Below are 51,457 nucleotides of genomic sequence, written 5' to 3'. Positions count from 1 at the left end.
GGAACAATCACAAGGGAAGATCCATGTATTGGGAGGATTTACATTCTTCCCCGTGGATTTTCTTGTAATTTCCAAAATGTATTTTTATGATAGTACTGAGAGGTCCCAGCCAGAGCTGAGCCTCCTTGTGCTGAATGCTCTACAAACGCAGAAGTAGACCCAGTCATTGCCCCAAAAAGCCTAGAATTTAAGACTGTTTCAACATTAAGTATCAGAGGAGTAGCCGGGTTAGTCTGGATCTGTAAAAATCAACAGAGTCCTGTGGCACCTTATAGACTAACAGATGTATTGGAGCATAAGCTTTCGTGGGTGAATACCCACTTCGTCAGATGCATCAAAATTTAAGTTTCTAATTTCTTCTGATTGCAAAAATAGAGGTTCTAGAAGTTCCAAGGCACTGTTGATGCTGCAAGGAACATGTGTGAGCCAGAACCCTATACATCTGCCTTTATAGAAGGGTGCTGATATTTTCCATGGTTTTTCCCTGGTCAGGGTAGATTGGGGTAGAATTTTCAGAAACACTTAAGTGACTTAGGTTCCTAACTCCCTTTGCCTTTCAAGGAGACTTGGGCTCCCAAGTGCCTAAGTTGCTTTTGAAAATAGATGTGTTTGGAAACTTTTCCCCTTGCCACTTTATATCTTGCCAGCAGTATTTTGGCTTCCTCCTCTTTCTGTACGGCGCACAAGAGCTTAAGAATAGGACCCACTGTTTACCTTAAGGTAGCCCATGCAACTGTTTGTTCTGTATTAAACTTCATGAGGTGTATGTAAAGAAGGCCTGTATATAATTTTTTTTAAGTTTTGGGTGGTGCAGTTCGGCTTGACTCTTACACTCCACATTCAGCTTTGTTGTTAGTTCCTGGATTGACCTATAGGGTATCTACACTACAATGTAAGCCCATGTTTGAGCCTAATCCCGCCCCACCTGTTGCATCTACACTACAATTGCATTAACCCAGGGCCCCAGGAGCCTGGAGGGTCCAAGCTAGAGTCAAGCCAGGACCCAGAGTCCAAGTCCTATTGCTTTGTAGTGTAGCTGCAGCCCTGCTTGACTTGGGTTACAGGAGTCGTCTGGAAGTGTTCCACAATTCCAGGGACAACTTCCTAGTCCTCTATATCCTAGCAATCTGCAATGCATTCTATTGAAAATGGAAGCCCCCACACTTGGCAAACAGCAGCAGCTCAGCTCAGCATTAATCTATTCTGTTCCAATCACTGATCTGCAAGCACACATCACAGAGCCTCCTGGATTTGCAAGGGCGAGCGAACCAATCAAGGCTTTTGCAAAGTGAGCTGCTTCCTGGTAATCTGAAAGGGGGGGCAGTAAAGTTTTCCCGGTGCACCATAAGCTAGAGCAGCCCCATTCGGGGGTTGGGGGTGGCACTGCTAAGGCCTCTGGGATATGGTTACCTAGACTCAGGTTTGTGCACTATAGTGTGGACATCAGAGCACTAGGTTTGAGGCTGGGTCAGAAAATTCTTAACCTAGAATTACAATAGAGTGTAGATGCTGAAGCCCAGGGTTCTCTAACATGGGTCAGCTAGCTGACCTGAGTCCCACTAACCCCGGGCTTACCTTGAAGTTAGATATACCCTTAAGAACAAGCTAGGAGAGGTTGTGGCTTCACAGGTACCAAGGAAGCGAAACCTGTGGGGAAAGCAATTTGTAGTGAAATAGTTTCAAAGGTTTGGATGTTTATTTTGTTTAAGGGGTTAAACAGCTGAGATAAGAGCTCAAATTTAATTGCCCACCCCCACTATCAAGAGGTGAGCGTCCCCCTCCTTGCTCACCCCCCCCCCCCCGGCCATTTCTCTAGTCCTCCAAGGAAACCTTTAGCCACAACTGGGAAGGTCAGCCTGGCAGCTGTCATATTTCTAAGGTGAAAAAGAAGCAGAAAACCAAAGAAAAGCTTTCATTCCTGTATATACATTATAAAGAAGCAAGAAGGACAAAAAGATTTTCCCCCACCCATAAAGGTTATCAATCATGAGTGGTTCTTTAAATCCAAATAGTACCCTCCTTTTGCTAAGAGTTAATTATTTCCCTGCTCATCTTAACCAGACTTATCCCACTAAAGAGCTGGTCCAGTCTGGCTGGGACAGTTGTTCTTAACCTATCCTCTGCATATCATGATGATATTCATGGGTCTCCAGTGATTGACAGAGCCCTTTCTCTTGTCTGTAGAAGAAATATTTGAGTATTAAGGCAGTGAGATGATTGGGGTGAAGGATCTTTCTCTTACAGGTGGGGGTGGAGAAAAGAGTACCAGTTACTGGATAGGTTTATCAGGCCAAGTTGCATCAAGTAGAACGGAAGTTCCATGGTGGGGAAGGTGGTTAAGCTTTAAATATACAAAAAATAGAATGGTCTTTGAGTTATTTGGATAATCTAGCATGTGCTATTGTCTTTTTTTAAAAAAAGCAATTATGAAAAGATGTTTACACGGCTGTTCACTCAAGTGTGCTGTAAGGTTTCTATGAAATTTGATCCAGCGGCAAAGGCTGTTCAGTTAATAGTGTGTTTGAACAGCTGACCTTGTGTATATGTGGTTTTGCCTTCCAAGTGGAATACAAAGTAAAAACCTTTCTTGTCATAGAGCAGCTTTTGGCTAAAATCGTGCTGATTTTCACCTAGAGGGATGAGGAAAAGGCAGCCCCAAGGGGATCTTAGCCCCAGTCTGTAGAAGGCTTTGAAGAGCAGGACCAAGGCCTGGTTCACACTACACAGTTAAATCTTTTTAAACAGCGTTAAATTGATTTAACGTTGTACCCGGCACACTACAAGGCACTTTAAATCAATTTTAAGGGCTCTTAAAATCGATTTCTGTACTCCTCCCCAACGAGAGGAGTAACTCTAAAATCGATATTACTATATCGATTTAGGGTTAGTGTGGACGGAAATCGAAGTTATTGGTCTCATTCTTTTACTGTAGCTACCCAGAGTGCACCACTCCGGAAATCGATGTTAGCCTAGGACCATGGACGCACACCACCGAATTAATGTGCCCTAGTGCGGACGCATAAAATCGATTTTATAATATCGGTTTTATAAAACCGGTTTTAGTAATTTCGATTTTATGCTGTAGTGTAGACGTAGCCCAAGATTTTGAATTCAATCTAGAAGTCTCTGGGAAGTTTGTCCAGCACCAGCATGCTGCATTTGCATCAGTTGGTTATACAGCAGGTAGGCTGTCATGTTCTGTACCATCTCAAGCTTCTTTTAGTGGTTTCGTTCATTTCTAGGTAAATGTCAGCAAGTGAGACCGGAGGTCACTAATGTGTGGAACAGTGGCCAAGCTTGGAATTCAATAGCCAAAATAATGGAATGGGATATAATTTTACAGACCAGCAAGTTTATACTGTGGAATAGCTACAGGCAAATTCAGCAGTCACGGTTAATCTTAATTGGTTAATTAGATCATATCTATAGAAAAACAGATTTGACATTGTTACTTCATAGTTAGGTACCCTTTTACGATCACTGTAATAGTAAGAAATAAGATTTTTTTTCTCATTTATGTTGTGCATCTGATAGCACTTTGTACAATTAGTTTTATTTCCCCATAGTTAATTTTTCTTGTGAAGATCTTTATAAATATTAACAGGGGAACTGAAAATTTGTATTTAAAAAAAAATTGGGACATACTATTGAAAGGATTCTCTATCAGAAAATGGATTTTTTTCAAATTATTCAACAATGTATTCCACTAAATGCCGACAATATGCAACATTATCTATGTATTGACAAGTTTCACAGCCTTGAATGTGAGACGGTGCAAGTAGGAGTGTTGTCCAATGCACCAGTTCTCTTGCCTAGTCCAGGGGTGGCCAACATGTGGCTCCACAGCCACATGCAGCTCCTTGTATAGGCACCGACTCAGGGCTGGAGCTACAGGCGCCAACTTTCCAATGTGCCGGGGGGTGCTTACTGCTCAGCCCCTGGCTCTGCCACTGGTCCTGCCCCCATTCCACCCCTGAGCCTGCCATGCCTTCGCTCCTCTCCCCTGCACCCCCCCTTCCTTCTGCACACCACAGAACAGCTGATAGGGAGGTGGGGGGAGAGAGGGGGAGCCACTGATTGATGGGGCTGCCAGTGGGTGGGACGTGCTGGGAGTGGGGTAGGGCGGTTGCTGACCTATTACTGTGCCTCTTTGGCAAAGAACATTGGTAAATTCTGGCTCCTCAAGCTCAGGTTGGCCAGGCCTGGCCTAATCCCTCCTGAAAGCATCCTGGCAATATGTCAATGGAATTGCAGCTTCTGGCTTTATTAAAACTTTTAGGGAGTGCTATTAGCCTGCATTCCATTTTTGAACAGGAACCAACCCTCCCCATCTCCTCTGTACAAGAGGAATTTCAAGTGTCAATTGATATTATCTGCTAATTAAAATACTGATTAAGATTCTGGGATCCACTTGCCAGAACTAGTAGGAAAGATTCATTCTAAAATGATTACACCCAGCTTTGTGACACTTCCTCTGTTCAACTTGTTTAATTACCTTTTACATGTACTTATTTACTACTAGCAGCAAAGGGTTCTGTGGCACCTTATAGACTAACAAACGTATTGGAGCATGAGCTTTCGTGGGTGAATATTTAGTACTGGTTCACCACAATTACTTAAACTGCTTCCTATGGATGGCTGAAACTGTGCTCCCAAGAAAAAGGGACATCATGAGAATTGTATCTTGTGTTAAAACATGTGATTAGCAGGATACTTTGTGTTCTGCCTAAAAAATAGATTATTTTTAAAAATATCTATTTTGATTTTTCCTTTGTATCCTGCTGTGGCACGCTCGTCTTGGGTTTGCAAAAAACCTACTAACACAGTATGTCCCTGTCATCACCACTGTTGCTAAGGGCTAGTCTAGATTAGAAGTGTTATATCGGTACAACTCTCCTGACAGCATAATAATAAATAATCCACCTCCCTGAGAGGCAGTAGCTATGGGGCCAGCAGAAGAGAGATTTTACTGAGTCCTGTGTGTTTTTTCCGTAAAGCCTGGGCTCCTGGAGTCACAGGATTAGGTGAGAATCTGATTTTTTTTTTGTTTAGTTAGTAGCCCCCTTCCTGGCCCAGGAAAGTATAAGCTGCCTAACCCTAACAGCACCTTCTGTAGTGGTTTAAAACCCGTGAGTGGCGGCGGAGGCACGGAGGAAGGGCGGGTTCGAAAGGCTGGGGGCAGTCACCGGCGGGGCCCCTTATTCCCACGGTGCCAGCCGCTCCCTGTTCCTGGGCTTGGCCGGGGTGCTGCTCGGGAGGGGGCGCCGGGAGCCCAGCCCGCACGTGCCCGTTCTCCCCGGGATCCCGCTCCCCGGCGCCAGGCGGCGGCCGGGCGGCTGCTGCAGCGGGAGGCCCCGCCCCCTCCCCGGCCGGGCCGGGCCGGGCGTCACGCGCTGCGCAGCCCCAGCCTCGCGCGCTCATTGGCTCGGAGAGACGCGTGGAGGAAGGGAGTGTTGCCTAGGTGACGGAGGGGCGGGGCGTGCGTAACGGACTCTATGGGGAGGCCTCCCCAGGCCCAGCGAGCGCGGCGGCCCCCGGCAGCCAGGTACCGGGGGGTGGGGCCGACACCCCGGGCCAGGGCCGCCTTCACCTTTTGTGGGTCCCCATGGGGCAGCCTCGAGAGCGAGGGGGCGGCCACGCCCCGCCCCGCCAGCCCAGTGCGAGGGCCCTTGTTACAGACCGGCCGCCGCCAGACGCACAACGGTGCCCCCGGCCCTGGGCTCCCAGCCTGTCCCTTCCCCGCGGGGGTGGGCCCGTGCCGTGCCACACAGCCCCCCCCAGAGCCACCTGACTCCCTATGGCCAGAGCCTCCCCCCACCCACAAATGCACAGCGCCTTGCACAGCACCCTTACTCCCTATGGCCAGAGCCCCCCCCCGACCCACCCACAAATGCACAGCGCCTTGCACAGCACCCCCTGCCCGCAGCCCCCCCGACGTCCCCTGACTCCCTATGGCCAGAGCCCCCCCAACCCACCCACAAATGCACAGCGCCTTGCACAGCACCCCCTGCCCGCAGCCCCCCCGACGTCCCCTGACTCCCTATGGCCAGAGCCCCCCCGACCCACCCACAAATGCACAGCGCCTTGCACAGCACCCACAGCCCCCCCGACGTCCCCTGACTCCCTATGGCCAGAGCCCCCCCCGACCCACCCACAAATGCACAGCGCCTTGCACAGCACCCCCTGCCCGCAGCCCCCCCGACATCCCCTTACTCCCTATGGTCAGAGCCCCCCAGACCCACCCACAAATGCACAGCGCCTTGCACAGCACCCACAGCCCCCCCGACGTCCCCTGACTCCCTATGGCCAGAGCCCCCAGACCCACCCACAAATGCACAGCGCCTTGCACAGCACCCTTACTCCCTATGGCCAGAGCCCCCCCCGACCCACCCACAAATGCACAGCGCCTTGCACAGCACCCCCTGCCCACAGCCCCCCCGACGTCCCCTGACTCCCTATGGCCAGAGCCCCCCCCAGACCCACCCACAAATGCACAGCGCCTTGCACACCACCCGCCCCCCGCAGCCCCCCCGACGTCCCCTGACTCCCTATGGCAAGAGCCCCCCGGACCCACTCACAGATGCACAACGGTCCTCCCGGCCCTGTGCTGCCAGACTGTCTCTTCCCCTTGGGGATGGGCCTGCGCCGCACCACACAGCCCCTGCCCCCCAACGCGCCCTGTCTCCCTGTGGCCGGAGCCCCCCCGACCCACCCACAGATGCCCAGTGCCCTGCACAACACCCCCCTGCCCACAGCCCCACCACAACTACCCAGCACCCCCCACAGAACCCCCACTCCCTAGTGCCCCAACACACACACATCCTCCTCACAGCCCAGCACCCCCCCATGCCCGCAGACCTACTCCCTCACGCCCTGCATCCAGGCTGCACTCACTAGCCCTGCTAGGAGGCGACTGTGTCTGAGGGGCTGAGCTGCTGGCGCAGCCAGGGCTGGTCCTGGGGTGGGGAATCGCTCCAGCCCCTTGGGAGTGTCGCGATCAGCCAGGCCAGGGTCTGCCCCGGCCAGGCTCCCTTAGGAACCTCTTGCCTGGAGGGACCCAGCCAAACCCCCCACACTGTCTCCCCAAAACTGTCTGAGACTAGCCAGGCTTCTGCACCAGTCCCAGGTGGCTCAGCTCTGGGGAGACAGACAGACCCCCACAGGTGGTGGCAAGCAGAGACTGCCCGGTGCCGGAGGTGCACTGGGGTCCATCCAGGAGGAAGAGAGAAGCTGGAGGATGAGGCCAGGAGATGGAGCGGAGCCCTCGGCCGACCAGCGGGCAGGCCGAGAGGAGCAAATGATGGGCGGTGGGAAGGGAGCCAGCTGGCTGGTGGGATCTTGGGGCACAGTGCAAGCAGAGCGGGATGAGGCCTGGTCCTGCCCCTCCCTCCAGATTGACAGCAGTGGGCGTGTTTCTAATGGGGGAGTGGGGGCACCAGGATCATGGGCCCCGCCTGGCCCCCAGAGGAGCTCCCCATTCCCCTGCCCATCTGGTTCATGCAGTGCCCAGGAGACTGTGCTGCAGCCTGTCCTGGGTGCACAGAGCCGAGCCCTCAGCGAGCCTGGGCACAGCAGGGCTCCCTCGTCTCCTTACATAGCACTGAGCCCACAGTGAGCCTGGGCTCACTTGAGTCTCCCCGGCCAGCACACCTCTGAGAGACCCTAGCACAGCAAGCCCAGGCTCAGCACCTGCCCTGCACAACTCCAGGATCCCCAGCACTGTGAACCTGGAAGGGCTGGGTCCCCCTCTGTTTGCCATGCCAGCAAGGGCCAGTAATTGGTTTGAAAAGACCTTGTCCATTAAGCACCTAGGTGATGGCCCAGGGTAGGGTTTGCTGTGTGCTCTGGGATACACTAGGCCTGGGGTGTCTGCCCAGTCCTCAATGCCCTGGATTTATTGAACAGAATATATGTTATATGAGAACATTGAAATTTCCCAACTGGATCATACTGAAGATCCATCCAGTTCCCATATCCAGGCTCTGACAGTGGCCAATGGTATATGCTTTGGGTGGAAGTGCCAGGTATCAACTGAAACCATTTTCCTGGGTTACGCAAATTTCTGTAGGCCCGTTCTCCTATAGTCAGTGAAGGTTACTAAAGGATTCAGAGTATTAGAGGAGAAGCAGAGAACTCAGTAGCCATGAAAGAATATGCCTAAATGAGGTCACAAAATCCTACAAGATGCAGGTCTTGTATTTCATGATTGTCTTATGGTTAACTAGTCAATGTTCATAGATAACTTTGAAGATTTAAGCTGTATGTGTGCTAAAAGTAATATATTGTTTAAAAAGTAAACACATTGCTGATATAGAAAATATTTTAATTCTTGTCTAAAAGTTTGTTTGGTGCAACAGGTGATGCAGAAATGATGGAGACTTTAGAAGAAGAAAACTTTGAAGTGTCCATGTAAGTATAATCCAGATTCCATATCAGAATTTGAATAACATTTTACTAGTTAAAAATAGGTCCACTGTAGCCTCTTTTTGGACAAAGAATAACAGCCCAACTTTAGAGGATTGGTTCAAAAAATATGGGAGGTTGTGATTATGGAAAAATTAACATGCCAATTATATACCTGGCAAAATAGAGAGAGGACAAATACTTATATATTTGGTTACATTTTATTCAAAATTCAAAGTGTATTCACTGGCAAAAAAACCCAGCCACATACTTGTTCGGTTTTTTTTAATATTAAAATATGATAGGCAAGCCTGCTGAGTTAAACTTGTGTATATAAAGATTTAATTAAGTTTAATAAAATCACTAGAAACTACAGAGGGGTTGTAAGGATTCTCACTTTGTAATCGTGTGCCAGCTTGTTAAATAGAAAGATCTGATAACTAAATTCCTGTATAATCTTTCTTTAAACAAAAGCTAACTGTTGTAATGATTGTTTTGTTTCTGATATTTACATGGTAAGGATTTGTAAACTTGTAAAATCTTCCTAAATAAATAAATAAAAATAGAAAAGGGAAATAAACAAGAATGATGTTAGATGATATAGATGAGAAGACAGAGGCTCATGTAAGAACAATAAGAACTTCAGAACAATGTGATACACCAGAGAGGTGATGATAACAAGTGAGAGTTTAGGCAATATTGAACTCAAAATTGCATGAACCTTCCCTTGATACCCAGAAGGATGATAACTCCTCCTTGATCATGCTGTTCTCGCAGACATTCCCCTCACTGAAGGACCAAAATAAGTATTGTGGCCCAGATCCATAAGGGCATTTGAGTAATTGATTTCCCCATTGATTTCAATGGAAGTTAGAAGCCTAATAACTTTGAGGATCTGACCCTTTAGTTATAGGGTGTCTGTATCTTCAAAATTTCTCTCCCCTGCCACCACATAATTTCTCACTTTCTCTATTACCCTGTTTACTGTGGCTGGAAGTTGTATTTGAATGTGTTCCTTGCAGAGCGCGATGAATGTAGAGATGTATTCTTACGCAGCACTACGGGCTCTGGTATTATTAATTGATGAGTGCTGTGGTTGGAATGAGTAGAAAATAGAGATTTTTTTTCTGGACAAAATATAATTAGAATTCCCCTACTCACTGCCACACCAAATCTAAAACTAATGTTTAAACTATGTTAGAACAAGCTATATAAAAATGACAGATATTTCTTCTTTCATCGGTGTAGCCCATCACTCTCATTAAAGAAAAGACTGGGAGTTAGGTATGAACGTCTCCTGCTTTTGTGCATAAGTGAGAAACAATTACCCCATTGTCTTGAACCACAAATGTGATGCTAATGCTTTAGCTACGGTGTTTATAAGCTACTCTTGTTGTGGCACTCTGCCCTCTGGTGTTGTATCATGTACTCTGCCATTCCTTTGTGTTATCTCTGTCTGAGCTGCAACGGCATAATGGATGGGCTAATGGTGATAACAGCAATATCATTGTAAAATATTTTTTTTAAATAGTCTAAAGCAATATCCTTCATCCCATGAGAGAGAGAGAGAGGAATTTGTATATTAATTAAGTGGGGCCTTCATTGAATGGTTGAAGATAAATATGTTCAAGAGAAATGTGCAACAAGACTTGCATTTCCAATATGGGAGAAAAGCCTATTGTGCACTTAATACATTAGAGAATGTGTTTAAGTAAAGTTCATCCCTAAAATGCCATGGTCAGGGAGAGTTTGGTATCTATGAACAAATTGCACAATATAACATTGCCAGAGGGGCCCAGACTTTTGAATGCTGCTAATGTGCTTCTCCATTTAAAGGAGTGCATTTGAAAGCGAGCATATGTGTTTGTTTGTTTGTTTGTTGTAAAATGACAGCAGCACCATGTTTTTAGAATAAGGGATTACGAAATTTAGTTCTAAATCACCAGTGTGGTGAGTAATACTGCATTAGAGAAATATTTAACAATTCCCATAAATTACATCATTTACCTTTGCTACACTATGAAAAATATACCCAGTCTGGTAATATATGACTGAGTGCTCCAAAGGGTCCTCTGTGGATGCATCTTGAACAGTTCCCCGAGAGTTACAACCACCTTCTATGGCTAGATGAGAGGTGGGTTCTGAAATTTCGCTGTGATACAGTGTCATGGTATGGAAAAGATGGAGAACCATTGCTCTGAACAAACCTTTTAAACATCTTCTGCACCAAGAGGTTAATTACACCAACAAAGATACCCAATAAAACAGTTCTTTCCAATAAGTAACTACCCCCTTGTCATAAACAGATAAGTAAGAGTTAATAGAACAAAACTGCTTCATATCTCTTTTGCCTGGAAAGGGTTAACAAGAACAGTGAGCCTGGCTTTCACCTGACCCGAGGACCAATCAGAGGACAGGATACTTTCAAATCTTGAGAGAGGGAAGTTTTCTGTGTATGCTGTTAGTTTTTGGTGGTTGTTCTCTCTGGGGGCTCAGAGGGACCAGATGTGCAACCAGGTTTCTCTCCAATCTCCTTGATACAGGTTCTTGTAGATTCCGAATAGTGAGTACTAGATAGATAAAGCGAGTTAGGCTTATGTTTGTTTTCTTTATTTGCAAATGTGCATTTGGCTGGAAGGAGTTCAAATTGGTATTTTGCCGAAAAGATTTTAATTTGTACTTGTATACTTAGGCTGGGAGGGTATTCCCAGTGTCTATAGCTGAAAGACCCTGTACCTATTACATTTTAAATTTACAAAGATAACTTTTACTGTTTTTTCTTTCTTTAATTAAAAGCTTTTCTTGTTTAAGAATCTAATTGTTTTTTTATTCTGGTGAGACCCCAGGGGACTGGGTCTGGATTCACCAGGGAATTGGTGGGGAGAAAGGAGGGAAGGGAAGGGGAAGAGAGAGGCTAAATTCTCTCTGTGTTAGGATTACTGTCTCTCTCAGGGAGAATCTGGGAGGGGAAGAGAGAAGGAGAGGGGAAGGTGCATTTTCCTCTCTATTTCAAGATTCAAGGAGTTTGAATCACAGTGATCTTCCAGGGTAACCCAGGGAGGGGAAGCCTGGGAGAGGCAACGGTGAGGGAAAGGGTTTACTTTCCTTGTGTTAAGATCCAGAGGGACTGGGTCTTGGGGGTCTCCGGGCAAGGTTTTGGGGGGACCAGAGTGTACCAGGCACTGGAATTCCTGGTTGGTGGCAGCGCTACAGGTTCTAAGCTGGTAATTGAGCTTAGAGGAATTCATGCTGGTACTCCATCTTTTGGACGCTAAGGTTCAGAGTGGGGAACTGTACCATGACACCCCTTTAGTATACAGTGGAGACCTAGTGAGATTAACATCTGTTACAGGAATAAACTTTTTATTATTAAGTAAAGTTTCTGTGCAATGAGCTTTTGATAATGTGAAGTTGGGAGATAATTCCCTTCTCTGATCTGCAGGCTGGGTTATTGTGCTAATTTGTCTTTAGGCTTTCATTAAAAAATTAATCTTTCCTTTCTTTGTTTTCAGCTCCTCTCCTTCAGATGCAGAATTTGATGCGGTTGTTGGGTATTTAGAAGATATTATAATGGGTAAGCTCCTGCATTTAGATATGCCTAAAAAATGAGCAGTAAAAATATTGAAAGGCAAAATAAGGATTGAACTTCACTGACAGAGGTGTATGGAGGAGACTAGAAAACCCTCTCTTCATTGATAAAGTTGTGGTAAATAAAAATCCTGATAAAGTCTCACGTGAAAACCGAGGCTTTCCATCCTCTCTGCTGTCTGTCCCTCAGTCATATGACATCCTAGTTGTTCTCTGGGTAAATGAATTGGTTTTGCTTTTTGTGTTGTAAGTAACTTACACACATACAACCTCAGGTGACAGGATCTATTGGTGCAAAGAATGCCACGAGCAGTCAGCCATTTTGCCCCATGGGTTTGGGAGGATAAAAGATTCCAGATTCTCAAATCAGAAATTTGAAGTAAGAGGTCAAGGTTGAATAAAGAGGATTTACAAGATGCCAAGAGAAAGAGAGAGCTCATTGTGTTAACTAGTCATCAGCCTCTTTTAAGTTAACATCTCCCTCCTTATTCATACAGCTTTCTAAGAAATCATAAAGTTTTTTTATTCTCTTCACTCTCAGCTGCTCTCCTTGTGATATGTGTAGCTGAATCTGGAGAAATAGTAACAAATTCACCGGTTTTGAGTAGGTTAATTTGTAAAAGAGATTCGAGATTTGTGGAGATTTATTTTAACACCATGTGTAAGTGTGTAATGTATATTTGCACCTGTTATGATATATTAAGTGCCACTCTGCCCTTTTGCCTTCCTCCAGTTTCACTCATTGATAACTGAAAAATTGGCCTCTAAGGACTGTAGCTTTCTGCACTCATTTTCAGATATGATATTCTTCCTAAATTGAAGAAAAATCCATTGTCTTTTTTTAACTAACGGAGGGAAGAAAAATACACTTTTTTTTTAAGACAAAAGTTTTTATTCACTAATTACTCACATACCTGAACAAAAAACCTGATTGTTTGAAAACTAACAGCCTCTTTATTAAAAGTAAAATTTAAAGAACTGCCTTAATATTGAAAACATGTGAAAATCTTTACTAGAAAAGTGGATTGTTCAAGTGGGTGCCCTAGCAGTTTTGCTGCCTTTTGCACATTCTGTCTCTTTCCATCATTAAATGTACCACACTCGTAATATAGGTCAACATGCTGCTATCCTGGTCATCCCAGCTGACTTGGCTGAAGCAGAATTTGAATCTGCAGCATTCTTTGCTGCACCAACACCTACTCTGCTAGCAGCCTCCATATATTCTCATAGATTGGTCAGAAATTAAAGCTGGCCCAGCTAACAACAGCTGTGCTGTTACCATGACTAAGTGCGTATGTGCGGGGTTCCATGCTACAGCAGTAGGAGCTATTAGAACAGAACATTAGTGAATGTGGTTACTGTCTTGCAATGAGTGGATAAATTGAATATAACTGTATGCAATTTACTTATTGTGGCTCAGATGACGATTTCCAGTTAATACAAAGAAGCTTTATGGATAAACACTACCGAGAATTTGAAGATACAGAAGAAAACAAGCTCATCTACACTTCTATTTTTAATGAATATGTAAGAATTTTTTTTTTGTGGGAGAGGGAAGGGTTCTCAGAGTGCTTAGCTTTTCTTTTAAGGTCATTGTTAAGTTCTTTTCTCCCCTCTGTTTTTAAAATACAAGTTCAATCAGAATCAAGTAAATCTAAATTATTATCTGTGGTGTCTTTGAAGTATAGCAGTAGCCTTCAAATAACAAAAAATGTTCTGGAGTTCTAAATTACTTCTTTCTGTTTCACCAAGGAATCTTCTACAAGTGTTTGAGAACTGCTAAAGCCTTTTGAATGGAAGGTTGATTCAGACAGCCACTGCGTGGGGTTTAGTTGTATTTAGATTAGTACAATAGGAACATAAGAATTGTCATACTGGGTTCGACATCTAGGCCTGTCTCGTGTCCCTGGCAGTGCCAAGCCATAGATGCTTCAGAGGAAAGTGCAAGAAGCCCACCAGTAGGCAGATTTGGGAATAGCTGTCCACTATGAAGGTCTCATCCTAATCTCTAATAGTGACTCTGAACTTGCATGAGACTTTTCATCCCCCTCATTTAGGGTCTGGTTGTAGTTAGACTGATACACAGGGCTGTCCTTACCCTGGCACAAACTGCAGCTGCGTGCTACTCCATTGGCCAGCATGGTCCCACGGCCTGCTGAGCCAGCCAGGAAAACTGCCCTGCTCCGCCCCCGCTCCATTTTCCCCCCGTCCCCCAAGCCTGCTCCTGCCCCCCTCCCACACACACACACCTGCAGTGGCCAGGGAGTTTGTAGGGTACCACAATGTCTAGGGACGGCCCTGCTGTTACATTTAGCTAGCATCTAAGGGGGAAATTATTTGATACATTCTACATTCTACTCTAATGAATTGGTAAAAGTTCTATTGCATAGAGGCCAGTAAAGGAAATGGGACAAAACTATATACAAAATTAATAGACTTGTGTAGTATTTTTTTCTGGTACTGTACAGTATAATCCGAACCAGTCATAATTCAAGGGATGCTGTCAAGTTGAAAATTGCACTTCTCTCTGTAATTTTTTTACTTACTATTGTAAATAACACACAAGATTACTATAACTGAACTTAACGGAAAATAATGCTTCTGGGTATTTTTCTGTTTGCTTAATATATTTGACAGCACAGTGTAAAATCGGTTTCTCAATTTCCTTTGTATAGTTAGTTTCCTTGTTGTATGGGTTTTGTACAAACAGGAGAAACAAAACATCTATAAAAGGGTCAGAAAAAGTGGTTGTAAGACTAGAAAAGTTGTTTGGAGGAGCTCAGTTATCAGTTCCTTGAAACCAGTACCTGAAACTAATTTTAACTAATTTTAAGTAGAGGGTGTTTACTGCTATAACCTGTGCATGCAAACATGCTTAAGGATGGCTCTTTGGTGGTATTGCAAAGCATTGGACTAGCATCAAAAGTGCAGAAAGTTCCATCCAATGGGATTTTTGATGCATTTTGCCTAATGAAGAGAAGCCTGTGGAGAATAAGATGTAGGAGTGTGAGAACATCACACTCCTTTATAAAGTCAGCACGTGGAATTTATGATTATGTCCTCTCTTTTAGATCTGCTTAGTGGAGAAATACATAGAAGAAAAACTACTTGACAGGATTCCTGGTTTTAATATGGCTGCCTTCACCATGTCATTACAGTAAGTCTTTGGTTTGGGATATTTTTCTTGTGCTTTTCTCTGTATTAACCATTTTGTACCTGGGACCAAATTAGGATTTAATTTTTTTTCTCCCCCTTTGTGGAAGAGATTCTTGTTTAAAAAAGGAAATGTGAGTTCATCTATACAACTCTGGTAATTCATCTCCATCCTCACGTCCACCATTCCCTGCTATTTTAGGCCTCTGGCTTGAAATGTTGTTCCAAAATGTATGGAAGGTTTGTGATAGGCAGAAATGAAGACCAGAATGAGGCTATTCAACTTGCTTTCTATTATTCCCCAGTTCAGGACTCGAAGCCTGGGGTGCAATGGCCACTTCCATTAAGCCCAGTAGGTTTTCTATACTTAGGCTGTTTCTGGAAGCTTAAGTAAATGGCTTTACCTCAATCCCTATTTTATAAAAGAATGCAATGAGTAATTCAGTTTTGGTGAAAAGTCTCTGTCTGACATTGTTGGAGGGTTACTCTCAATTTAAAGTAATTTCTGCTGTTCAACTTTAGCTTAATTCATTCTGTGGAGAATGACATTGTTAAAGGAACATATTTTCTTCTGCTGAATAAGAAAACCAATGCTATCAGAAATGGAGTCTCATGAAAAGAATAAAACTGCTTGAGAAATTTGAATAACGCATCAAGAAATTTGCATGAAAGTACAGTAGAATGGTTAGACCATCCATCAGTGTAAACTACAGGGCTTTTCAATAATATTAGGAAAATTTGAATTGCTTAGAATAAGTATTACGAAAGTGGATGTGTACTGACAATCTACTTAAAGTTCAATTAAAGTGGATAACTCCTTTGTTACTAGTGATGTCTGAAATAATTAAAAGTAAAAGCACTAAAACCCTAAGATTTTTCACTTGATTTTCTGTTAGCATTTCTCTTATCTCAGACAATGAAAATGTGGACTTAGTCACGTTTTACTCCTCTTAAAAGCAGCAAAGAATCCTGTGGCACCTTATAGACTAACAGACATGCATCTGAGGAAGTGGGTATTCACCCACGAAAGCTCATGCTCCAAAACGTCTGTTAGTCTATAAGGTGCCACAGGATTCTTTGCTGCTTTTACAGATCCAGACTAACACGGCTACCCCTCTGATACTTTACTCCTCTTAAGTGACTGATCTTTCACTGTCTGGTTTCTGTCGACTGGCACAATACTCAGATCTCTGGAATTAGGTATCAAGGGGATAGACGTAACTATATTAAAAACCTTAGGTAGATAAAACGTTGCCATGTTTGGATTGCAGACACTATAAAGGATTATTTATTTGTTTAATAAAGCTGTTAACATTAGAATTTTAATACCTTCCTATTGGTCTTGTTTAAAACTTGATTTTGCACAACTTATATTGTGTACTAAATTTGACCTCTGAGTGCCTGTAAAATCTGATGTCATGTATTACAATTATGTTAAATATATACATCTCCCACTTTACAGACAACACAAAGACGAGATGGCAGGTGATATATTTGACATGCTTCTCACATTTACTGATTTTCTGGCATTCAAAGAAATGTTCTTGGATTACAGAGCTGTAAGTATTTTGGGTTGTTCTGTTTTAACTAGCACAGTGGTAGCTGCTTTTGTATGGCTCCTGCATTACAGCGCTGAAGGCAGTGTTAGCTCTTGGGGTGACAGCATTCATTCAAGAGATATAGGATCAAAAGGCAAATAGCCTTCATGGTGTAGCTGTTTAATAGACTTCAAAAGCAGATCTGATAACTCTTGCAGAAAATCTGCACAAAACAGCTACCTGGTGAAATTCCTGTGTTGTACATTTCTGCATCGTTGAATACAGAATCTTTCCAGTACCCTTTCATTGTTTGGGTTTTTTTTAAAGTCCCATCCATTGCTTCTTGCAGTGGTTGTACTGCAGTTTCCCTTTCTCTCCGGGCTGGCTAGGTCTGGGGGTTTTCTTACCCTTTTATACATTCCTACCCACCTTCCCATCCCCAAATTGGTAACTAGGAGGGAGAAGGCATCCTGACTGGGTTTCTTTCCTAGGCCAGACCAGCAGAGAGCACACTGATTGTAGCTGTGCCTAAGTCTACCCACAGCTGGGAGAACATTAGCCAAGATACTTACACAGCAGCAGCCACTACAGTCTCTTGTTAGTTTCTGGATTCATGCACAAATAAGAGTGGGAGAAAGAGGAGGCTCAGCTGTAGATTTTACAGATCCCGGAAACCAATTATGTGCAGTTGTGGAATTATGCTGCAAGGTGTGGTAACTGTATTTGGTTTAGTAAGCAGAATGCTAATAATACCAATTATAATGTGCCTGCTTAATCTGTTACGATTGAAAACCTGCTTGTTTCGAAACCTTACTGAGCTGAGGATTGTTTTTCCCCCCAACTTTTTAGGAAAAAGAAGGTCGAGGTCTGGATTTAAGCAGCGGGTTAGTGGTAACATCTTTAAGCAAGTCCTCAATATCTTCTTCTCAGAACAGTTTACGACACTAGTTCACAGCTGCAGATGAGTGGTGCTTCTTTCATTTGGACATTCCAAACAATACCGGCAGTGGAGGATTACACTGATAATGAAAGCTGATTGCTTCACTGCATCTCACTAGGCCTGATCCTCTAAACTGCTCTTCTGAATTACTGTTACCATTGAGTGATCATAAAAGAAAATAACTCCAGCCACTCCAGAATAACTGATTTCAATACCCTGATAAGAGATACGCACCAACCAATTTGGACTCTGCATTAATGAGTTCACTAAATGGGACTGTATATGTGTTTCCTATTGGTTAAAATTACAACCCAGATATGTCACTCTCCAGAAATGTAAACTCAAAGAAAAAAACCCACAAGACTGTAATAACCTGGATGATCATTTAACCTTTCCTGGGTAGGATGGTGACAGCTCCACCTCCTCTGACTTCCCACGCTCACAATACCTTTCGGTTTTTGAAAAATATCTTTTCAGTATGATTGGAAGTGCTGCAGATCGTCTGTGGGGAAGAATATGTTGTGACACATGCAGAATATATTTTGCACATATTTTAGCTTGAGAATTTCTTTCTCAGTTCTATGGTAGTTGTTGTGGGGACAGGAGAGGATCCACCAATGGGCAGATACCCAGACTCACTCTGATGAACTTGCAGAGCTCTGATGTTCAGCTTTGCATGTAGGCACCATGTAGAGAATTAACCAGGTCAAATATGTCTGTAAAACATAAGCTTTGCCTACCTTAGGAACTTTCTTACTTTGTTTTTCCACAGCGATGCAGCATGGGTGCTACCAGGGTAGAAGATGTGTAGATCAAGCACAGAAATTTTTACCACCACATCATCTAACTACCTAGGTGATATGTTGATTAAAGTGCCCGTGCCCAGTGTATACTAGAGATATCGCTATTGCTAGCAGCTGCACTGGTCCTGAAAAACACATTAGAAATTTGCTAGTAGAGATGTACTCAACAACTGTCTGCAATAGACTTCTGTATGAAACCTCCCACTGCTGCAAGACTCTGGGATGCTGCTACACCAGGCAGTAGTGACAAGGGGAGTGCTAATGTAGACAGAGCTGAGGTCCTGGTGTTCTTAGCACCATGTCATCTATGTTCTGTGAGCAGCAGGAAAAATCCCACTGTTAGCACCAGTGCAGCCATACCACTAGGAGACTTCTAACAAGAGCCTAGTGTAGACAGACCAAAGCTACGGCAAGTCACTGTTGTTATAACATCTTAATGTGTTGGCTGTGCAGATGGAAAACTTGTTCACCTGTTTGTGTGAAATCCTGGCTGTATTAAAGTGAATGGGAGCTTTGCCATTAATTACAAAAAGGCTGGGATTTCACCCTGAAGTTAAAATGCAGTTTTCTAACATGGTTACAAAAAAATTCCTATCCACACAGGCAAGCTTAAAGCATGTTTATGTTATAATACAGTCTGGCCACAAACCTTTTCAAACTCCTCTACTTTTGTAGAGTAGACACAAACTTTCAGTATTATGGAACAACTGTAGTTTCTTAGCCTGTCCTAACCCTAAAAATACGGTAGCAAATAGCTTCATTGAGCTTAAATTTCCAGTGTAGTGTTATAACTCTGCAGTTCAGCTGTTGAAGGTGTCCTAGTATTTCTGTTAGAAACCTCCCACACATTCACTTTTTTAAAACCTTCCCCTTCAGGGTTTTGTAATTCTTCCAATAAGTTATTTACTGATCTCAGATTTGATTTGGAAAATCCACACCCTGAAGCAATCTTAAAATCACAAGAGGAATCCTTTGTTGTTTTCACAAGCCAGTAGTTTTTATTTAGAAATCTCTATGAATGTGCTGTAGAGAAGGAACTGCATTATCCCAAATGCTGCTGTTGAATGCTTGTTGATTAAAAGTAATTCTCTTCGATTTCTACTTTATTGAACATCAAACAAGCTAAACTTAATTCTCTTTGCAATGAAAGGCTAAACTAAATCACTTTTTTATACTGTGCTAGTGTAACGTGGACATTTGTTAAATATATTAGTTACAGTATAATAGTTTTAAAGGTAAATTCCTAATCCTGCAGAGCTCTGTGGTGAAGCTCAATATAATGAAGTCAGTGAGGCCGTGTGTAGGCTTGGTGTCTGCCCACATAGATCCAATTGCAGGATCAGAGTCTAAAGATGTGAGGGAGAGCATCATCTGGTGTAAAATGTCATAGCTCCATTGATAACAATGATAGCTTACACCAGCCTATGCTCTGCCCCCAGAAGATGTCTGTGTTTCCCATTTTGCTACAAGGCTTTTCCTACCATCTCTGCCATAAAGATCAGTATTTCCCAGGGGTATGTAATCTGCCAGTCAAGACCACACAGGTACTTTGGGACAAGGAAATGAGAGAGATTCTGTTAGGTTAAATGTCTGGTCCAGGCTGAATGCAGTTCCCCCAGCTTTCCTATGAATCTGTTGGAGGAACTGCTGTACAGTCACTAAAGAAAATACTGATGGTTTAAAGACAGGGCCTGTAGAAGATTTGAATCAGACTATTCTTTTCATTTTGGTCTATGAGCTAGAAGTCTTTTGTCAGTGTCATCTTTTTACACGTGTATTATATTGAAATTGTTTTTGTATTGGGAATAGATTGTGTCAGATTTTAAAAGAAAATCCTACTGAAACATTTTTAACAATTCGTTGTTCAGTGTTGAATTGAAATAATTGATTAAAGTTACAAATGTGAATGCTCTTGTAGTTGAACTAGGGATGATTGGGAAAGTATTTATTCCTTTATTGTTACCACTGCTCAGATTATTCCTCATTTGCAATGATGGAAATGAGCATCTCAAAACAATTCTCGTCCAAATGTAGTGATTTTATAGCTTGGTGACTTGTAATGTCAGAGCCTATAAGGTACATCTTAGGGTGGTTTTTATCTGGATGTGGAATTTTTGAAGTGTTCACTGAATGCCAGGGTAGTTAAGTTCACTGTCTGTAACACAACTTGTGTGAGCTCTCTTTCCTTCCTCTTTTCTGGTATATCTGTACTGTGAACTTTACGCTCTAATCTCACCAATCCATTTTTCAGCTAGCCTTTGTAATTTAGTGTATTGTGTAAAAGGGCAATAGAAAACTAATTCGTGTTTATAACCGCGGGTTGCTGGTTTGGTTGTATGCAGAGAACTATGGTTGTAGTTATGAGAGCTGATTAGTCTGTACATATTACATGTGTGCAAGGTATACATCTGTTGATTGAAACAGTCTTCACATGGTACTCCTCACGTATAAAAGCTGAGCTAAACCTATGTTAAAGTTTAGCATGTTTGTGATCCAAGCCTTTTTTATAGTTCAGCTGTTAAATTCCCAACCCTGTTGTTATGTATTTCAATGGGAAAACCCCACAGACTTCAGTGGGGCACCACTGGGACCTAATACTTTTTATTTTTACTCCCTGTTGCCATGAGTACAATTTCTGACCAATGTGTGTGCCCGTTTCTGCCCTGCATGTTTCTATACTCTAGTATCTTCATTATTGTCCATCTCTATACCATTCATGTAACTAGAGTCTCTGATTTTCTCTCTCATGCAGAGCTTTTTTAAAACACATTAAATTTCTACATACAAATGCAGTATCTCTGTGCAAGTCTGATTTACTTTTCAGAGTTGAGTATTTCTTTTCTCAAACAAATGCAGAGAGTTGTTTGTCTCTAAAGAGATTTTATCTTAACTTTTTTTGAGGGTTTTTTTTTTGAGGGATTTTTATCCTGAAACTTGGAGTCAATTTAGAGCTGAAGTCAACTGCATATAGAAGAATGACAGAGCTTGGTCTAAACAGGTAGGAAAATAATGTTTAGCTATTTTCCCTGTAAGTGAGAGAGTAACCCAAACTATATTTAAGCTTTTAAAAAACCCTGAACAAGCAAAGCGTATCAAAGAAAAGCCAGGATGATGTCTGTATCTGATTGGGTACCAATGCCATTTTCAGGATTTCCTTCTCTCCCACTTCCACAAATCCCTTAAAGACTGGCCACATCCCCTGGCTGGTGTGAATTGGCATAACTCCATTTAAGTCAATGGAACTTCTGCAGTTTCCCCAACTGGAGCTCTGGTCTCATGTCTTCATTGCCAGATCACCCACAATGTTACCTTTTTTGGAGATCACCTCCAGCTAAGGGGATGCGGCTTAATGATTTGAATCTTCTCCCCAGTTGCATGGGACCAGATTTCACCCAAAATATTGATATCCGTGGCAAAACTCCCACTGACTTTAGTGGGGCCAGGCTTTCACCATCTCTGTCTAAGGTAGGAAGCATGACAAACCTGTGACTTAACTCTAAATTTAAATATTAGAGCAGCGTTGGGCAAACCCAGTGCATTTGATAGCCATACACTTGGGACCAGATTCTGTGGGTGTGGGGTGGTCTTGGTGGCCTGCGATATACAGGAGGTCAACAAGATGATCTAGTGGGCTCCTTTGGCCTTCAACGCTAAGATGCCCTTACTCATGGTGAGTACTACAATACTATGCAAGTTAATCTCTCTGCTTTCCATTTGGCACAAAGTTTTACCTTACAGTGGTTTTTTCAGGAGGGAAGCAAGTTTCTACTAAAAACTTCCTTGATCAGCTGTTGGGTTTAGAAAGATCTTTATTTATAATATACAATTTGTACTTCAAATTTTAGAAATCGATAAAATAACGGTTGCAATCTCGTACCATTGCCTAATTTCCATTCCCACAACTCCACCCTTGCTCCAACCGAAGAGTTAATTTTACATTATTTACAGTAGCGCTGCAAGTGGCTGGGGGAGGAGTTTTGGTTTGTTTTTCAGGGAATTTAGTGCCAGTGAAATGTGCTGGATTGGCCGGCCTGGGTGACTGAAGTCTTCTGGATGGCAGAACTGCTGCACCCTAGGGAGGCCATGGATACACTTCCTGTAAGCCAGTGGTTCTCAGCCAGGGGTCCAGAGCCCCCTGGAGGGCTGTGAGCAGATTTTAAGCACTTTGCCAAACAGGGCCAATGTTAGACTCACTGGGATCCGGGGCAGAAAGCCAAAGCCCTGCTGTGAAGGGCTGAAGCCCAGGGCCTGAGCCCTGCCACCCGGGGCTGAAACCGAAACCTGAGCAGCTTAGCTTTGCGGGGCCCCTGTGGCACGGTGCCCTGGGCAACTTCCCTGCTTGCTACCCCCCTAACGCCAGCCCTGGCTTTTATATGCAGAAAAACAGTTGTTGGGACACTGGTGGGCCATGGAGTTTTTATAGCATGTTGGGGGGAAGGCGGGGGAGGGCTTAGCAAGAAGAAGGTTGAGGACCCCAGCCCTAAGCTACTTTGACATGAAGAGACGAATTCCAGGGACTTCAGTCTCCCAAGTCAGTCTTTCACCACACAGGGATGACAATTGTGGTGGGGTTTGGGCCGTGGACACTTATCCACTGTAAGCTGCATTAAAAGACCATGTCAGCCCTCACGTAGGCCACCAAACTACTATTGACCAGTCATGACTTTCAGCCACTACTGACCTAGGTCGATCTGAATGAGAAGCCTAGTGATGATAGGCTCCCTTGCTCAGTGCAAATCCAGTGAGCCCTCCCACCCCTACCCCATCAACTGTAAACTGCCTTCAAGAGACTCAGTCCTTAGGGGTAGTTAGACAGTCACTTGACTGGTTGCTGCATTGCTGCCAAATCCTTTCCATGCCTGGAAGCTGAAGAAAGTGCTCGCCCCATAGGCTATCATCACAACGCAGGCAAAGAACTGAAAGAGAACAACATGACAAAGCTCGGTTAGTTTCTCTGCAGCAGAGTATTATTAACGCTTGATGCTAACGCTGCCCAGCACAGGGTTTAGCTAAGTAAGTGCCATGGATTCTAGCAGAGGAGCAGCTGCCCAATAAATGCCTGGTCTGATGGATGCTTGGTTTAGGGCAAATCCAGACAGGCATCTTGCCTCAGCACAAAAGGCAGGGATGGGCTCTATCAATGGGTCCTATTCCTGCCTCTGACCCACGGTAGGAGCCCAGGCAAGTTACTTAGCACTGTGTCGACTTCCCCCCTGCTGTGAAAGGAGGATCGCGTGTTTCAATATGTCACCTAAAGGAGTCGGTGGGGCTCCATCTATTCCTATCCATAAAATGCAGGGATACCATCTAGTTTAAACATGCAAAGAATTTTACAGTGCAAAGATCCTTTTAAAGAGCAGGAACCTGTGTCCCTCTACCAGACTTCATCTAGTGGTACCGTCAACATGCATGGCACAGGTAAGAAACAGGAGCCACTGAGCTTGACTGAAAGCTGCTTATTTTGATACCCAGATCCACAAAGGGCCCATCAATGAGAATTAGGCACCTAAATACCTTTGAAAGTCTGGGCCAAAGTTCTCAAACACAGGTGAGACCCCTTGAGAAATGGCCATTCCTGGAGCTGAGATTTCTGGTTGGGTGGGGCTGAAAGGCTCTTCTGAAGAGTCCATCAGGATGCCCACCTAACCAGCTATAACAAAGTGGTTTAAAGCCTTTAATAATCTCATGCACGATGGCCAAGCAGGGTTCTACCAGCGTTTGGCTGGCCATGGCCACAAAACCTATCGGAGTTAGGAGGAGGATGGTCTTCCCAAGGTGGGGACGTAAGCTAGACAATAGTGTTGCCTAGGATCTTAGGCTGCAGCATGATTTTCGATCACGTTTTGGCCCCCGCATGCTGAGCAACCCATTATTTTCCAAAAGTAAAATGGGGCAGGAGAAAGTGGCAGCTGTGGCAGAAGCAGGAGGACGTGAGGCTGAGCCTTGGGAGAGGAGAGCTGGATGCAGGAGGACTCAGAGGAGCGAGAGGCCAGATGCGCTGCACGGCTGCAGCTGGGTAACCCAGCCAAAGAGGCAAGAGCCTGGCAGGCATGTCTCATTAGTTATATAGCACCTGCCTAGTGAGCTAGGCATGGTCCAAGCCCATGAGACAACCTGCTCATTGCCCTGAAGAGCTTAGTCTTTAAGACAACAGAGGAAGCGTAGGGGAAAGGAAAACCCATTGCAGCACGAGTGGGGAGTGGGACGGCCTCGTTTGGATTTATTTTATTATAGTTTTTGCATGAACTCTTCCCCAGCTGCTCTCCTAGTGAACCAATATTAGCCAACTGATTTCTCGTAGGCATCACAGCAGAAGTTGGGCTTGAGCAGGAATTTGCAGGAGAGGCTAGTAACCTGGCGTATCAGCCTGGGGAGAGTGGGCTGTGGGTAGGCAGCAGAATGCAGGACAGCACAGAGACAGCCCTGGGAGAATTGGACAGAGCAAGAAGGCTGGCATTTTGCAGGGGAGTGGGTGGGGAATAGTGCAGTAGGAGGGAGCTGTTTTGCCAGCAGAGTAGAGGATTGGCCAGAGGAGATGCTGCAGAGCTGGAATAAGGGGTCATCCCTGTGGGCTCAGGGAAACTGAAAGCCGTTGTTCTTTGAGCTGATTCTGAGACCCCACTAAAATGGAACTAAAGGTTTCACGGGGTTCATTAACTCACTGGTGACACCAGCAGCATGGGTGGGGCCTCATGTCCCCACCCGCACTGCACAGACCCTGTGTTGACACTAAAATCGCTCTGAGGAAGCAGGTCTTGCTAGAAAAGTGCTAGCAGTTTCCCAGGCTTGTCGAGAGTGGATTTTACACTGACTGCTCTCCTGTACCTTGAAAACAGAGCCTCTCACCGGAGAACCGAGCGTGCTGGCAACAGACTGTGGAGGGAACGCACCAGCCAGGTAACACTTCGCTGAACCAACAGTGCTGTCCAGCTGGGTCACTGTCACTCATCTTCCAAAAAGGCTCACTCCTTTTTCCTGCTTGGTTTGGATCTCAGGCAGGTAAAAGTCATTTGGTCTCTAGGGCCAGAGTTGGGTCTACGAACGGCAGCTCACGTCCATCTAACTGTGTCTGCTTATCAGCGTCGTTCCTGCCGATGTCAGTCGCACCCTACACCGACCTAATGACTCCACCTCCATGAGTGGTGTACAGATGAATGGCTCTGCTGGGTCAGACCAAGGGTCCATCTAGCCCAGTGTCCTGTCTTCCGACTGTGGCCAGGGCCAGGTGCCCCAGAGGGAATGAACAGAACAGAATCATCGAGTGATCCATCCCCTGTTGCCCATTCCCAGCTTCTGGCAAACAGAAGCTAGGGACACCTAGTGCTTAGGTCAATGTAGTTAGGGCGTTGCAGTGTCCCCAGCACCGGGCAGTCGGGGTTCCGGGTGGGAGCTCCCCCATAATGCCCCTGTTCAGTCGGTGTGATGCGCTCCACCCATGAAGGAGGGCAGGGTGGACATGAAAAAACACAGTAATTACTGCGGTGGCTGCAAGTCGACCCTAATGTAGGACGACTTAATTGTGTAGCATAGACAAGACCTAGGTGAACACAGCCCAGTCCAGAAGTGTCCCAGGGCAGAGAGAGACAGGGAAAGCAGGGCCGCACTGGATACTTACTGATGCAGCTGCTCTTTTATCGTAGTCTCCAGGCAGCCAGCTTTGAGACTGAACAGCGGCGGAGCACGTAATAAACGCAGTCACGTACAGGACAGTTGCAGCCGCGTTGAATATCACTAACTAGGGAAAGAAAGGGCTGTTTTATGACAAAGGGACCAATCTGTTTCCTTTTCTTCCTGTTACTTGTTTATCTGTCACTCTGATTTGCTCAGACGTGTCTGAAAACCAGGCCCCTTTCAGATGTCACAAATGGGGCACCCAAAATGACTGGTGCCTTCTGAAAATGTGAGACACACACACACACAGACAAATATTAATACATCGGGGTCCACCCCTAGCAGTACCCCCTGGCAGAGAGGAGTTTAGCAAAGATCTCTGATTGGACAAACCCATTCTCATGCAGACAGGCAAGACCTGCTTTCCCCACCTCTCTCTCCTGTGAATTTGCAAATGGTATCAGAAAGCCCAGGCCCAGCGCAAGGAGCATTGTGTTATAGCACGGTTGGATGCCTACGACTTAATCTTTGTTTTGGGGGTTGTTCACTCTTGGGACTAAGAGGGACCAGATGTCAATCCAGGCTCTCCAAATCTTTCTGAATCAGTCTCTCATGTTTCAAACTTGTTTAAGTAACAAGATTGTGCACTCCGTTCAAACCACTGGGCCCCACCCAGCTCCTAGCAGAGCATATAGGACCAAGGGAGAAATGTAGAAACTAATACAGGAGGAGGTTGAGAGCATGCTAGAAATGGGAATAATTGCTAAGTAAAAAGCCCTTGGGAGTCTCCTATTGTGACGGCAATATACAGAAACCTGTAGGAGAACACTTCAACCTCCCTGGCCACACTATAGCACACCTTAACGTGGCCATCCTGCAGCAAAAAAACTTCAGGACCAGACTTCAAAGAGAAACTGCTGAGCTCCAGTTCATCTGCAAATTTGACACCGTCAGCTCAGGATTAAACAAAGACTGTGAATGGTTTGCCAACTACGAAACCAGTTTCTCCTCCCTAGGTTTTCACACCTCAACTGCTAGAACAGGCCCTCATCCTCCCTGATTGAACTACCTCATTATCTCTAGCTTGCCTGCATATATATACCTGCCCCTGGAAATTTCCACTACATGCATCTGATGAAGTGGGTATTCACCACGAAAGCTCATGCTCCAAAATGTCTGTTAGTCTATAAGGTGTCACAGGATTCTTTGCTGCTTTTACGACTTTAATTAACACCCCTTAAAAGTGAGCCCTGCTAACTGCTTCACTTTGATGGCCATACCAGAAACATCCTGCATATGCTGCCTTTCCCTTTGAAAGGGTGAGGAAGAAGCATGACGTTTTGAATAGGTCCATAGAATATGCAGTAGATGTTCTCCTGATGGCACAAATAGCTGAAGTGTGCTATTTTCTTTGAACAACAGGTGTCAGGTTGGTTGTATGCACACTCAGGTTATGCAAATGCATCCCGCACTTGTGCTCACCCTGCTGATTTGCAATAGCAAATAAAGCATGCACTACATCAGCAGTTCTTAACCAGGGCAGCTGGGGGGCCAAGAGCAGGTTTCAGGGGGTCCACCAAGCAGGGCCGGCATTAGACTCACTGGGTCCAGGGCAGAAAGCCAAAGCCATGCCACCCCGAGCGCCGCCACCTGGATCTGAAGCCAAAACCTGAGCAGTTTAGCTTCATGGGGCTCCCTGTGGAGTGGGCCCTGGGCAACTGCCCTGCTTGCTACCCCCCCAATGCAGGCCCTGGCTTTTATATGCAGAGAAACTATTGTTGTGGCACAGGCAGGCCATGGAGTTTTTACAGCATGTTGGAGGGGCCTCAGAAAGAAAAGGGTTGAGAACCCCTGCACTAAATCATGCCGAAAGTGTTTGAAAAATCTGGCTGTAGGGTTAAAGTGATATTTATAATTGCGTCTGGACTTCTGCAGTGTGATCTGTGGAATCCCATAGACACACTGCAACTTTGGGGGGGTTCTTAAAAGCCCCATGACTCAGTGATACGGACAGAAGAAAACTAAACAGAGAATTTGTGCATGAGGTTGGCAAACGTGACGCAGACACTGCATCACTGGTACTAACAGAACCACTGTGGAGTAAGCAGCGCCTATGCAGGTAATTAACAGGACAGCGTATCTTTCCCACTTCACTTATGGAATGGGTGCACTACAATGGGAGGGTTGTTAAAGAGACAGAATTGTACTGGACATAAAACCCCTTGGCATTGCCCAGGGACCCCGCCTGGCGTTCTACAGAGAGGAGCACTTGCTCCATGCCTGATATGGGCCAATCCAATTCACTCCCGGGTTCTGCAGCCCCTTTTTTTAACTATTGCAAGGATGTGTTATTTTGCCTTTGTTAATTCTGGGGCCCAATCCTGCATTCCTTGCATCATCCACACTCCCACTCCAATTCCAGGGTGTTTTCATGATGCCAAGAATGTAGACGCGAGCTGTTAGTGGATTACTGCCTTTGTTTTAAAAGCCCATCCAGTCATATAAAAAGTGGAATCAGGCCCCTCCTCTGTCAGGGCACCATCTGTGCCTCCATGCTGGTCTCTACAGTGGTCTAGTTCCACTGGTATATTTGCCTTGATCGTGAACAGTCCATCAATTCCCACAACTAAGAGGGTTGCAATACAAACAGTTGCTTTTGCCTAGATTCCACAGGTGCTGGGACGTGGGCTGCTGCGGGGGGGGGGGCGAGGGGGGGGCTGCTGCACCCCCTGGCTTGAAGGTGTCTCCATCATATGCAGGGTTTATAGTTTAGGTCAATGACTGTCAGCCCCCTCCACTGTACAAATTGTTCCAGCGCCTACCAGATTCCTGACATGAAAGCTGGATGCGGAGGTTGAAGGTTAATCCCTAATATTGCCCTGAGGCCTAATCCACAGCCTGTTCGGGCCAAAATTCAAAGACCTACAGTAACGCTGGTGTAAATTTACAGCCATCTCATTAAAACCAGCTGAGTTATTTGATGTTTATTGAAGCCTCACCAATCACAATGCGCCCTTTACTTTCCACTGTAAAGACTTTTTAGAAGTCTAGTGAAACGTGTCTATTCCCTGCAAAATTTTATCCTTTCCTAGGCCTGGTTTAAAACTAGAAAATTTTCACTGGTGTCATTCAATTGCTATAGTTTCACCAGTACAAACCATTAACAATGATGCATTTATGTGAGTTTAGCTTAAGCTAAATTGCTATACATGTGACTTAAACCTTTGTATGTGCAGCCCCATTAGAGGTGGGATTGGTGTGACTAAATTGATTAACCTGTGCACATTTTCTAATACACACAAGCCCCTGTTTGGTAACCTTGTGCCGGATCCCCCTCAGTGGTATACAGTGATATAAAGCAGGTGTGACTTCAGTGCAGCTGCACCTGCTTTGTATTAATGGCATTACACAAGTGTGAAACTGGCACTGGAGAGGACACTGAAGTCCATTGTGCTTTGAAGGAAGCTGAATTTAACGTTAATTTCAATGCAAGTTAGAGTGCATGGATGTTTATACTCAAAATGTAAGTCAACCCAGCTATGTTGCTCAGGGGTGTGAAAAATCCACATGGTGAGTGAGGTAGTTAAGATGATCCTCAGTGTAGGCAGCCATAGGTTGATAGAAGAAGTCATCCATCAACCTAGTGACCGCCTCTTGGGGAACTGGATTATTAATTACACAGATGGGAGAACTCTTCCCATCTTTCTAGTGAAGGGCTAGAGGGACACTTTTCAGATGGCTTTTTAAAAGCAATGCCTCAGTAATTGATGGGTCCAGTTGAAATCAAATAATGTTACGAGATACAGGTATGTTGGATGCAGAAAATGTTCTAAGATTGATTCTGACAGGGTACATCTAATCGTCAGCCCCATGAAACATTTAATGTGGAATGATTTCCCCTGTGAAATACACCATTTATCTGCAGCTACAGGAGCTTACCACAACAGACCAGGGGATCATGTAGAGCTTCATCTGAAGCTGCAGTAGATACATCACAAACAGAATGACTGTTACCAGCCAGAAAAAGATGGCTACAAACATCACCCAGCCATATGCGGGAATGGGTTGGTAATATGTACTGGCAATGAGAGCCCACACCAGCAAGCCAAGCACCTGTGGAACAGAAAGGAAAAAATGGTTAATAGGAAGGAAACAAAGAAATCTTTACAATTCTTCTTTCAGGGAGATTTGCCATTGATATGAAGGGGAGCAGGATCCAGCCTCAGTTAATGAGCATTCATTGTTTGAAAGTGATTCCTGCTTAAACTTTGTAAATATATATCTGGAGTGTCCAGCCTACACCTTCCCTGGCTTTGCTGGAAAACTCTTTTGAGACCTCAGATCTGGTTTATTTGATGGGATGGGGATGTTGACTCTTTAACAATGAGATCTTTTCTCCCAACTGTTTGTTTAAGCATTTGAGTTAAATGATGTAACAAAAAACAAACTAGACAAATGGCTTTCAGCAGTCTGCATGTAAATCCCTTCCCCTCTCAATTAATCAGGTTTAATTGCCTGGTAACTGTGATGTGATATAATCATACAAGTTGTCCATAGAGTTTTTCAGGAAGACCTCAATATTTAATGTAAAAATCAAGCATGAAAGAAAACCATTTGAGCCCTTATTCAAATATCAAAATGAAGCTAAAATGGCACAAAACTCACAATTTCTCCTCCTTTCCAAGTTACTGTTAACATTTCTTTCAGGGGGATGGAATCTGTTGTCAATCCTGTGGCTTGTTTTAGAGAGGCTGGACTCTCCAGTGACGTGCGTTGGGTTGGGTTGATCTGACCCCAGGGAAGGTAGGTGGCATGATCACTGTGTGAAATCAAGCCCTGTAATGGGCATGGCACTTTCCCATGGTCTCTTCCCCACTTGGATTTCTCATAACTATTTATAGACAGTGACAGTGATTACTTAAACCTGCAGGGATTGGCTGGCTGCTTTAATGAAAGGAGTTCCCTCCAGCCCTGTAGGGTTGGTCTCCTTGCTTGTTTTTCTGTCAGTGACCTTGAGATTCCCTCCTGTTATTGATCAGTGTTACTCACCAGAATAATGACTAGTCATAACGGCTGATATTGACATAACACTTCATAGCCAAAGCAGCAGAGAGTCCTGTGGCACCTTATAGACTAACAGACGTTTTGGAGCATGAGCTTTCGTGGGTGAATACCCACTTCGTCAGTTGCATCTGGGAAGACTGCCTATGACCGCTGACAGACTAGGCAGATGCAACTGAGGAAGTGGGTATTCACCCACGAAAGCTCATGCTCCAAAACGTCTGTTAGTCTATAAGGTACCACAGGACTCTTTGCTGCTTTTACAGATCCAGACTAACACGGCTACACCTCTGATACTTGACTTCATAGCCAGTGATCTCAACCTACCCTCACCAAGCTGGTCCATGTAATCATGCCCCACCTGCTCTCATTTTCCCCTCTCAATCCCTCTGTTATCTCCAAGCCTCCATCCTGGTTCTTTTCCCCAGTCTCAGCTTCATACCATCCCATAGGGCTTAGAACAGTCAGTCCCTCTCCCCTCAACAACCCTCTCTCTCCTTCTCCAAATTCCTCCTTAACACCAGCGTCTTCTCCATCTCCCATCCTGCTTTTCTCTCAGTATGAGGAATCCTCACCTCCTCCTTCTCCTTGACCTGCTGTGTGTGGCTTGTCTGACTTGGTTTGGAAACTCCTTGGGGCAGTGGGGGTATCTTACCTGAGCACACTGTGTAAACACAGGTGCATCGGCTCTCGGGAGGGGAAGGATGAGCCTAAGGCACTGCAGGAATCCCCTCTGAAGTGCCGGGAGGCAGGCAGGAGCTTGTCCAAGAGGTTTGCACAGTAAATGGTGTGGAGCTTGGTAGGAGGGGAAGAAGGCTCGGAAGACTATGAAAACACGGACTGTGTAAGGAAAGGGCCCCGTGGTGGGGTGAGCTCCACCCACTGGGCCCACCCAGTCCTTGCATGGCTAATCAGAAAACAGGGGAGCTTTGGACCAGAGGTAGCTGGCTGGAGAGAGGCTCACCTGTGCAGGACTAGCCGGGCTTATAAAGCCAGCAACAGGCCCCAGACACGGCTGCTGAGAAAGGGCAGTTGCTCCCTGGGAAGAGGGAGGGTGTTTGGGGACTGCAGGGAGCTAGTCTGGAGGAGCTGGTGCACCCCCGAGAGAAGAGGAACCAGAGTGTAGGACACAGCGCAGAGAAGGGGCCGTGAGGGCTGAGCGAGGAAAGCCCAGAACCGCTGAGCAGAGGGTCCCTGGACTGGAACCCGGAGAAGAGGGCAGACCCGGTATCCTCTACCAGCGACCGAGGGCGAGGCAGCAAATGGGAAGACTGCCTAGGACCGCTGACAGACTGTACCCTGGAAGGGGGCAAACCGAGTGACCTGGCTGGAGGGCTAAATTATGGAGGAGATGCTGAGGGTTCTGGCGTGAGAGAGGAGCTGCAGACCAGAGGGTGAAGCAGAGGGATGGCATGCAAACAGCGGAAGGGGGCATCTGCCTTGAGAACTAATCCCCTGAGTGACGAGGAGGCGCCAGACCAGCAGTGAGTGGAGCACCCCGTGACAAGCCCTCAAACAAATCACTCTTCACATGGCCTTCCCCACACCCTGCCTCCCCACAGTAAGAGAGCAGGCCAGGATCATTCCCCTGCGGGCAGAGAGGGCTGAGACCTTACCTATGCCAGGCAGTAATTTACTGACTGAATCTGCATTGTTTATAAGCAAAGGGTGAACTGGCTTAAATGTGTCTATGGCCAGAGCCCACACCTGTCTGTCTAGAGCTGGTTCTCAGGTCAATTTAGTTAAAACTGGTGCTACTTTTTCTGCTTGGGAATTGGCGTAAAATGAGGAAGGGGCCGGGAGATCTCAGCTCAGCGATGTCTCCTGCCTAGACGCCACGGTGAAAGGCGCGTTAGAAATGCAGAAGACGGGACGGAATTGTGGGTCCTTGGCAGAAAGCTGGGGGTTGGGTGAGGGGCTGAGGGTGCCGCTGGCTGAGGAAACACCCCTGTCTGTAGTTATGTCTTGGGAGAAACCTAGTGATGCTGCAGCCTCAGGACAGGGTTTCCATCACACCACTGGGAACATTATATTTGTCATTTTGTCTTTTCCTGCAGCTTTCGCTTATTGCAGCCCAGTTCCCTTCTAGAACTTCTGTCTTCATGGCGGCCGCTTTCCTTTGCCAGCCCCCCCCCCCCCAAGGTCCCTACAGATCCTTTGCCATCCTGTGTTTGGAAAGATGTACCAGAATCAGGTCCCGAGTCCGCACTGTACCCCGGAAGCAGCCAGCAGCAGGTCCAGCTCCTAGGCAGAGGCGCAGCAGGCAGCTCTGTGCGCTGCTCTCACCCACTGCCACTGCCCCTGCAGCTCCCTGCAGCCAATGGGAGTGTGGAGCCGGTGCTCAGGGCAGGGGCAGCGCACGGAGCCCCATGGGGCCTTCCCCCCCCACACCTAGGAACTGGACCTGCTGGCCACTTCTGGGGCGTAGCGCAGAGCCAGAGCAGGTAGGAACTAGCCTGCCTTAGCTCTGCAGCACTGCTGACCAGACTTTGAATGGCCCGGTCGGCGGTGCTCCGGTCGGAAACCAGATGCCTGGTCACCGTACATGTAATAGTCACTACAGGCTGCACTCGACCCAAGCCTGCCTTGATGAGTAACCAGAGCAGGAATGAACAATACATACAGCAAAGCCCATGACAATCAAAACAGCCTGTTGGAAGCCAGACGTGGGCTGGGGGGGGCTGGAGAGTGTGCCCAAGGTAGGGAGATAGTGTTGTCTAGTGGTGAGGGCATCAGACTAGGCCTCAGGAGACTAGAGTTCTCCCATCTCTGCCATTGACTCAATGGGACCCTAACAAGTCAGTCGCTTCACTTCTCTGTGCCTCAGTTTCCCTCCAGTAAAATGGAGCTAGCAGTGTTTGGCCACGCTGAGATCTATGGGTGCTGAGCGCTCACAATTGTTTTGATTTCAGTACAGCCCCAGGGGGAGAATTCCAAAGGCCCTGCCTCCCCACCAGCTGAGCTTTTCTATCTCGGGGGAAGGCAGCAGCTCTGCTCCTGCCCTGTGTCCTGTCACTGAGCTCAGCTGAAGCTGGTTTCCCCCTGGTCACTTGGCTCAGTTTGATTTAGGGCTTTATACGCTAAACTAACACCTTGCCCCATTTCTGCTTAAATGACACTCTTGAGACCTCAGTAACTATAGTCACGAAGCAATGAAAGGCAGGTAGCACACAAAGGAGCTATAATAGTCAGTCAAACATGAGTCACGCTTGTCACCCACTGAATAATAAAGAAGGAGGAACAGAAGGGGGGGGAACATAAGGTTGGGTTGAAGAAGGGGTGAGTAAAACATACCCTGTAAAGGAGGAGCCCTCCATGCACAATTAAGAGCTCTTCATTAGCTTTTAATCTAGACACACCTGCCTGACAAGCTGTTTCTCTGAGGGGCCTGATCCAAGTGTTCATGAGAGATTCTGAATCTACTTGCCAGTGAGTTATGATTCTGTCAGCAGTCGCCGTACTTCCTGGGGTCTCTTCCTGCCTCTGCCACTGACCTGCTGAGGGACCTTGGGTGAGTCACAGCCCTGCTCTGTGCCTCAGTTTCCCCTTCCACTCTTTTTTATTTAAATGGCAACCTTTTTGGGACAGGGACAGGGTATGTACAGCACCTTGCACTACTATGATTTGTATTACCACAGTGCCTAAGAGCCCTAATCATGGCCCAAGAGCCCATTGTGTGAGGTGCTGTACAAACAGAACAAAAAACAGTGGATTCTCTAGGCATTACTGTAACACAAACAATAGCTTTTACTTATCTGCCTTTGCCATGCTTTGGTGAGCTCTCCTTGACCTCCATCACGTAACCTACACAGCTGAGCACTGCTGCTTGTTGGGCAGAGTGATGACAGTCTCCTAATTCATTTATTGATCACAGCCTCTCTGAGCCTTCCTCTGAACGCTGTGAGTTTGTATTCACTCCCTCTGCTCTCTGCCCCAGGACTGGCTCTAGGCACCAGCAAAGCAAGCACGGTGCTTGGGGCAGCACATTTCCAGGGGCCACATTCCAGCCCTGCTTTTTATTCAGGGCAGTTGCACCCTCGGAGCTGTGCCACTTAGACAAGGCGAAGGCGCCGTGCCCCCAGCCGCAGCGGGGAGCCCCAGCCCCGGGATACTGAGCTGCCAGGGCCCAGCTGCTAACTGGGGAGGAGATGGTGAGTTCTGCCGGGGAGCTGGCGCTGCGCTGCCTTGTGCCACCCCTTATATCGGGGTATCTCCGCGCGGCCGAGTGGGGGAGGGGGTAAAGCCCCTGCAGGCACTGGGAAAAAGGTGACATCACTTCCAGCCCCACCTGAGCTTGGGGTAGCAAAAAACCTCGAGCCGGCCCTGATCAGCCCCCTCTGTAGTGTGAGCAACCCCAGCTCGCAGGGCTGAAAGCGAGTCACTGTGGACATTTGCTTTCTGGCCTTGCTGAGCAGCTCAGTCCACATTGAAGTAGTAAGAGAATTAGAGACCTGATTCTCCTCTCTTATACTAGTTTACACCATTCAGCTTCAGCAGAGTTACTCTCGGTTTACACCAGTGCAGGAGACAGGAGAATCAGGCTTTGTGTTGACAGAGGAAATTCTGGTTGATTTTTTTTTTACTCAATTTCTTAATTAAAACTCCACATTTGTAAAACAAAACAGGGTTGTGCCAGCCCAGCACTTAGCCAGGAGCCCTCCTGGGGCATGCGGGGAATGTCCTAGCGATGGCATGCTTCCCTCTCAGCCAGGACTGAACCAGTGCCCCAGCATGGGGCGGCAGGGCAATGCTGCTGGCGGGCTCTCCCCACCGTGCTGGGGCATTGGTTCCGTACCAACCAGTCTTCAGGGGAAATGCCAAACCAAGGTCCTAGATCTTCAGCCAGCACAAGCGGCCCACAGCATGCTTTTGGCAAGAGTTGGGGGTGCCAATCATGTGCCCTAGCTACGTCACAGGGTGAGTAAATCAGTGATGTTCCTGCTAGGGTGACCAGATCACCCAGGTCAAATAGACGCGGGGGGGCAGGGCAGGGGCAGAGGGGAAAAAATGGTGGCAGAGCAAAAAAAAAAAAAAAAATCAATCCCCCACCGATTCCTCCTCCCTCCGCAAACGCTGGAGAGAGGCCAGGGAGACGCAGGGGAGCGCGGGGCCAGGGTGAGTGTGAGTCCGGCCTGGCCCCGAGCAGGCAGGACTCGGGCAAGGTGGTACCTGGAGGGAGAGTAGGGGCGGTCCTGGGGCCAGGCAGCGGCTGTTCTCCCCAGCTGAGCAGTGGGACTCGGGAGCAGCCGCTGCTGCAGCTCCCGCTGCTGCGGGGGGAGGAAGCGGCCAAGCACGTGGCGCTCAGCGGCTGCGGCTCTGGTGCCCACGAACCCCCAGAGCCCGGGCCTGCTGCGGGGACCCAGCAGCGCGCACGCTGTACCCAGCCCCTGGCCAGTCGCGTCTGGGCTGGCTGCCCAGCTGGTGCAATCCCGCGAGCACCCCTGGAGTGGGGGCAGCAGGCCCCAGCCCCCCCATCCCGCTCGGGTTCCGCAGGGGAACGAACGGGGCTGGGCTGCCGATGCCTCTGCCGTGGGATTGCACAAGCTGGGCAGCCAGCCCAGACGTGACTGGCCAGGGGCCGGGCACAGCATGCGCGCTGCTGGGTCCCCGCAGCAGGCCCGGGCTCGGGGCATTCGGGCCCGGACGCCACGTGCTTGGCTGCTTCCTCGCCCCGCGGCAGTGGGAGCTGCAGCAGCGGCTGCTCCCGAGTCCTGCTGCCCAGGTGGGGAGAACAGCCGCCGCCTGGCCCTGCAGGCCGCCCCTACTCTCCCTCCAGGTACCTCGCCTAAGTCCTGCCTGCTCGGGGCCAGGCCGGACTCACACCCACCCCAGCCCTGCGCTCTCCTGTGTCTCCTGGGCATGGCGTGCTTGGCAAGAGGCAGGGATTTGGGGAGGGAGCCAGTGGGGGAAGGAGGGGGCGGGGGAGGGCGTCAGACCTTCTGGGCTCCGGAGCCTTTGCTTGTTTGTCCAGTGTCCTGACCTGACATTGGTCGGGACGCAGGACAAACAAGCAAACATTGGGACATCTGGTCATCCCAGTTCCCGCTGCCTGAATTCCAGCTCTCACATACCCCCGCTGTTTCACAGAGAGATTATTTAGCGCTTCTCCTTCCTTTAACCCACTGTCACTGACTAGAACAGCTGCTGTGTTTCCACCCCAGAACTAGCTGCATTTCTTACTTGCATCATCTGTAAAGCACATGGGATTCCTTCATTCAGGAGGGCGGGCCCAATAGAGATCGCAGGACTGCGTTTGAAGGAAATGCTACTGATAAGCTAATGACCCAGTAAGTCCCCAACTTAAGGGTGAGCTATTCTGCACTATTGATCAATGCCAGATCAGGCCCTAGAGGTCTTTGCTGTGAAACCTGACAGATGAGCCCAAACTGCAGATCTGAACTCGCCGAAACTTTAGGACGGCTCTGGCCTTCCCGAGGGGGCTTGCTGTTAAGACGTTATGCCGAATATTCCGGCTAAGTGTCTGCCTAAAGAATCCTCCCCCCTCTCCCTTTGCATCTGCATCTGGCCTGCGACTCTGTTACAGCAGTGAAGTTTGCCACACCCCAGTATCTGCCTCGTCACTGGGGGGCATCTCCGTGCGTCAGCCCCAGCGATTTCTGTCCTTATTGCCCTGCTGGGCTCTGGCCTGAGCAATACCCCACCCTCTACCTGGGGACCTGCAGCCTGTTCCCAGCAGTTTCCATGGTTATCCCTGCGCCAGCTCACTCCGTCCCTCGCCTTCCAGGAAACAGGAGCCCTCTCTGGGGACGCAGTGCCCATTGTCTTCCCCTGCCCCCTCCTCTACACCTGGAGAAGCCTGGGAGCTCACCGTCTGTTTCCTGCTCCTTTGTCCAAGTTGGCTGAGTCTCTGCAGGGTCTCCACTGTTCCTTCCTTCAGCTCTCTAAAGAGAGAGAGCTCCCAAGCCCCACTGCCTGACTGGAGAGGCTGTCTGCTCGTTGCTTATCCTCACACCCAGCTCCTACATACGTGTCCACATACATGTGCATGCGTGCATAAGTGCATACAACAGGCAGGCACTCCTAGATATGTGTTCACGTGCATCCACACCCACTCCCATCTCAGCAGACACTGGTGCTATTTTTGAGGGCGGAGGACCCAAAAAGCTGAGGCTGAGGCTGCTTTCTTCTCCCCCTCCTCCTTGCAGGAGGCTCTCAGGGAGATGTTGCGTAGCAGAGACCAGGAGGTGGGAGAGGGGAAGGAGGGACAAGCAGCTTCTCCTCCCTTCCAGCAGCTAGAGGTGGGAATGGAGCTTATCTGACCCCTCCTAGCCAGAGGCTAATCTTGCAGCTGGTGCCGCAAAGCAAAGCGGTGGAATTTCCAGCACATCCCCTGCTCTCCACTCCAGGTGGTGGTTGGGCTATCGGGCATCCAACCTGACCATTGTCTCCAGGCCTCGCTGGTGGCAGCTAGGGTTACCAACCCTCCAGGATTGTCCTCGAGCCTCTAGGATTGCCCGGGAGGCTCCAGGAATTAAAGATTAATTTTGAAGATCACATGTGATGAAACCTTCAGGAATATGTCCAACCAAAACTGGCAACCCTCAGTGCAGCACCTGCCCCATCCCACTGGCAGATTTGTCAGGGCAACTGATTCTTCTCCTTTGCCTGAGAGACGGGTGGTGACGCCAGCTGAACTTCCTTCTCTCAGGGAACCCTCAGGGAGTCCCACATGCCCAGGCTGCCCCTCCATGGAGCAATGCTCCTTAGCCCCCCATGTGACCTCAGCAACAAACCCCAGTGCACGTGGGGATGGGCTCCCTGCGGGGCCTGCTGCCTTATCAGACTCGTAGCCTCAGCCTCCGCAGCACGTTTTCCTCTCGTTTGGTACCCCGGACGCTCAGGAACCCTGCGAGTCCCGTCTGCCAGCCAGTTACCAGAGAACAAACGCATCTTGTGAGCTCCCTGGTCTGGAAGGGCCCTGGGTGCTGCAGGCTGGCTCAGCTGGGAGGTGTTTATAGACAAACTCCAAGAGAGTTTGTTCCGGCTGATTTAATAACACACACACGCTCCACCCAGGCTCAGTGCTTAAAGGCACATTTTCCCATCCCCCCCACACCCCTTCAACAATAGCAGGGTTAGTTTCCCTGCCCCCGGTCAAAAAAAATGGATTAACTTTCCTTCCCACTGCACGTTCTTATACCTGATCTTCGGAAGAGGCTTTTGACCTACTTACGCTGTGTTATCTGCAGCATGGGTCCCAGGATATGAGAGACAAGGTGAGTGAGGCCATATCTTTTCCACCCCCAGATGCTGGTCCACTAAAAGATATGACGTCAACCACCTTGCCTCTCTGTTATCTGACATTCACAGCCCTGGTTCCCCACAGTAATTACCCCACCTCAGTCACACCAGAAAGTTCAGGATGATTTAACGCCTGCTTTGCCTCAGGCAGCGCCTAGCAAACTACTGATAAAGCAGCAGCTGATTAGGCCATTCACAGCACAGAAAGTGATCAGACGCTCCACCCAGGCCTGGGCTGCTGCCAGGCACTTGGTGCAATCTCAGAACTAACAGAGGTGAGGCAAATGGAAGTGCCTTTGCTCACCCAGTTTGTTTTTAGCACCTAGAATGAAGAGGCCTTCATTGAGGCAGGGTTGTTCAGTGGGTAGGTGCTTGGCCTTGGAATTGGGATGCCTGGGTTCTGTTCCTGACTCTGCCACTGACCTACTCTGTGACTTTGGGCAAGTCACTTTGCACCTTTGGGCAACCCCTTCCCATCCCCCACTTGTCTAGGTCTTTGGGACAGGAAGTCTCGCTCACTGTGTGACTGTACAGTGCCTAATGCCAATTGTGTTCTGACCTTGATAGGGTTCGGTGCTGCTGGAGAACAATCAAGAAGAATGATATAATAACTTTCTAATGCCAAATTGTGATATCCTTATTCAACTTTTCATGTAGTCCGTCTTTAGGATTGGGCCCTAAAATTTGAGGTGGAAAAGGTCCTCCATCTCCCTGCCAGTGCAGGATTGTTCCTAACTTTCTGTGTTCCAGAGCCTTGTCCAACTTGGTCTTAAATGTCCCAGATGAATAGGGGCTTCCATTTCTTCCTTGGGAGGCTCTTTGTTCAGACATTATGCCTAACAGTCAGCCTAAATTTTCCTGTTCACAATTTCATCCCTTCGCATTGTTCATGGCATCCAAGAAGAATCTGGCAAAGCACTTTGAGCCAAATTCAGACCTTGGTATCAACGCATGGTCAGTACTGGCCTCCCGGCCACTGCATATGAGAACACAAGATCTGAACTTGCCATGTGTCCGTTGCATTTGGAGGACTGGCTTAATGAGTGCAGCGGATCCAGCTAGCGAAGAATGGCTGGAAGGAGCAGATTATTTCCATGGAGCTGGGAGTGCCAGGCAAGATGCTAAAGGCCTACATAGAATCCCTGCTATGCCAAACCAAAGAGCAATGCTAGGTGCCGGGCTGTGAGTTAAATGGTTCATGCAGGTGTTATCTTGGGCTGGAAGGAGGAGGTTGGCTTTCAGAGATGGAATCCAGCACAAACCAGGCCCTAATATCAAACCATTTGAAGGCTCAACATTCTCACTTAGGTTGACTGATTTAATCAGGTGAATCCTAATGCCCAGCGGGGATATTTTGCTGCACCAGATCCCTTTGCACAGCTCCATCTTTGCTGAGTATTTAGTTGCATGATCCACTGTTTATTATTCAAGTCAATGACTATTACATCATTCTGGGGCTGCATTATTCATTCCAGAGACAGGCCTGAGCAACAAAGTTTGGACCAGACTATTCCCAAAGTTCGGGCACGTTTGGATCCTGGATATTGGATCAGCCCATATCCGAGATAGGGGTCAGCTGTGCAGTATGGATCCAGATGGGAACTTTCCCTGCATTAGGTCCAGCAGGGTCCTGATTCAGACTCATCTCTGGTTCTGAGATCACTGGGTCTGACAGACGACTCTACATCCATTGACACAGAGGAGAATGATCCTTTGAAAGCAGCTGGCTGGGGCCTTGATTTACCACCACGGACTCTACGTAAGTCTTCATTGCTTATTGTCCAGAAAGAAACACCAGAACACAAAAGTCATTGTCCTTCTGGAGTACAAAGGCCCTGCTCTCGCCTCGGTCTGGACAATGCCTTCTTTTTTTCACATCGATTTCCAACACTCGTGATTGCAAAATATGCATTAGAAAAAAATCCCTTACAAAGAGTTCAGGAAGCAGGAGACACTACAGAACAGTTGTCGTGCTTCGTGTAAGCTCCACTTCTAGCCTACCTTCTTCATGACGGCTCAGAACTGTGGCCCCTACCTATGGCTGCTGCCTTTTAAACGCTGGCCGCTAGGACCAACCCGCAATGCCAGATGGGCAGATTTTGTGTTGCAGCCTCTTGGCACAGTGCTAGTGTGATGTCAGCACAGGATGATGTTCCGTGGGCACCAAAAATGGTTTGGGGACCTGATGTTCGAAAATATGGCAGTGAAGTTGGGCACAAAGCAAGCACCTGATTTAACAGAGAAGCACCAGGACTGGGCATGTGCACTGAACATTGGCATGCACAGTTTCTGTGATTGCACACACACATCAGGCCCGGCATTGCGTGCACACTTTTGCATGCACAATTCTGTGGACATAGTAGAAAATCAGGCCCTTTATGCTTCTGGAAACCTAGATTCAGGGCATCCGCCATATGTGCTGGACTGCTGCCTTAGGGAGATTCTCTCCCTGCTACTCCCATTGTTTGAACTGCACCGGCATTTCATCACAAAATCAAAACTTGACTCCAATTTACTGAAGGCTCCCTCCTGGTCTTAAGGTTTTCTGGGAGCTGTTATACGGTTTACATTAGACCCAGGAGTAACCTATGGTTTGTGTGTGATCCTTCTTGCTGATTTTGACCAACCTTCACTTTGAGATCAGAGGGAGGAGAACAAATCCCCCATGGATACAATACAAATAAAATACTCCAGATTTAAGCCTCATGGTCCTTATGGCCCAGTCATGCTCCTGCTGACTTCACTGGGGCAGGATCTGGCCTTTGTTTCTTATTCACGTGCTGCTTGGGGTGTTGGTGCTTAGTACAATCTGTGTATCTCGGTTCTGGCTTTGGTTGGGCCTCCCTTGAACATTTTCCTTGGCTAAAGGGCTTGTGTCTTACACTGGTCACTCCTCCACTGTGGGCTGGGATCATAAACTAAGCGGCATGGGGCTGGGTGAGTGGATTGATAGGAGGCTGACAAGGAAACTAGGGAAAGGTGTTACTAGGGACGCAAATCTTTTCCCCTCTAACGCAGCACTGGAGCAATGCCCCTAACTGGTGTGAAAAGCTGTGTGCCATTGAAGGGGCTGTTTTGTGAATGAGATAGAAGACTGAGGCCCTGACCGCTTGTGCGGATTAAAGATCACATGGCATTTTTGTTACTATAATGGGGCTAATGACCAGGGGTGGCTCTAGGCATTTTGCCGCCCCAAGCACGGCAGGCAGGCTGCCTTTGGCAACTTGCCTGCAGGAGGTCCCCAGTCCCGTGAATTTGGCGGCAGCCTGTGGGAGGTCCGCTGAAGCCGCGGGAGCAGCGGACCCTCTGCAGGCATGCCACCGAAGGCAGCCTGCCTGCCGCCCTCATGGCGACTGGCAGTGTCTCCAGTGGCTTGCCGCCCCAAGCACGCGCTTGGCGTGCTGGTGCCTGGAGCCGCCCCTGCTAATGACAAACACCTAGATTTGATTGAAGTCCTAGCCAACTTCCAGTTTACCTAATTTCATTTTGCCTGCTTAAAATTGCCCTTCTCCTGTCAATTGGATAACTACTGCTTCTTTACTTCCTATCCTCAACTATTGTGTAGAATTACTGCACGCTATTGCACAGCTGCCATATTCCACTGCAGAGGTGGTTGCATTTTGTTGGTGAGTAAATAGTTCTTGTCTGGGGCCTGCAAAGCACTTTGGAATCCTCCTGTTTGACAAGTTCCTGAGCAGCCCTGCTTTCTCCAGTTCGCTCTGTATTCCAGACCCCCTCACAATCTGATTTCATTGGTGCCACTCAAGAAAGAGATCTCGGAGTCATTGCGGATAGTTCTCTGAAACCATCCACTCAATGTGCAGCGGCACTCAAAGAAACAATGTTGGGAATCATTAGGGAAGGGATAGAGAAGGTAGAAAATATCCTATTGCCTCTATATAAATCCATGGTACACCCACATCTTGAACACTGCATGCAGGTGTGGTCACCCCAACTCAAAAAAGATATACTGGACTTGGAAAAGGTTCAGAAAAGGGCAACAAAAATGAGTAGGTGTTTGGCTGTTAGCAAGATGGGTAAGGAATGATGTTCCAAGCCTCTGTTTGTCAGAGGGTGGGGTGAAAGTAGAATGAATTATATTGTAAAAATAGAATGGATTAAAGAAATGCTGTATGTACCTTTAAGCAGAAATAAAAAGTGTTGAAATTCAGGTGTCAGACAAAGAAACATTACGGCATAAACAATGAGTCCACTTAAGCTAATGGTGAAACATTAACCGGAGATTGGTAAAAGTTAGTAAGGAAATTAACTATGTCTGTCTAGCCTCAGGTAAACTTGTCAGTTTGGCTTTCTTTGTCCTCTTGTTAAGTTCGCGCCCTTTTTATCTGTATAAATAAGGTAGTGTGGGTCTTGGAGAGCACTCACATTATCTGGGTGTATTAGCAGCGCGCTCTGCTAATAAAACCAGGGGTGAAAGTAACTCAGACTTACAGGTACGGTCGGAGTCCTGGAGGGTGTGTCCCTCATCCGGAAGAGGCAGGGAGTCCCAGGGCCTTTAAATCACCCAGGGGGCTCCCAGCTGCAGAGGTGGCTTGTAGCCCCTGGGGCGAACTAAAGGGCTCGAGGCTCCAGCCACCGTGGAGCTCCAGGCCCTTTAAATGCCAGCCCCAGCCTGCCCGAGTTCCCTGCTGCCCAGCCTGGCCCGGCCCGGCCGCTGTGGAGGGCCAGCGCCAGAATTTAAAGGGCTCCTCCAGGCTCCCTGCCACAGCGAGAAGCTCGGAGGAGCCCTTTAAATGCCAGCCCCAGCCCCGCTGCCAGAGCTTCAGGCTGGGATTTAAAGGGCTTGGGTCTCCCTGCAGAGCCCTTCAAATCCCAGCCACAGAAGCCGATGCGGTCCGGCACAGTGTACTGGCTTACTTTCACCTCTAAATAAAACAGAGTGGTCTAACAAATTGTGAGTCCTGAGTCTGACTTTAACAGTGGAGATGGATGGCAGACAGGATGTTGGAAAACAGGATACTGGGCTAGATGGACCTTTGGTCTGACACAGTACGGCCGTTCTTATGTTCTTATGAATGGCTTCCGTATGAGGAGAGATTAATAAGACTGGGACTTTTCAGCTTGGAAAAGAGACGACTAATGGGGGAAGAGGATAGAGGTCTATAAAATCATGGCTGATGTGGAGAAAGTAAATCAGGAAGTGCTATTTACTCCTCCTCATAACACAAGAACTAGGGGTTATCAAATGAAATTGATAGGCAGCAGGTTTAAAACAAACAAAAGGAAGTATTTCTTCAAACAACACACAGACAACCTGTGAAATTGTTTGCCACAGGATGTTGTGAAGGCCAAGACCATAAGAGGGTTAAAAAGAGAACTAGATAAGTTCCTGGAGGACAGGTCCATCAATGGCTATTAGCAGGGATGGGCAGGGATGATGTCCCTAGCCTCTGTTTGCCAGAAGCTGGGAATGAGCCACAGGGGATGGATCACTTGAGGATTCCCTGTTCTGTTCATTCCCTCTGGGGCACCTGGCCTTGGCCACTGTCGGAAGACAGGAGACTGGGCTAGATGGCCTGACCCAGGCTGGCTGTTCTTATGGGGCTATGGCACAGACAGTGTGGCTATGGCTGACTGTGAGAGAGGCTCTCCTAGCTATGGGTACAGGTAAGGAGTCCAGGCTTGGTATCTCAGGTCTATCAGCACCCTGCAATGCCCTGGACCATGTCATTTTCTTGCCTCCCCTCTGGCACCAGCATGGTCTGAGAGCAGTGGCCTTACAAAGGGCTTGCACTGTCCTCTCTGTGAGGACCTGGTGGGAACTGTCCTCCCCTCAGTCCCCAGTCCCGTTCCATGTGTATGTTCAGCCCCTGGGAGGACAGGGAGCGGGGGGTCCCTTTTCACGGAATCCCAGCACTGCAGGCTCTGTTTTCCCCAGAGTGGGGGTGAGGATTAGAGCAAAGTGGCTGCAGCTCAGTCTGCTCAGGATGGAAGCGACACTGATTGGCAGGGGCAAGCACTGCAGGGAACATGGGCAGGCTGAGCCTGCACCCTCTCTTGGAAGTCTATTGCCTTCATGTTTCCAATACAGCCCACAGCCAAGGCACTTACTCAGCCCATCATTGCTCAGACACCCCCAGGCATGGGCAAGGAATGATCTAAAGTTGGCCAGGAATCTGCAGCCCCTCCTCTGGTAGATGGACCTTGTCACAGCTGTCCTGGCCTCTACCCCTCCTCACTAGCGTATTGCCACTCCCTCTATTTGGTGTTACCTTGGAAGAGCATTCACAAGTTGCTGTTGAAGGGATACATGGATACTTCGTTACACTGATAATCCGCTCAGCATTCCACACTGGCTATCTGTTCACTCCTGGGTGCCGATCCAGGGGCTGGTTTTGATCTTCCAAGCCCTGAATGGTCTAGGGTCCAGCTTAGTAAAATAAAAACCAGCAGCATCTGCTAGTGCCAGGGAACTGGAAAGTAAAGGTGACTCATCTAGTTCCATTTGGGGTTGGGGGGTGCATGATGGAATAGACCCCGTGAGTGAGCAAGTAATAAAATCATCTGAGGTGGTCACAGGGCCAAGGAATCGTTTTAATAGATGGGTTTTTATCCTGACAATTTCCACTGGCGTTTAAAGAGTCCTAGGCTCCCAGATCCTAGGAAAGGGAACCGATTCACAAATCTGAGTGGGTAGAAAGACTGGGAGGAAGGGGACCTGGCAGAGGTATTAGACTGAATGGGGGTGTGATGTGACCTCTAAACACTACAGCCCTCTTTCAAATTAAGAGAAGCTCATACTTCCTCTCACAAAGATCTTCCAAAGGTGTTTCTTGATCTATCTCCATGTCAGATTGTCAAGGAACCGAGTGTAATTTAGTACCTGTTTAATGGAGTTTGGGCTTGTCTACATCACAAAGTTGCAGCGCTGGTGAGGGGGTTACAGCGCTGCAACTTAGGAGGTGTACACATCTGCAGGGCATCACCAGCGCTGCAACTCCCTGTTTGCAGCGCTGGCCGTACTCCCGTTTTGTCTCGGGTGTAGAGGATCCAGCGCTGGTGATCCAGCGCTGGTAATCAAATGTAGACACTTACCAGCGCTTTTCTTGACCTCCGTGGAATAAGCAGGTATCCCAGCATACCTGAGGAAGCGTCTGGTAATCAAGCAGGTCTCCTTCCCTGGTTTGCTCTCGCGTTCCCCGAACCCCGAGCAAGCAGGTCTCCTTCCCTGCGGTTTGCAGGGGGGTTCGGGGAACGTGAGAGCAAACCGCGGCGAAGCTGGTCTCCTTCCCCGGTTTGCTCTCGCGTTCCCCGAACCCCCGTGCAAGCAGGTCTCCTTCCCTGCGGTTTGCAGGGTGGTTCGGGGAACGTGAGAGCAAACCGCGGCAAAGCTGGTCTCCTTCCCCGGTTTGCTCTCGCGTTCCCCGAACAAGCAGGTCTCCTTCCCTGCGGTTTGCAGGGTGGTTCGGGGAACGCGAGAGCAAACCGCGGCAAAGCTGGTCTCCTTCCCCGGTTTGCTCTCGCGTTCCCCGAACCTCCGTGCAAGCAGGTCTCCTTCCCTGCGGTTTGCAGGGGGGTTCGGGGAACGCGAGAGCAAACCGCGGCGAAGCTGGTCTCCTTCCCCGGTTTGCTCTCGCGTTCCCCGAACCCCCCTTGAAGCCGCCCAACAGCGCTGCAGTATGGCCACATCTAACACCACTTGCAGCGCTGGTTGCTGTAAGTGTGGCCACTCTGCAGCGCTGGCCCTATACAGCTGTACTAATACAGCTGTAACAAACAGCGCTGCAAAATTTTAGATGTAGACATACCCTTTCTTATGCCACTTAGAGTGATCTTCATTATTATAGGAGGTGAATATTATCAGCATGAAATCTCTTTAAAGCTTTACCTCTTATTCCTCGTGATGTGCTTTTCTTCCGGCTGCTGATCTTTCAGTACAAAATGTACGTGTGATTTGGTGGTGATGTAGGGAGCAAACAAGCTCTTTTGTCATATTATGAGACAGCACACTTTAAAAAAAAGGGTCCTTCATGTTTGTCTCTAATTTGGTCACAGTGGCTGGTACTTTATAAAGACTCCAGTGTCTATTTTCCATGGGAAGGCAACCGGAGCAATTCTCTGTTTCAAGGTTCTCCAGCTACCATCATATTCCGGCTACTGCTCTGCTCATGGAGAGACTCTGAACACTGAAACGTGCTTTGAAGCAGGAGACAGCTGAAAGTCTGGCTGGAGGTGCTGTTACCCTTAACCTCTCCTCCGCTCCAAAGGGTGAGGGTTGCAGAATGTGTTACTAGGGTACCTGTTCCACTGTTTTGCAACCAGCCATGTGTGGTAAATTTTAGTTAATCAAGTGACCTGATTGACTAAACAACCTTTCATGCTTCACAATCAGAATGCAACCCAGAGGTGGTGCATGAAAATAACCAGCTCACAGCACACTGGGTCATTATGTAACACAATGATAATATGCTGGGCCCAAGTTTTCCTTTGTTACACTGTTGCAACTCCGGCCTGGAGCAGTGAAATCTTGGTTCTGTTTTCACTTGAACTGGTGTAAACCAGCAGTAACTTGTTGAAGTAAGTGGAGTTACATTAGTGTAAAACAAGCACCAATTAGATCAGCATCAGGCCCACAATTTTTCTAAGGCATTCAGCTGTTCTCACTTTGATTTTACCACAGTGCAGTGCCACTGACCTCACTGGACTTACTCTGGATTCACACCATGACCGGGGAATCAAGCCATTCATACGTTTATAGAATCTTCTCCCATCATTACATATCAAACCACACATCTAATTCTGTCAAGCTTTAAAAATATCCTTAGTAAGCTGCCCTCTACCGAGCTATTACCTATTTAACAAACAAACAATACTTTGGCCCAGCCTGTGCACTTACCTTGCTGTAACTTGGGGCCACTGAGTTTGCACATTTCCCTAATGCAATCATGGAGCTGTAAAACGCTCCAGTGCAGGGAAGTGCTGGGAATTTTTGCCTTCACCTCTAGGCGTTTGTTCAAACTTTGTTTTGAAATTAGGGCAGAAATGGCCCCATTTTAGGGATGTCAAGAGTTGGGGCCAGAAAAGGGGAATCTGAATAAACTGACACCCTGGTGGTTGGGTGCCCCCTGGAAGCACCTGAGTCACAAAGGCTGCAGCAGCCCCGGCTCAGGCTGTCTCCCCCAGCAGCGGCTCCGCTCCTGCGCTCCTACCCCGGGGAGGCGCAGAGGCTCCCTGGTGAATTTCACCCTCGAAACCAAGGCTGCTGGCGGGGCGGGGAGGCGGTGAAGGTGCCCCGACAAGCGGGCAGGGGGCTGAGAGAGACGGTGTCTCTTCCCCCCGGCGGGGAGCGGGATCTGTTTGCAGCCCCGGCTCCCTGCACAACACGTCGGGCTGGAGAGGGGGGGTCAGGGCGTTCGCACAAAGGGTTGCAGGGAATGAGGTGGGGTTGGCCCCACACACCTGGTGCCTCGTACCTGTGTCTGGCGCGGGGGGGGGGGGTCAGAGCTGAGCCCCCCCTCCTGGGGGAGCAGCCCCCTTGCCAGCCCCCCCGGTGCCGGGTACTCACCAGCTCCACCAGCATGAGCAGCCCGAGGAAGGAGCGGAGGAAGCCGAGATCCAGGGCGAGGTGGGGGAGCGCGCTGCGGGCCGGGCCGTGCGCCCCCGCCGGGGTGCTGGTCTGGGTGCGGACTTTGGCTGGGAACTCGGCCATGGCGCTGGGGGGGCGGCCCCGATCCTGCAGCCGCGGGCTCAGGCGCTCCCTCGCCGGCCTCGGGCAGGCACCAGCGGGGCGGGGACCCGGTTACCCAGTGACAGGAGCCAGCCAGCCGGGCCCGCAGCTCCAGTCAATGAGTCTCCCGCCCGCCGGCCGGGAGATTAACCCCTTCGCTGCCGCCGGAGCAGAGCTCGCCTGGGCGGGCCGGGCCGGGCTGTCGGGCGGCGGGCGGGTTTGTGCTGGACAGAAGGTACCAGCGAGAGCAGCCCAGGGTATCCCGCAGGCACCCGGCGAGCTGCTGCCTCGGGGACTCGCTGCGGGAGCCTAGCAGGCGCGTCTGTCTTCGGGTGACCAGACAGCAAGTGTGAAAAATGGGACGGGGTGGGGGGTAATAGGAGCCGATAGAAGAAAAAGCCCCAAATATCAGGACTGTCCCTATAAAATCAGGACATCGGATCACCCTAGTCTGTCTGTCTATCTATCCCCACACACCCCTTCTATCTATCCTCACACCCCCTTCTTTCTATCCCCACACACCCCTTCTATCTATCCTCACACCCCCTTCTTTCTATCCCCACACACCTCTTCTATCTATCCTCACACCCCTTCTATCTATTTATCTATCTATCCTCACACCCCCTTCTTTCTATCCCCACACACTCTATCTATCCCCACATACTCCTTCTATCTATCTATTTATCTATCTATCCTCACACACCCCTTCTTTCTATCCCCACACACCTCTTCTATCTATCTATCCTCACATCCCCTTCTTTCTATCCCCACACACCTCTTCTATCTATCCTCACCCCCCCTTCTTTCTATCCCCACACACCTCTTCTATCTATCCTCACCCCCCCCTTCTTTCTATCCCCACACACCCCTTCTATCTATCCTCACACCCCCTTCTTTCTATCCCCACACACCCCTTCTTTCTATCCCCACACACCCCTTCTATCTATTTATCTATCTATCCTCACACACCCCTTCTTTCTATCCCTCCCAACACACCCCATCTATCTAATCTATCTATCTATCCTCACGCACCCCTTCTATCTATCTATCTATCCCCACACACCTCTTCTATCTATCCTCACCCCCCCCTTCTTTCTATCCCCACACACCTCTTCTATCTATCCTCACCCCCCCTTCTTTCTATCCCCACACACCTCTTCTATCTATCCTCACCCCCCCTTCTTTCTATCCCCACACACCCCTTCTATCTATCCTCACCCCCCCTTCTTTCTATCCCCACACACCCCTTCTATCTAATCTATCTATCTATCCTCAGCACCCCTTCTATCTATCTATCTATCCTCACACACTCCTTTCTATCCCCACACACCCCTTCTATCTAATCTATCTATTCCCCCACACCCCCTCTATCTATCTATCCCTTCCTCCCTCTCTCTCTCTCCCTCCCTCCCTTCCAGCCATTCTCTCCTATTGCACCCAAATCCCCTGTTTTATTCCAATCCCTGGTCCTGGCGATTGTTTTTGTCAGCATCTCCTGTTCTGTCTGGAGTGACTTGGATCCCTGGCTCTCAACCTTTCCAGACTACTGTGCCCCTTTCAGGAGTCTGGTTTGTCTTGTGTTACCCAAGTTTAACCTCACTTAAAAACTACTTGCTTACAAAATCAGACAAAATACGGAAGTGTCACAACACACTGTTATTGACAAATAGCTGACTTTCTCATTGTTACCCTATGTGATAAATGAAGGGAGGGGTTAGGGGGTAGCTCCCTTTTATGGACACCCAGCCAGTTAGCTATAAAGTCCCTCTTGGTGGCTGCTTGCTTCACCTGTAAAGGGTTTAAAAATCCCCCAGGTAAAGAAAAGGGAGTGGGCACCTGACCAAAAGAGCCAATGGGAAGGCTAGAACTTTTTAAAATGGGGGGAAAAAAACTTCCCCTGTGTGTTCTGGGGTTGTTCTCCAAAGAGAGAGGACATGGCTATGGCTATGGCTATGGCTATGGCTATGGCTATGGCTATGGCTATGGCTATGGCTATGGCTATGGCTATGGCTATGGCTATGGCGTAAAAAGCTTTTTGCCAGGTATGGAAATCATCCAATTATACCTAGAACTACCCAAATATGGAAATAGACCAGGAAATGTCTAGAAAGATGTGATTAGGTTTATTTCTTTTATTTTCTGTAAGGCTTGTGGACTCCTCTGTGCTAAACCCCAGGTACTTTTGTTTTGCTGGTAACCTTTAAGCTGAACCTCAAGAGAGCTATTCTTGATGCTTAATCCTTGTCATTGTTTCTTTTAAGATCTAGCAAAAAGCATAAGTTCCAGATATAGTTTCTTTCTTTTTGTTTTTAATAAAATTTACCTTTTTTAAGAACAGGATTGGATTTTTGAGGAGGTTTGTGCATGTTGTTTAATTAGCTGGTGGCAACAGCTGATTTCCTTTTGTTTT

At 47.8% G+C, this 51,457-nt stretch overlaps 2 protein-coding genes across 10 annotated transcripts; one reads left to right on the top strand and one right to left on the bottom strand.

The window, feature by feature from the left end:
• The first annotated feature begins 5,460 nt into the window (after positions 1-5,460).
• On the top strand, positions 5,461-21,217 carry ARL2BP (ADP ribosylation factor like GTPase 2 binding protein). Of its 4 annotated transcripts, none has more exons than XR_004002848.1 (8): positions 5,461-5,545; positions 8,358-8,409; positions 11,916-11,977; positions 13,412-13,518; positions 15,063-15,148; positions 16,607-16,703; positions 17,174-17,390; positions 17,532-17,616. XR_004002848.1 is itself a non-coding variant. In XM_030582126.1 (7 exons), exons 1-7 carry the CDS (start codon positions 5,496-5,498, stop codon positions 17,628-17,630), a joined length of 570 nt encoding a protein of 189 aa, XP_030437986.1. In that variant the 5' UTR covers positions 5,478-5,495; the 3' UTR covers positions 17,631-21,217. The 4 variants fall into 4 exon arrangements, 1 of the variants encoding a protein (XP_030437986.1); XR_004002847.1 differs by having other exon boundaries at positions 5,469-5,545; positions 8,341-8,409; XR_004002849.1 differs by having other exon boundaries at positions 5,481-5,545; positions 8,355-8,409.
• A 999-nt stretch (positions 21,218-22,216) lies between these two features.
• PLLP (plasmolipin) lies at positions 22,217-49,089 on the bottom strand. 6 transcript variants are annotated; one of them, XM_030582119.1, is made up of 6 exons: positions 39,292-39,806; positions 34,457-34,591; positions 31,753-31,922; positions 29,976-30,149; positions 26,041-26,160; positions 22,217-23,341 (listed from the first exon to the last, which is right to left on the bottom strand). In XM_030582119.1, exons 1-6 carry the CDS (start codon positions 39,308-39,310, stop codon positions 23,234-23,236), a joined length of 726 nt encoding a protein of 241 aa, XP_030437979.1. In that variant the 5' UTR covers positions 39,311-39,806; the 3' UTR covers positions 22,217-23,233. The 6 variants fall into 6 exon arrangements, with proteins under 6 accessions (XP_030437979.1, XP_030437985.1, XP_030437981.1 ...); XM_030582125.1 differs by lacking the exon at positions 39,292-39,806 and adding an exon at positions 37,927-37,952; XM_030582121.1 differs by lacking the exon at positions 26,041-26,160 and having other exon boundaries at positions 39,292-42,557.
• Positions 49,090-51,457: the final 2,368 nt, after the last annotated feature.

The sequence above is a fragment of the Gopherus evgoodei genome, chromosome 12 (assembly GCF_007399415.2).
Source record: "Gopherus evgoodei ecotype Sinaloan lineage chromosome 12, rGopEvg1_v1.p, whole genome shotgun sequence".
NCBI lineage: Eukaryota > Metazoa > Chordata > Testudines > Testudinidae > Gopherus > Gopherus evgoodei.
The sequence above is the reverse complement of the archived record's forward strand: the minus strand, read 5'-3'. Positions and strand labels throughout refer to the sequence as shown.

Coding starts and splice junctions, on each gene's coding strand:
- ARL2BP (XM_030582126.1), top strand. CDS start 5,496: ATGGGGAGGCCTCCCCAGGCCCAGCGAGCGCGGCGGCCCCCGGCAGCC. Junction 5,546..8,340: donor CGGCGGCCCCCGGCAGCCAG/GTACCGGGGGGT, acceptor CTTGTCTAAAAG/TTTGTTTGGTGCAACAGGTG. Junction 11,978..13,411: donor TTTAGAAGATATTATAATGG/GTAAGCTCCTGC, acceptor ATTGTGGCTCAG/ATGACGATTTCCAGTTAATA.
- PLLP (XM_030582119.1), bottom strand. Junction 26,161..29,975: donor TGATCCCCTGGTCTGTTGTG/GTAAGCTCCTGT, acceptor TTCTTTCCCTAG/TTAGTGATATTCAACGCGGC. Junction 23,342..26,040: donor ATAAAAGAGCAGCTGCATCA/GTAAGTATCCAG, acceptor GTTCTCTTTCAG/TTCTTTGCCTGCGTTGTGAT.